We start from the raw sequence: 60,948 nt of genomic DNA, 5'->3' as shown, positions 1-60,948 counted from the left end.
ACTAGGAACCATCCATATTGATCCACTAACATAAGCCACTAACTCCTTGAAAAACCTACTAAACATAAGCACCTCTAACAAACAACTTCTTCTACCCTAAAAATAGCACAAATTTCTCCCTATAAAATCCTCTCCACCACCTTCATTTTTCTTCAGACCTGCTCCAAAAATTTATTAGTCACCGAGGCGGGTCTCTGCAAATTCTCTCAAATCCTTTTGTTTTCCAAACTCTAAATTAACAACAAATTCAGAATTCAATATCATCATGGACATGAAGAAGATCTCATGCGCTGTTCTCATCGCTGCCGCCTCCATGAGCGCCGCCATGGCTTCAGATGAGGTCATGTCTCCCGCACCAGGACCATCCAATGCTGCCCAAGCAACTTTGCCTGTTCTGGGGTCGTTGGTCGGAGCCTCCGTCCTCTCATTCTTCGCCTTCTACTTGCACTGAACTCTCAGCTCAGAAGAGAAGACATGGAAAGGAGAGAGAGGAATGATTAGAGAAGAGAATGGTGGTTGAATTTTTTTATCACTATGTTTCTTGAATTCTGTTTGTATCATGTGTTTGTTAGTCTGGATACTTTTCTATGATACATTGAAATAAAACAAGGATTTTGCTATATGGGTTTCTCAGGATTCCCATTTTTCTCATCACCTAGACTGATCCCAGACAAGATTATATATAACTAATTTCAGAAAGCTTTAATCCATGCTGCAAACGATTACACAACAGACAGAAATGGAGAATACACAAACAAATTTTAGGGACATAGTCAGGTGGGGTGAGCTCATGTGGAGGACAGGACAGGATAATATGTGAGAATCAAGCAAACATTTTGGAAGAAACATAGTTAACAGAAGGCCATTTTCCTTTACAATAATTTATTGAAAAAATACAAACCATCTCAGTCGTTGATAAATTAGGCTCCTCCAAGAAATTTTTGTGCAGTCATGAGGCTCTTTGTCAACCAAATTGCAGTTTCTCTGGACGAGACAGCTTCTTCTCCGAAAGGTTTCAGCACACCAGCAAGCTCTTCCAGTTTGTCCTGTTGAAGCAGCCGTGCACATAGCTCAAGCAGGGACTCTAGCGCGTCCGCCCTCTGCTGGCTCGGGTTATCCCATTCGCCTTTAGTTTCATCTCCACCAACTGCAGTCAGTGTGCTCAGCAATGAAACTTCGCTTGGAGCTTTATTCATCATATTCATATCGTCTTTCGCCATTACCATGGAGCAACTAGTATTGTCTGTTTTTGCTCCTGCTTCATCCTTACATGGGAGTATGTCGTTGCTTTCTGATGAGATGTAGTCAATTTGAGCCCCGCCTTCTGCCTGGGAATCGGGGCTTTCCATTTTCTGTAGACGGCAACTGGGTTCTGCATTAGGTTCATATTCAATACCTTGAGTGGCTGATGATGAATTTGATGATTCATCATCAAGAGAGCCACCTTTATCTGTAGAGTTGGCACTGGATGTTGCCATTGCCCCATGATTTCCAGGCTGAAGACTCTTGCTCTCTGTTTCAGCCCCTGCAGGAACTTGTGTGTTGGATTCCACTGCATCATCCTCTGAGGTTACATTCTTGATATCACCATCTTGAATTTGCGCAAAATGTTTGGGAGCGGATTCTGATTCGTCTTGTTCTTTTTCATCTCCAGGCTGAGAATTTGGTGTACTCCCTGTAGAAGTTTCGGTGTCAAGGCTTTCCTTCTGTACTAAAAGGATACCGTTCACCTGCTCATCCTCATTGGTAATGGTTGTGGCACAGCTTGTAGACCCACCTTTTGAACTCTCAACAGCATTGGATACTTCCTCAGGATAGCTTGTAGGATCCACCCTCTTGGTCTCTAGGTTTTCTTCAGTTTGAGCTATGGGTGTTGGATTTGCTTTGTTCTGTAGATTCCTTGGCTGAACATTTGCATTTTCCTCCAATGGCTCAACACTACCCGCCATTTTGAGTACTCTTCCCTCTTTGTCTCTATTGTCCTTTCCAGCACTATGTTTGATAGGTGATGGTTTTCTCGGTGTTTTATCCTTTGAAATGTGCTCAGACTTTACAGGAAGAAAGACGGATGATGTGTTGCGGCAGCGGACCAGGTATGGTTGTAAATGAGGATGCCTTAACAATTCTGCAGCCTGAAATTTAAAATGCGCCAGTAAGAGAATGGATGGTGTTAAAATTGATTATATGCAAAGGTGGGGCTAGGGCTACAGGCTACTTGAACTCACAGTTGGCCTGTGTTCTGGATTCTTCCGCAGCATACTCTTGATAATCTGTTTCCTGTAAACTCAGTTGCAGGATTGACAAGAAAGGCACATCATACATGATTGCTATAAACATTTTCAGTATTTACTAAGAAACTTATTTGATTGATCTTTTTCAGAGAAGAAAATACTTACAATGTGGAGGAATATACAATTGGGAGAGGAGAAATGGAGGATCTGTTTATCTTGTTGATTAGTCCAGCCATATCCTGATTGATAGAAAGAGTTATGAATAGATTTTATGTTACCATGAAGTTCATGCTGTAAGTAAATTTCATATGCTCCAACTGTGGCCAAGTGATTTGATGCCATAAAATATGGCTCATGCTTAAACTTACGGGGGCTCTGAATGCTGGTTGATGTGCAGCAATTTCAAACATGCAGCAACCTGAAGTAGTGGAAGCATGTTATTCATAACAGAATCATGAACGGAACAGCATAAAAATGAGAACTATGTTTTTGGGTTTCTTACCTAGTGACCATATATCAGATTTGTATCCATAAGGTATATCTGCTAGAAGCTCAGGACACATGTAGTTGGGAGTACCCACAACCTATATAAATTACAGATGATGTTGAAAATAGGTTAAAGTGAACAACTAGATTTAGCAAAATACCATGTTTGGGTGCAGTGATGGATCCATATGGAGTTTGGAACAGTTCCAAGTTGGTAGAGTTTGCATGTCAAGACATTGACATGAAGCATAAGAACAACATTTTAGGTGGATAAACAGGTACCTACCGAGGAAGCAAGGTCTTCTGTGCTGAGCAATTTTGCGAGTCCAAAATCACCTGTATATTCCATTAAAGATAAATATTTCTCATAAGACGTCAAGACAAGGGAACCCAAACTTGATGCAGAAAAAATTCCCTCTCTTTCAGCGATACTTTTGTCTTCTTACCAAGCCGGATGTCGCTCTCCTTTGTGAGGAATATGTTGGAACACTGAAATTAAGCAACATTATTGTTACTCTGTCACTGACAGTGCTGTTTTACTCAATTTTATTCAGGAATTAGTGTATATTTGTACCTTAAGATCTCTATGAAGGACACGGTTTGAATGCAGATAGTCCACTGCTAGCAACAACTGAGTCAGCCACTTGCAGAGCTTCTAAGGAGCCAAAAAAAAGAGCCATGTAGAATATGAGCATCATGTAGGTACATATATAGGACTTCGATTTCAGAAAGGAGCTTTCTGTTTACCTCCTCTGGAAACAATGCTCCTCTGGCCTTCTTTATGGCCCCAGCCCTAATCATCCAAAAACATTAGTTTTTCATTCTAACAGACTATTTAAGGCATATTTTAGTTGTCAGACATGTTTATCCTGATATATTGAGTTGAAGGTGGGAAGAATTGAAGTAGGCTGGGTGGTTTGGCTTAGTCAATCATTTGAAAGTGCTGCTTTATCTCAGAGAAGTGGGTCCATTATATCCCATTTGTGCCATTGACAGCTCAAAGAGATGGTGATTACTTACATGTCGCCTCCTTCACAGTAGCCAGTCACAATGCATACAGAGCATCCCTGCCAAATATAAAGCAAAACACCCATTTGTATCGGACTAAAAATAGCTGAAATAGCAACAATTTTCCATGCTACAAAATGCTTTATGTTGTTTAAATTCCAAAAGCAACTAAACACAAAGACATCATGCACTTACCTTGTCCACCCAAGCATCCTTGTATTCCACTATATATGGGTTATCTAGTCTGGCAATCAGCTCCATCTACAATTATTGTAAATGAGAATATCTAATATCAATCAATTATGAACATATTCAAGTAGCAAGTGATAAGAAGTTTGTTTGCTGCGAAAAGGGCACCATCAAGGATTAGTTACATGCTTGGGTCCTTTTTCATAGTTTGTGATGATTTCCTACGTATTGCATTCTTATATTTGCAGCTGTTTCCTATTAATGCACTGGGGATGATTCAATCGAGACTAAGATTGAGTTAGGTAAGCAGAAAACAAGCATTGAATTCATGTATAATGCCTAAAGCAGTACAGATAGACGGTATGAAAAGATGCTGAATCCAATGCTCAAAAGGAAGATATAGAAAACATATTAACAGGGTTTAGTCGAGGTGACCTCTTGGTGTGCTGTACGCTTGAACTTCTCTGTTTGCTTAGCCACACGAATCTTCTTTAGAACATATCTATTAAACAGAAAAACACACAATCAAACAAAGTGGAATCTGAATTTACAGCTTTGAGAAAACAATTGTGTTTTTATTGAAGATAATTTCTGTGATTGAACACAGAATTTTGATTTTCCTCCATTTTTCCTTGAAAAATCATCATCTAAGGAATGGACTGTACAGGAAAGGATAGAAAAAGAAGATGGGTAGTCAAATCTCATTAAAAATTCACATAATTCTGAGATCCACCGAGGTAGAGAAAAGAACAAAACCGAGACAAACATGGTAGGGTATTAATCATCTTACTTCTTTTTCTCAGTCTTGTTGAGAACAAGAAAGGCAGAACCGAATGCTCCTCTTCCAATTTGCTCTATAACTTCATAATCTTCCATTTTCAGCCTCGTATCACTTTCCTCCGTCTCCATGAAGACCTTCAAGAAAAGCAAAAGAATCACAGAGAGGTAAAGTCCAGCTCGAGCAGTAAACCTAAGTGTCTGCAATTTGGATCTACTTCAGAAACCTCACAATTGGATGACAATTCTGTAGCAAAAATAAACAGAAAAGGGAAATTTGAGTGTATGGAGCAACAATTACGGGAGTAAAAGGTTCCAAGGGATGACTCTTGAGACTAATGAAGTTCCAGAAACTTTGAGGGGTCTTATAGGTAGGAAGAGATGAACTTGAGTAAAGCTTAATTCCACAGTAAATGATATAAATACAACATAAATGAGAAAAAGGTGGGAAGACAAACTCAAGTAAAAGCGACATAGCACTAATATAATAATTGAAAAGGCGATTACTGGCCAACAAAAATAGAGATAGATAGAGAGAGAGACAGAGACGGATGGAAGGGAAAACCCAAGAAAAGCAACAAAGCTCAAATGCAATACTTAATTCAAAAGGTGATTATTTACCAAGTATGATACTTAATTGAAAAGTTGATTATCTACCCCAGAGAGGGAGAGGGGGAGAGAGAGTAAAGGCAAAAAAGTTATTTCAGTGACAGGCATGGAAGACTAGAGAAGAGGCAAAGCTTTGCTTGCATTTGCAGATTCATGGAGGATCATGAAGACCAGGGGAATTCTTTCACAGCATGCAGTTGTGATGTCACCATCCTCCAACTGAAGCTCTCATCCAATTTCAGACTTACCCCAATTGCTAGGATCTGCCCACAAAGTCATTTGGTTTGCGCTGTGATGTGCTGGCCAGCCACACCCATTATGGAATCATGGGTACCTTAAACCTTTTTCACACACCGAAACACTTCATGATTTCCCATCTTTGGGTGTAATCATGCTTCTGAATATGCAAATTGTGGGCAATTTTATTTACTTTTTGCCACAAATTCTATTGAGTTGACTCAAATTTTCCCACCATCAACTGTCAAAACCTTGACTAAATGAGCATATAAACCTAATGCATTGGAAAAAAGGGAACTGAAGAGAAAGGTGAAAAGCATACGTGACCCTCATCAGCTCATCCAAATGGTGGGCAATAGCTGAAATTATGCTGTGGTTGAACTGCCTGATGGTTTAAGCTAGACCACCAACTCCTTGTCATCATCCACCTCCCTTCGTCAATGAGACTTTTGGTGTATGTGCTATCCATTTTCAATTGTAAAGGAATCTTTTTGAGGTACATAGGGCCCCAATATGGAAACTGCCAGTTGAGCATCCAAACTTGCTGTACAACAGTCATTTTATTAAGGAAATAGATACCCAATTCATGAGAACTCCTAACCTTTACTTCTGCTCTAAGTAATAATAAGGTAAGAGGTAACTATTGTAAGTAGTGGTCATGTTTTAGTTGTGAAAGATGGGTCTGATGCAAATCTTTCTGTATTAAAAGAACTAGCCTTGATTTGGCAAGCTGTGAAAGATTATATACTTTCCCCAAATTATCAGAATGTGACATACTTATTGTAAACATGTTTGGTAGGAAATAGAAAATAAATTAAAGCAGAGGGCATGGATGTTGGAACACATGCAGCAAGCAGAGCCTAAGGAAGATGATATAAGTTTTGGATCCTAATGCTTTTCTTGGTGATTTGACCCAGATACATCAAAAAGTGCAAACAAACAGGGAGGGAAACCAAATGGTCCATCCACCTACACTTTACATAACATTCATCTAAGCATGCCATAGGTGAAGTTGTTTTCATCATGTCCTAAGCGGGTAGAGGACAGAATTGTAACACTGCTGAAGACCCAATGGATCAATTTGAGAATTTCTTCCTTGTTTGGCATGAGTTTTGGGTAAAGCATTTTGTTCACTTTTCGGCCTTTCTTTCTAGCTTCATTTTGGGTTAGAGGGCAAAGAATGCAAACAAATCTGCGAAAAAAATGGTCATTAGTCATTACTTCTTCTCTGCCCAAGCTCATAGCTCATTCCAATGGATAAGTTTTATTTGATGCCACCTGATTTTGGTTGCAAGAGGGCCATCTATAGAGGTTGTACATAATCATATGACAGCCGCCCAAATTACAGCTCCGTTTCATCAATCTCCGGTCCAAAAAGCAGATCACCATGGACCACACCTCAATTGGTGCAATAATTGGTTCTTAATGCGTATCATTAAACCAGCTCAATCAACTTTCCCCTGTCCAATATTAGTGCTACTTCAAACTTCCACAAACGCAGGCCATTTCTAAATCTATATTTCCCTGTCTCACCATAATATATCATTTTAACATTATCATATGGCCTACACTCCTTTTAATGCCACGGTTCTTCAATGCAATGCAATTCTACTTCACTTTTTGTTGGTTTTGTCTTGTTATTCAATCTATTTCCATGTAACCTGACATACAGACCATCTAATCAAAGGAGAAATCATCCAGAATCCTTAAGAAAAGACAGTTTACAATCATACAATCCGAACGCTATAAGTACCAAGAATAAGGAAACCACAAAACGCTCACAGGCAAACAAAATTTGTACACAGAAATTCTATTGAGTTGTTAAGTTACTTCCGCTTGGACTTTTTGGATGCCTTGAGGCTCTCTAATTTTCTTTGTGTGGCCTCAAATTCTTCTTCAGTGGGTTCTGAAACTTGTCCACTTCCACCATATTTAGACACCAGAGATGAGAACATTGAATCAAAACGGTCTTTCCTTTCACTTCTGCGCTGAGATATAATTGCTAATAGATCTGATTCTGACTCTTTATTTGATCTGTCAAAGGCATATTATTCATCCAGGGGTCATAAAAGTTAAAACTACTGTAAGCATGAAAACACAACTCTGAAGTTGAGATGACTCACTTTCCTCTCTTCCTTAAAGGACTAGTAGGTGGTTTTGCTTCAGACACTTGTTTTGCCCATTTCTGGTAGACTTTGGTTGCCTTCAGCTCTCCTATGTGAAAAAGAGAATGATTAAGTGTAATTGTGGCAGAATATGCTGTACATGGTCAGCAATGTACATGTGAAGCATGGCTATAAATATGGTTTCTTAAATGGGTCCCCAACAAAGAAGATAATAACAATGATTTCACCATGTTATTTTTCTATGTGGACCTATAGGGTGGGGCCAATGGGTCTTCAGATCTTTATTTTCTGATTTTTATCATATGCTTATTTTCTACTTATTAGTTTATAGCTAGTTCTGAGGCCTCACATTAGGGGTTTTCACTAATTCCAAGAAAATAGAATGGCTAAATATCAGACAACTTATCTCAGGAAGGGAAAAAAACAAAAAGAAAGCTAGTAGAACCCTTACCTGCTGCTATTGCCTCATCAAGAATATCCTTGAATCGGTGTGAATCCAGCTTAGGGTCAGAACAAAGCATTGAACAGAAAAGCCTGTGAAGGAAAGCAGATTAGAGGCTGATCTGGCAAGCCTAAAAAAAAAAAAAGAAGGGAAACACATTTGCTATTGTACCTGTTCATATTACCCTTGCACTTTTTGTACAGGTCAATCAAATCATTCTTCTCTGAATCAGATCCTCTGTAGTTTGCTTCAAACTCTTCAATATCTGCCTCAGTAACCTGCTACCAATGCAAGTGTTCACATGTCATCTTTCCAGTCTGAAAATAAATAGGAGGATTACGTGAAATCAGAAATTTTCCATAATAAGGCAAAATGATATGACCTTTTTGTACATGGTTCTGAAAAACTCGTGCAAATTCTGAACAACTTCACCAGCAAGGTCCTGATCATAAAAAAATTGAGAAATGAGATGCACACTTCCTGATCAATAGATATCATCAATTCTTATGGACACATTTGTGCCCTCAAATGCCATTAAAAAAGAACATACAAAACAAAAGGTTTTCATATTCACTTACAGCATCATCAACACAACCAGTCTGATCATAGAGTGCCCTTTTCTCTTCATCACCAAGAATTGATATCACCTTTTGTAGTTGCTGAAATTTTTCCTTGGCTTCCTACATGAGGGAAAAAAACAAAGGGTAACAACCAGAAAACCACCCTTGCAACGGATGATATATGGAGAATAGGATTTTGGCATCATTAGAAATCAAATGCACCTCATCACCAGGATTTTTATCAGGATGGAGCCGCAATGCCAACTTATAGTAAGCTTTCTTAATTTCCTGCTGAGATGCCGTCTTTTCCACACCAAGAACCTGTTAGACACAAGGTTATTATTCAGCATCTCTTGCTCCACTTGAAATTTTATTGTAATAAAAAAAAAGTACATCAGTAAACCAAGAAGAGGGAGAATGGGAGAACAGGGAGATCTTTTACAAAATATGAAATGAAATTTGAACATGCAACTCATTGCAATCAAGTCTATTAAGGTAAACAGGGGGGCATCGAATAAAGGAAGACAAATAAATGAGGACCAAGCACCAAACAACCATTATCATGTTAATTAGAAGTCAAAGACAGCTTTATTCTGATAATTCATAGCAAGAAAATCCCTTTAATTATGTTTTTAATGTAGTGTAGTTAACTTTCATGCATCAACATCATCTTCCCAAGGATTCTTGATAGTAGAACCAAACAAAGAATAGCAGCTATTAGAAAAGACAAACATGAAAACTAAACCAAGCCAAAACAATCTTCTAAAGACCCAGTAAAATCAAGAACACTAACTTACTGATTCCACATTAAAAAAGGGAGTAACATGGAGCTTGGATATGAAACTTGAGACAAGGAATCGCAGATGAGAAATTAAAATCAGCAATTTAGCCTCAAACCACAATAGATTTACAACAGTCATAAGATTATTACTATGTGCTAAGACAGGGTCCTTTGGCAGGTGCTGTTTGCTCTTTTCAGAATCCAATGGGTGGAAGTTGCTATCGTTAAGGAGGCTCTCCTGGGATGGCATAGTTCCTTTGCAGGTAAAAGGCATAATAAGGTTTGGAGAGCAGCTCCTTTGTCTATTTTTTGAACTGTTTGGAAGGAAAGGAGCCTTTGGATCAATATTTAGTAATTTGTTTAATTGGGTAAAGATATACATAGACATAGATTTTGTAGAACGGTTGGTTTCTTGTTAAGAGAGGGTATTGTTTTTTGTGTTCTCTCTTGTCTGTTGTGCTTTTAGGCAATATTTGTATACATCCTGTGTACTGTGGTGCATCCTTTTGGCATGTTTTAATTCATATGCATTTTTGCTTATAAAAAAAATAATCATCATTTGCTAGAGTGAGATTAAACATGTTAAACCATATATGAAATTGATCTAAACAAGGGTAGACATGCAGGAACTACTCTGCTGATCATAATTTGGCATTTGATACAAGGGATTTAAACTAGAATTATCAAAATACCAATCAAAGGCTAATTATACCAATTTAACTTCAAAATATAGAACTAGAGAGCTTGAAATGAAGCAGGATTTAAGCTTAAAAAATTTCAAGAGTTGAAACTGGATTTACCTTCTAGAAGCTCTTGTTTTCTCATCATACATCATAACACCCACACATCCCCACCCCTTCCAAAAAATAAAAATCCTTTCTAAACAGGGCCAAAGCAACCCTTTTGAAGCTTGTACCCTTTATCATTTAAGAATGGAAAGGTATAGACAAACAGGCAATGCAAGAAGAAATATCCTCTGCAAGAGAACACATTCAAGTGCTCTGTCCAAGTACCATGTGAGAAGATTTTCTGTAAAATGCCCTCCACTTGGATCAACAGCATGAGATATTTTATTGCTCTCAGTCCAGGGTAAATCAGTGTCACCAGATAAATGTCTGGAACCATGCAAAACAACGACACCATTGAATCTAATCAGCAACCACAATAAATGGCATGTTTCACAGCAGGCATTTCCACCCCCCCCCCCCCCCCCCCCCCCCCCCCCCCCCTTGCAGGGAACGGAGACATGATTCCAACGAGAATAATTTGCATCAGAAGATAGGAACAAATATGCATATCCATGCAAAGGTCAAATGAAAGCAACACCAAAACTGGAAGGCAGCATCTAACCACCTATGGCAACCTACAAGCAAGATCAGCCCACATTGGGAGAGATTCTGTCCCAGGAATCCAGAAAAGGAGTCCAACCAAGGTATTGGAAAGACCAGCTGTCCACTTTGCTAAAATTCTTAATCCATAATCAAAGCACTGCGATTGCCTTCCACAGAATAACAGTTACCACAAGACATCAACTTCTTGTGGCTTAGTTAATCCCACTCTGAGTGGCCTTCAATTATTGAATAATTGAAGGGTAAGCAGCTCCTATAATCCTTTAGATGGAAAATGACTAATTCCCCAAAATATTCATCCAAAAACAAATTCTGTAGTGTGCCATTTACTATTTTGCAAAAAAAGCAGGCATTATTTATGCTTTGTGTTTGCTTGATGAATGAACCACTCCACTATTTCAAAACCCTAACTCCAAACCGGCCAGGATTTTCTACAAATCGATAGCCTTGCTGGAGATGGATTTGATTAAGGGTTAAAAAGCATACAAAATGAAGGGATCGCATGCAACACAAAAAATAAAATAAAAAATAAAAACCCCTTTCCAGTCACAAAGAATTGGCGAAATAGGAATACCTTCAAAAACAGGCTCCCAAGAGTTGGTAATGAAACCCCCTTAAATAAGTTCCACAACTTCCTGCCAAAACGGCACTAAACCCTAAGAAACTTCATTCTGAAACCCTTGTTTCTTTTGGTCATTAGGATCCCGTGATTTTATTTAATGAATTTATGATTGTGGATTTTCCGAATTAAATTTGCCCTCACTAAAATGTTTTCTCTTTCTTTTATGAGCTGTGTACGCTACTCATACTCACTTGGATCGACCCCTTTTGCAATCAAACCACTAACTGTCGCACCTAACCCAGGAAAGTTGTCTTATGCATCTGTTCATTCATTAACAAATTTCAACCATACATTTTGATATTACCAGTTACAAAAAATAAAATAATCTTTAAAAAAAAAAGTCCAGATCAAGAAAGACGATCATCCAAAACCCTAAAAAAATTTTTAAAAAAAATCCCAAACACCAGTCAACAAGTAATGAAATCTCCTACCATGAAAATGGGGATCGGAAACATTTGCACATACCTCGTACAGGCTCTTCTCGTTTGTGGAAGACTGACTAACATACTCTTCTTCTTTGGAAGACTGACCAACATACTCTTTTTCTTCGGCGATGTTATCAGAAACTCTAGTTTTCTTTTTCTTCCCCATTTTGGTTTTCCTCTCTTTTCTAAGGAAAGACCGAAGGTTCGAAGATGGAATGAACCTGGGTTCAATTTATAGGGTTTTGTTGAGTTCCCGCCATTTCTACCTTCACTTTCCCTTTTCCCGCCGACTAGTTGATCTTGATCCATCTGGCCCGTCCATGTAGGTGGGCCCTAAGTGTTAAGATGAGCGGCCCTGATCTTGCCATTGTTCATATTTTGAAAAAAATTATCACCTTACGAAGAAAAATAATCAAATATCTCATCCATTTAGATATTGCCATTTATAGATATTTCGATTGGAAATGTCGCTTCTGTTATACACACACCAAAAAAAAAAAAATTATGAAAACTATTTAAAATTTTTGAAAATTTATGAAATATATTTAATTTAAAAATAATTATTTTGATAAATAATTTTCATTTATTTATAAAACTATGAAAAATAATTTGTTTCCATAAATAATTTATTTATAAAAATAATTAGTTAAATGATTTTATTTTTAAAAAAGTGAAATCATTACTCCTTCTCCCTCAATAATAATGCCACGGACATTATACCCAATTTTGTCCTTTTCAGGAGAAAACTGCTTATTTTATATGGGCATTCCCGATTTGCCCTTTTCCTAAATAATCACTATAAATAAATATTTTATATTCACATAAAATTGTATTATTTTTTATTATGAATTATATTAAGATATTATTTTGCCTAATAAAATGCAGGTTTCAAAATTAGCTATATTTGATTTTAAAATAATAATAATAAAAAAATATTAAACTCATTTTTATATTGTGAAAAAAATTAAATATAATTGAAAATAAATTTTAATTCTTTATATAAAAAATAATAGAAAAAGTATAACAAAAGTGAGTTTTAACTCACTATTTTTAAAAAATATAAAAAAAATCTTCATCTATTTAAAAATATTTTAAAATATATGTATTTTTTATAAGTTAAATAATTATTTTCTTAAATACCATTTAATAATATTAAATAAAATTATTCAAATTTAATTTATCAAAATTTTTTTAAGACCTCATGTAATAAATACGATATTTCTTATCCCCTAATTAATAGTGATTTTATATATTGTATTATATAAATCCCTTCATTTTCTCATATTTTTTGTAATAAAATTGAATAAAAATTTTGTTAATTGATATCAATAATAAAATAAGAAATGTTAAAAATAAAAAATTCAATTAAAACTAAAATACATATATATATATAATTAAAATTTTAAAAATAAAATACTTACTCCCATATATATTTTTAATTAAATGAAAGTTAATATATATATATATATATATTTTAATTTTAATTATATTTTTAAATGTTTAAATTTTTTTATTTTATTAAATCTATTTTCAGTTTTTTTGTTTATCGATGTTATTAACATTATAAAGGAAAATTATAATTTTTGGAAAATAATTATTCGGTTATAAAAAAGAGTAAATATTTTAAAATATTTTTAAATGAGTGAAGAAGTCGAAGTTGTTTTTTTATATTTGTTAAAATTAATGATTTGAAACTCATTTTTCCCTAACTCTATTTTTATTTTTTTTTATAACATTTTCCCTCCAAATTTTCAAAAAGTTTTATTATATATTTATTAATATTTTTCTACAATATTTAAAAAATACAAGGGAAGGGCAATAGAGTAAATAAAGGGAGAATGAAGGTTAGGAAATGAGAAAGCACCGACTCAGTTCAAAGGGATCGTTGGCAGAAAGAAAAGGTAAAGTCTTAAATAGAACCAGGGACACATTTTCCGAACCCAACCCAACCCCTCTCTCTCTCTCCCCCTTCCTCCTCTCTCCTGCTGGTCTCTATTTCTCCGATTTATATACGATTATCTCCTCAATTAGGTTAAGCTTTTGCTATCTCATCATATCAGTTTCAAATTTCTTCATGTCGATTTGACTTTGATTCCGGTTTTTTTTGTCCTTTTAAATTTAAATAATTGAATTAGGGTTTTAAAATTGAGCCAGGAATCATCTTCTGGTTCGATTTTGTGAGTCGAGATCGGCCAAACCTAACCAATCAGGTGAGGGTTTCTCTATGTCTCTCTCATAGGGTTTTTACTCCTGCCTCTTTTCTATCTTCTGCGAATTTTAAATATATCAGTATGAAATATATTTAAAATTCGATTTATATACGTTTGGGAAGATGTATTTAGCTATACATGTTTTGAATGTTATTAGAAGATGTGTGTTCAATATATTAGATATGCATGTTTTGAATTTAATACGATATGACTTGTACAGCTTGGGCCAAATTCATCGCTGAGTTGGGGAATTTAGGGTTTTTAATCAACCCATCTGGAATATCCGCTGTACTGGTTAATATTGTGATGATTTCCTTGTTATATATATGTGCTTTTGCTTGTTATTTTAGAAGCTGAATTTTTTATCATGTCAATGGGCTTTGTTAATTTTCGATGATATGGCTTGTAATATTGTGGCCAAATATTTTATCAACACATTCGGAATATTACCCATTTTGATTAAGATTGTTGCTTAAAGGGGATTCTTTACGTTTTATGTGTTGATTTGTTGTTTTCTATTTGAGATGACGAGCTTCTTGTTCATGTTTGGTTCTTATTGGATGTGACCGAGGCCATGGACCCTTTTCTTCTTGTTATAGATCAGGATTACTAACCTGCTTTTTTATTTTTATATACATTAAATGAAAGGTTTGGATTTATTTTTTTGTTGGCAGACTAGAGTTGAGGGTCTGGACTATAAACAATATGTTCCATGTGTTATTGCTGTTATTATTATTATTTTTTAGCATAGTATTGAAACTAGCATGAAATGGTCTCATTTTGCTTGAATTGAAAGGAGAAATGATGAACATATAATTACCACTCAGAGTTGTGAACATTACTTATTTGGGAATGATTATAAAATTATATCACTTTATCCATGTTTTGTCTGCTTTTATACTCAAGTGCTCATTCTTGACAGCTTCATGTCTTCTTGTCTTAGTTTTAACATCTGGTGTGAGTTGTAATATGTATGCTCTTATGCATGAAATGCATGCATGTTTGTTCATACATAGTTGTATTTGGGTTTGGCTCACATTTTATATCTGGATATGTTGGGATCATGATGTGCAGGAGGGTTAAAAGATGGAGTCTCATGATGAGACAGGATGCCAAGCTCCAGAAGGCCCAATTCTTTGCATTAATAACTGTGGCTTCTTTGGGAGTGCTGCCACCATGAATATGTGTTCCAAGTGCCACAAGGACTTGGCCCTGAAGCAAGAACAAGCCAAACTTGCAGCATCATCCATTGGAAGCATTGTGAATGGAAGCTCTAGTGGCAATGGAAAGGAGCCCATTGTTGCTGGTACCGTGGATGTGCAAGCTGGACCAGTGGAGGTGAAGGCCATTTCTACTGAAGCTTCCAATGACTCATCCTCAAACCAGATCATTGAGTCCAAGGTCAAGGAGGGACCAAATCGGTGCACCGCATGTCGAAAGCGTGTAGGTTTAACGGGTTTCAATTGCAAATGTGGTAACCTCTTTTGTGCAGTTCATCGCTACTCTGACAAACATGACTGCCCCTTTGATTACCGGACTGCTGCACGGGATGCTATTGCTAAAGCCAACCCTGTTGTCAAAGCTGAAAAGCTCGATAAAATCTAAGTACCATGGTTTATGTCTGAAGTAAAATGCTTCTCTTGTCATCCATGTGTCTTTGTCTAAGTTGGCTGCTTGTCTTGTTAGGTGTCCTTTATTGATACAAATGGTTCAGGTTGTGAGAGTGAGGGCATCTTTGCAGTCTAAAGAACTCTATATTCCTTGTTGATTGGCGAGGATTGGTATGTTGGCTCCTGTGTGTAAGTCTTTATTTGTGCTGGTTTGATGAACATCTTTGTGGTTACATTGTATTTTGCTCAACTGATTGTTACGCATTCTCTCTGGTAGTACATGCTAAATGGTATTTGCCCCATTTATTAGTATGAAATACATATATGTGTGTGTTAATATTTTTTCTTTATTTTTTTCTCTTGGTGGTGGTCCATTTTTAACTTCATACTTCACTGATGTGTTCAACATAGATTTGGAACCATGTCATCAAGATACGAATGGTGAATCTTTCTTTTTCCTGGTTATAAATCGACATGTTTTTACTTCAATCTTGTGTTCCTGTTATTGTATTCATCTGGAGGATTACCGGATTTTGGACGTCTTTATCACAATTCAGACTAGTACTGTAGATTTGGTATATGCTTCTATTGGCTCTATTACACTTTTATGTTTCCTTTTTAGGCTTTATTTATGAATATTTATTCATCTTTTACTAGTATAGATGCATCTTGTTATCTTTGCCCACTAATACTTCTAATAGACTTATTGGAGGTACTCCACTGATGCAATTCTAAGAAGGTTTTTCTGTTATGGATAGGCACTATACTAATCAGACGGTAATCAAAGCGTGACTGGGCAATCCATAGGAACCATGGGGGGAGAGACCTGAATTTAAGATTGTAACGATCCGCACCCAACCATGTAGATATTGTCCGTTTTGGGCCCAAGAGGGCCCTCACGGCTTTAAAACACGTCTACTTGGTTAAGAGGAGTCTCTACATATATAGCGCCAGGAACATTCTCCCCTATCCGATGTGGGACATCACAAACACCCCCCCATGCAGACACAACGTCCTCGTTGTGTCCCATGGGATTACAGGGCCAAACAGACAAACACCTCTTACGGGGCCAAACAAACCCCCACATCGGGGTCGAGGATCGACTCTGATACCATTTGTAACGACCCACTCCCAACCGTGTAGATATTGTCCGCTTTGGGCCCAAAGGGGCCCTCACGGCTTTAAAACGCGTTTACTTTGTCAAGATGAGCCTCTACATATATAGCGTCAGGAACATTCTCCCCTATCCGATGTGGGACATCACAAAGATGATGTGATGTGTCAGTTATTTGTTCCCTTTTAGCAAGTATTTTTAATGTTATGTTTGTTCCATATAATAATTCTGGTCCAAAGTTAATTTTTTTTTTTTTTTTTATCCACTGTGCAGTCAAAGTGTCATCCACCACTGGGCTTTTCTAGTTTTATTCTAGGTTTCTGTTATCTGGTCTATGCAAATAAGATGGTTGGTTGAGGTTTCTTCAAGGAGTGGTGGGTTATTTCAGCAGATGCTCAGAAATTATAGCAGGTTGGTTGATGTTGTATAAGCATTGGATATTTTAGGATCTGCAGATGTTCCAAGTTTTTAGTATTCAAGAAGTATATTTATAAAATTTTTGTTTTCAACTGTTTAGGTCATTCAAAAGTTCTTTCTGTATTTTGGTTTTGGGAGTATTGGGTGGATCAGGACCTCCTTAGGTGCATGTGGGAAAATGTGCACTCTTACTATTAATTGGGCTTTGGGTGATACAAAATTATTTTTAGAAGGCTCTCTTCAGGGTGAAGAACTTTTATAAAGCTACAAGTTCCTATGACTGTTGTAGCATCTTCCCTTGTCCACTGTCTCCACCTGCTAGGGCTCTATTATTTGGAGTAAGGGACTTTGGTTTTTGGTAGAGAATGTGCATTTTAGCTTTATTTTGGTCATTTGTAAAGTATAGTTGGAAATTTTTAATAGATAAAATTAAGGACTATATTGGTAGATTCTGGTTTTATCATTCATGTGGGTTCTCTGATCCTAGGTTTCACACACTTCTCTTTTTTAGGGTGATTGAATGTCACTTACTTGATGCTTTGTTATCATATCAAATGCACTAGTTTAGTAGTCTTGTAAGCTCTTTTGTATCGAGATTCTCTATTTTAATCTTGTGTAGAAAAATGGTGATTAATTAGTTTGTTAAAATTTTCAGATACAAGAGCCCTTCAGGCTTGGCTCAAGTGGTAAAGGGTTGGGGAAGTTTTATGGGAGGTTCCAAGTTGAAGTCCCAATGGGGACAAGAAAAATGGAAAAAGGAAAAAAATTACCTAAAAAAGAATATATCAGATACAAGAGCCAAGTTCTTTGTGCTGTGTTTAAATTGCTATGAAATTGTCTCTTTTGGCTTGGAGTCCTCGCCCATGATGAAGGTTGAGATTGAGGAGGACACTGATTAAATGAGTAGGGAACAAAGAAGTGGAGTATCATGGAAGCCTTTCACGTCAATTAAATGGGTGATGATGCTATGAAATGTATCACATTTTCTAACACACTGCTGCTTGATGATGCTATGAAATGTATCACATTTTCCAACACACTACTGCTTGAGGATGAAGAAGAGGAAAATTCATTAAATCCCTCTTCTCAGTCTATTAGGTTTGTTTATTTCTCAGAAAGAATGAAAATGAGAGAATGTTTTAAGATTTAAATCAATTTTTAAGCGCTACCCCCTCCTTTCCAAGAACCAAATGAACCCTTAGCAAGGAAAGAGAATTATAGAAATAGGGTGGTAAGTGGCAAAATGCACTTATGGTCTAACAAAATTGTCTTCTTTCAATTAGGCCTGTTTAAGTTTGAAGGTGCACAAGAGATATTATTTGATTTATAGAAACATGGGGAAATAACTGCTTGTTTCTGCCTGTTTTAAGTGTAACTTTGTGGATATCAATTTGTGTTCTCAGTTTGTGTTTTATTTGTCTCAAATATTAATCATACTTTGAAGGGTGACATGTTAATAGGTGGCTGATGCAAACATTTGGGTCAAGAGGTTTGCCAAGTGTCTTAATGATTTAAGAATCAAAAAATTATGTAATGGACTCAAGAGGGAGGTTTGAAATGCTTTCAAATAAATCTGTTAATTAGCCAATTAGGTAAATTGTTGCAGCTTCTCTTTGATGATGATGCATTCGTATATAATTGCTGTTAATACTGATCCAAAGTTCCAACTGTTTTTTTTTCCCTCTGATGTAAAGCTGTGTGATTCCTCCCATGGCATCGCCCCCACTGAATATGGTGTGGTTTTAATTGTTGGTGAATGAAAGCTTTTGTGAGGTTGTGTGAGTGATACATATTGTTGCTTTATGGTTATTGGTTTATTTGTATGGTGATGGTGGTGGCACAACATCTTTCATTGTTACCTGCGTTTGAAATATGGATCCAGAGCCATGTACTTGTGGCCCACACTGATTACTCGAAAATATTCCTTGAACAGCAAATGTGATTTCTCAACTTCCTCTCTTATGTAGTAAAATATACTCTGAGCAGGCATTTTATTTGCTTGTGACTTGTGTTATGAAATATGTGCTTGACTGACTGGTTTTCCATAAGATCTCTCTGCCTGTGGTTAAAATATATATTCCTGAAGCAGTTTGGAATGTTCCTCGAGTACCTTTGTATATTTGTTAGCAGGGTTCCGGTACGGTGAATACTGAATCATTTCTTTCCTAAGATAAAGAAATGCCCCTTCTTAATGTGCTCAAGGGCCTGATCAATGTTGCCATGGATTGACTGGATTTCACAGACGAGGGATAATAAATGTATTTTTTTTTAAAAAAAGTATCAAAATCAAAATTCATACTGAAATTTTTTATTGTGAAAATGTTTGATTCCTAGTTGAACCATTCAAATTGTAAGCCGCTTCTCTCTCTCTCTCTCTCTCACTAAATGATTATTGCAATGATGTTTAGATTGGAAGCCAAAATATGACTTTTCTTCCTGATTGTTTGAATCTATTGATTCTGTTCAAAACAAAAGTTTGGACTTCTGGAAGCGGTTCTAGATAGGAAGGGATGGCTGTTGATGAACAACCTCCCCCTGCAGTTTTAATTTCAGTGAGAAATGCAGGAGGGTGTATATATATTAATAGCTTATTGAAATGTTCTCATAGTCATAGTGATTTCAATATATTTTTAGTTTGTGAGTTTAAAAATTTTGTTTTTGGCTTTTCCTACAAGTTAGAGATGAAAGATGTTAAAAGCCGTGTTCTCAGCATTGAGCATTGAAGTGAAAGCCTGCCTCCTGTTTGGTCGCCGTGACAACTGAATGAAACCAAAGGAAACTGGAAAAGGTTGGAAGTAGTAATCTCAATCAGGCACAGTAAGACCAGAGATGATGATGATGAAGGGGGGGATTTTGGACACGTAACAGAGGTTTGGTGGTGGAAAATCTGTCTTTTCATTTTTATGGTACGTGGGCAACCATGCAAGTGCCACATAATACTGATGAGTCGGCGACGGATGAGTGTTATTGAGTGGGATGACAGCAGAGAAAAAGGGCATCCTCCTCGCGTTTAAAGAGGGACTTTTCGTTTCCAAATTCCACTCATGTCCATCTCACCGTCTGAAACTCCTCTACCACCTCGGCTGAGCAGCTTTCCAAAATTCCCATTTTCAATGTGGTATTTTCTTTTTAATTCTTTTATGGTCTCTCCCCTTTATTGTTGTTCTGGAATTTGTTAATTCACATATAGGAATGGTCATTCTTAACATTTTTCATGATTGGGCAACTTAGTATATAGTTGAGATAGGCTATGGGAATAGTCATTCATATTATTAGGTCATAATAACATAATTTGTTATAATATGGTCATAATAATGTAATTTGAAATGAGTTATAACAATGTGACATAAAAAAACAAATATTAAGGCAATTTCTTATAAAGTATTATTTAAACCTTTTGGATCTACTTTCAGAATAGAATAGAACTTAAAAATCTTTGCAAGTAAAAAATTTGCCTGTGAATTTTTAAATTAGAAAACTAGCTCATAGATCAATCATATTAGATTTTAGGGTCAAAAACAAGCCCAAGCTCCACCTTCCCTAACAATAAGCCAGTCCAGCATCAAGCCCATAGGTCAGTTTGCCTATCAAAGCCCACAGAGAATTTTGTTGAAATTGTTAGTAACTTGTTTGGAATGGTTAGTGGAAGATGAAGTCAAAATGATTATTTTCAAAGGACATAGGTTAAAAAAATAAACGGGCAGATATGTAGAAATTTATTTTTTTCTTATAAGAATACGAACAAATTTAAATAAATGAGATGGAGTGAGTTGTCCAAACCAAAACACAACTCGTTGTCCCTACCTCACATAGACTATGAATTGAAACCTCACTCTATACATCCTTTTCTTGTAAAGCCTAATTGGGAAAGGGCCAACCTCATGAAACCCAAAGAACCCTAGAAAAATGGTGGGCTATGGCGCCCCACCCCCAAAAAAATGAAAAGACCCTTAAAGGGATTATTGGGAACATGGATTGCAAAATTAAGAAAATAGAAACCGACCCCACTCTCTCTGAGAGTCAAGAGTCCCCTCTGAAAGGGGCATGGCCGCATGGGGTGGTGGTGACTGGTGTTGGTGGGTTTGATAGTGTTGTTGCGTATTATTGTTGTTATAGCTTTCCTCATTGCCATAAGTGAAATTTGATTACACCCACTTTCCATCCAGCCCCACCACTCTCATGTCTGGTTCGCTCTCCAAAGACAAAAAGCCCTCTCTTATAATCCCCATTGTTGGGACTTGTCATCTAGGGAATATATATATATATCTCACAAAACACACAATAGCACAAACACCCATGCCTCCTTTCTTTCTCTTCTTCTCTCAACTCTCAACACTCCCTCCTTGTATGTTTCCTTGGATGCTTTCATTATTTTAAAGTTTATTTATTTTTTTCTCTCTCAATACTTGATTTGGGGTGTTGACTCTTTTATAAAGTTTTAACCCCAAGAACATGCTTAGGAAACCTTCGGAAAGTAACAAAAATCAAATGAGCCAAATTTCAACCAACTCAAATACCCATACTCCCATTACACACCAAAGTTTTAGACAATTTTTAAGGGTTGAACACATCTTCCAATTAGGTAGCATTCTCAAAAAAAAAAAAAAAAAAAAAACCCACATTATAAAACGGTTTTTGCATATGGGTTTGATCATTCCAAGGCATACAACACAGCTCGATGTGTTCAAACTGCAAGATCAATCCGTGAAAAGGGTTGACTCTTCTTGAGTGACCATCCAAACAAACTCCCATCATATAAAATTCCACTTCTTGGGACTATTGGATTCTCAACAAGTGACCACTAACAGTTACATTTGATCATTATTTGATGGGTAAATGACATGTTGACCATTTCAGTGGAGAATAATGGGATAACATGGCATGCAGGCAGCACAACAAACAAAGTTTTTTCATTTTTTTTCTTTTTGAAAAAAGCACAAGCTAGATGTGCTTTTGGGCCATGTGGGTGTGGGATGGAATTTTGTTTAATTATTTGAGTTCTGAACAACATTTAAGAGCTGAAGTGACATAAAATTTTCTTTATTTTTCTTTGGCCGAAGGCTGCAATAATAGCTGTCCTGGACTCTTAATATTTCTACGGTTAAAAGTCAAAACAGGGGTGAAAAAAAAAAAAGTCAGCATATGGAGAAAGCTTCAGGCTTCAGCTTGACATTTTCACCTACACTTTTTCACTGTTGTACGAATAATGTACTCACTACTCATCCCATTTTGTCTCAGTGGACGACAGCCTATTTCACAATCACTTTTGCTTCCTAAATTTTCAAGTATTTAATGATTAATTTTTTATTACCTTTTTCTCTGTTCACTTTTTTTTTTTGTTTGATTTTCTTGTTCAGTTTTGATTCCCATTTCGACCGAAAAGAAGAAAATTTGTAATTTAGAGAGAAAAAAATGAATTTCTTTTTGTTGTAATTTTTTTAAAATATTAATAATTTTTTTAGTATTTTTAATAATATATCAATTAACAAAAAATTATTTTAAGAGCAACATTCATCAAGTATTACTTTAATAATCATTTAAATAGTATTTTATATCTTTAAAATTTTATTAGATTTTGACAAGAAAAATATTTTAAGTTTGAAGAAATGTTTCTAATCTTCCTAAAAAGTCTCTTTTAAATGGGTTTTAATATTAATTATTCATTTTTTTTATAGAGATTTATTAAAATCCTTCATCCAAACTTTCCTTATTTTTTCGACCTTACTAATTCAAACCCTAAACGCATTCTTCAATTCTATTTTTATTTTCTTTTTTTATTACTTTTTCTTCATATTCATCTTTTTTTTTTCAAAAAGAAAAATATATATGTACAAAGAGCTCAAATGAATATATTTAATAATGAGTTATATAATTAAAAACTTAGTTAAAGGCCCAAATTTTGAAATTTAACTTTTTATCATTTTTTGATTTTATTTTGATAAAAATATCATTTTTTTTTAAAAAACTTACATATAAATATTTAAAATAATAAAAATATTAATATCTAAAATAAATTATTTTTTAAATAAAAATATGAAAAATGTTAAGATTCATAAATTTGAGTGTTATTTCATTCATTTAATTAATTAATTTATAATAATTCTCATAAATCCAATAAATTTTTATACCCTTTATATTTTAAAAAAATTAATTTCAAATTTTACATTCTGGCAGTAACAAAAGAAAAAAGAAAAATGAAAAAGACGAGAATAAAACAAAAAATGAAAAACAAGTATAGAAGAATAAGATTAAAAGTAGGGGGGGCCACTATAATTACAGCATTGGATTCATTGAATAAACATAGCAGGCACTGATGAGAGATGAGAGAAGGGGGGAGAGAGGACCCCTTTGGGCTTTGATTTACGTGGTTGGTAGGGGCGTCTCAGCGTTGAAAGCGGGTTATCTTTCTAGGATTTTGGGAGTAGAAAACAACTCTATTCAACTTTGAAAGTGACCACTCACCCCATCCTTCATTTCTTCTGCGTTTTCAGGCAGCCATATTTTACACTACATCCAACACTAACAACAGTATCCTCCCCACACACCCAGCTTCTGTACAAGTTAGAGAAGAAGGGGCGTTGAAAACAGATCCCACGTTGCCACATGAGGAGTAGACTTCAATCCACTTTTGTCTTCATTCTCCTCTTTCTCTCTCTCCCCCCTTTTCTGTCTCTACATATGCTCACGGAGTCACGGGTTGTGCATGACTTCCCTGTTTTCTTTCTCTTTTTTTTTTTGGCTTAATTGCTTTAGGTAAAAGTTATGGCCTTGACCCAATACCATAATTCTTCAACTCCACCATGAATCATGATGACATCAAATATGAGGGTATAGAGAAATTGGGTTAGTCCATTTTGATTTATATAACATTTCAAATCAGTTGTTGATTGTGTTTTGTTTGTTTGTTTGTGGGGATATCAACAAATGTGTATGTCACAAGTAATTATTTCCCATACCCTGGATGATATTTGATTAGAATGCAAGTCTAAATTATGGGTTAGGGATTTCCAAAGTTACTGTTATGGAGTTTTTGGGAATTCCCACTATTTTCTCATCATGGAATTTAGGAAATTTTCTTTGCCTATAAGACAATCCATCTTAAATTCTATCTTTTATTAAAAAAGATCTCCTAATTATGATGTTGATGACTCTGCATCAATTTTGTATAGATGCCCTAGAACCAATCAACATCTCCTCTTCTTTCTGAGCGAGTCACAGTCTCCCACTTCACTAATATATACAAAAGACTGAGGCAACATAACCAGCCAGCTCCCCTCTCTCTCTCTCTCTCAGTGACTCAGTCTCTTCCAAATCCAATGGCTAGCTTCTGCACATATCCTCTGTTCTTCTCTTTGACCTTCGCATTCTTCATCGTGGCCTCTGCTTCATCTGAAGCAGAGATCCTTCTCACATTTAAGGCCTCCATTGAAGACCCCATGAAGTATCTCTCCACATGGTCCAACACTTCTGAGACTCACTACTGTAACTGGACTGGAGTCACCTGCACCACCACACCACCTCTCTCTGTCACCTCTCTCAACCTTCAGAGCCTGAACCTCTCTGGGGAAATCTCTGCTTCTCTGTGTGGACTCCACAATCTCTCTTACCTTAACCTTGCTGACAATCTCTTCAACCAACCCATTCCTCTCCATCTCTCCCAGTGCAGTTCATTGGAGACTTTGAATCTCAGTAACAATCTCATTTGGGGTACAGTCCCAGAGCAGATTTCTCAGTTTGGTTCATTGAGAACGCTTGATTTCAGCAGAAACCACGTTGAAGGGAAGATCCCAGAAACCATAGGGTCACTGAAGAATCTGCAAGTTCTCAACTTGGGAAGCAACTTGCTTTCAGGTAGTGTTCCTTCTGTTTTTGGGAATTTCACTGAGCTTCTTGTTCTTGATTTGTCTCAAAATCGATTTTTGGTGAGTGAGATTCCTGGTGGCATTGGCAAGCTTGAGAAGCTTAAGCAGCTTCTACTCCAAAGCTCTGGTTTTTATGGTGAGATTCCTCAATCCTTTGCTGGCTTGCAGGGGTTAACCATTTTGGACCTCTCTCAGAACAATCTGACTGGTGGGGTACCTCAGACACTAGGGGCTTCTCTTAAGAACTTGGTATCTTTTGATGTTTCACAAAACAACCTTCTGGGTTCATTTCCCACTGGTATATGCCGAGGAAAAGGCCTCATAAACCTCAGCCTCCATACAAATTCCTTCAGTGGTTCAATACCCAACTCCATTAGTGAGTGCTTGAATCTTGAGAGGTTTCAAGTTCAGAACAATGGGTTTTCTGGTGATTTCCCAAATGGGTTATGGTCATTGCCCAAAATCAAGCTCATTAGAGCTGAAAACAACAGATTTTCTGGGGAAATACCGGATTCCATATCAGTGGCTGCTCAGTTGGAGCAAGTTCAGATTGATAACAACAGCTTCACTAGTAAAATTCCTCAGGGCCTTGGGTCAGTCCGGAGCTTATATAGATTTTCTGCATCTCTTAATGGCTTCTATGGTGAACTTCCTCCAAATTTCTGTGACTCACCAGTTATGAGTATAATAAATCTCTCCCACAATTCGCTCTCTGGTCTAATTCCAGAGTTGAAGAAATGCCGGAAATTAGTCTCATTGTCTCTGGCGGACAACAGTCTTGTTGGACAAATCCCTGCATCCCTCGCTGAATTACCTGTGCTCACTTACCTTGACCTTTCGGATAATAATCTCACTGGTTCAATTCCACAGGAGCTTCAAAACTTGAAACTTGCTCTCTTTAATGTATCCTTCAACCACCTCTCCGGAAAGGTTCCATTCCCTTTGATCTCTGGCCTTCCGGCTTCATTTCTGCAAGGAAATCCGGAACTTTGTGGCCCAGGATTACCCAATTCTTGTTATGATGATGAGCCCATACATAAGGCTGGTGGTCTTACAAAATTAGCATGTGCCCTCATCTCTCTGGCTCTTGGTGCTGGAATTTTGATCATTGCAGCTGGGTTCTTTGTGATTTATCGGACTTCCCAGCGGAAATCTCAAATGGGTGTCTGGAGATCAGTTTTCTTCTACCCCCTTAGAGTCACAGAGCATGACTTGATCATGGGAATGGATGAGAAAAGCGCGGTAGGAAGTGGTGGAGCTTTTGGTAGAGTTTACATCATAAGCTTACCAAGTGGTGAGCTTGTGGCTGTCAAGAAGCTTCTCAATCCTGGGAGCCAGTCTTCAAAATCACTGAAGAATGAAGTAAAGACATTGGCCAAGATCAGGCATAAGAACATAGTCAAACTTCTGGGGTTCTGCCACTCCAGTGACTCTATCTTTCTGATATATGAGTTTCTGCAGAAGGGGAGCTTGGGGGATTTGATATGCAGACCAGATTTTCAGTTGCAATGGAGTACTAGATTGAGGATTGCCATTGGGGTTGCTCAAGGATTAGCATATCTTCACAAGGACTATGTTCCACATATACTTCACAGAAACCTCAAGTCCAAAAACATCCTTCTGGATGCAGATTTGGAACCAAAGCTCACAGATTTCGCTCTGGATCGGATTGTGGGAGAAACTGCATTTCAATCTACCATGGCTTCAGAATCTGCTTTCTCATGTTACATTGCACCAGGTACAAATCTTCTGGGCGTCTATAAATTTCTTGCTATATGTACATATATCTCTGTATCTCAATTTTCTTATCCACCCTCATTGTTCAAATGCAGAAAATGGATACAGCAAGAGAGCCACAGAACAAATGGATGTGTACAGCTTTGGTGTTGTGCTGCTAGAGCTCGTGACAGGCCGGCAAGCTGAGCAAGCAGAATCAGCAGAGTCTATTGATATTGTGAAGTGGGTTAGACGGAAAATCAACATTACTGATGGAGCTCTCCAAGTTCTTGACCCCAGGATTTCAAACTCTTCACAGCAAGAGATGCTGGGTGCTCTGGAAATGGCCCTGAGATGCACCTCTGTAATGCCTGAGAAAAGGCCGACTATGTTTGAAGTTGTGAGAGCACTTCAATCCCTCAGCTCAAAGACCCCCCACATCCCAGATTTGGAGTTGTCCATTGGAACTTCAGATGAGCATTCATCAGCTCCAATCTGATGAACACTAAACCACACTTCAACCAGTTCAGTTTAATGTCTTGTCTTATATGTAAAAATCCAACTTGATTTCACTAATTTTGGAGTAATTTTCCTGTTTGGAAATGGTGGTTTGAATCCCCAGGGCCCTTTTTGTTGGAGTGGGGTGGTCAGGGAAAGCCTGTTTGGAAATGGTTTTCTGTGTTCTGCAGCAGAATTTGATTTTGGGATTCTCATTGATAGTAATACAACATATTTTTCCTTGTCAATACTACTCTTGGTTGCCACCCTAGAAACATTGCTTTCTTGTAGACGGATTTTTTGTTTTTTAGTCAGAACAGAATTGGGAAACTACATTCCAATATGTCCTGGAATCGGAATTCCCATTTTAGGGTTTTTCCTTTCCCAGTGAAAGAAACTCCTGGTACCTCATGGGTTTTTTCTGGGAATTTTGGTATGGAGAGTTGAGAAAAAAAATAATAAATTGAAAACATGATGTGAGATTTGCCGGATTAATCTTTGATGTCACAAAAGTCCAAATCTGTTGGTCAATTTCATTTGGAGGCCTGTAAAAACATTAGGAAAAAAAAAAAGGTTCATCATGAGTAAAAGAAATATGTGATTACAGTACAAAAAAAAAAATGATTGAGGGTCCAACGAATATGACTAGAAATGAAGAATGTCATCATAGTAAGAAAGAATGATAAAGACCAGGATATCATGAAAGTGATCATAGTATAAAATTTTTTTATTAAAGAACATGATCAATGCAGTAGGTCTTGATCATCTACAATTTTCCTGAATTTGATTGAAAGTGAGTTTTGTTGGATTGGACAGGCCCAATTCAATGTTAAGGTTGAATGGGTATTGAGTTTGGGCCCTTGCGTTGCTCAACCCAAGAAATGTTGGTTGGCTGGAGCTATATCTAAGACTTGGGCTCCAACTTTACAAGGGCCCAATCTATTTATTTTGGGTCGGTTGACATCACAAATGAAAATGGTTTTTAAAAATATTTTCTGTCCTGAAAATGTCAGTTGTATATAATAAGTTTTATATTTTAATTTATAATAAATTTTATTTTATATATTGTTTAGATTAAAAAAAAAAAATCAATTGTAATCATAACTATATACTATATAAAAAAAAATTTTAAAAATTATTTTTATTTTTTAAGATTATCTTGAAATGATGTTTTATTTATTGCTTGGACTTTGTTAGGAATGTACATATACAATAACCAAATGATATTCATATAGAATAGAATGGGCAGACTTTGAAGTCTTCAACTCATTGCTCATTGTCTAGTAAAAATGTAAAGCTACAATAACCAAATGAAACAACTAGGGTTTGTGAAGAATCCATTTCTAAACACCCCACTTAAGAAGAAGGTTGCATGCATCGATACAAACAAGAAACACCCATAGGCGTTGACCATTGACTTTTACACAAAGTTGGTGGTTGAGTGGACCCCATTTTGATGACGTGGCAAGCTGAGGTCCGTTTGGAAATGAGTTGATTGATTTGTGAAATCTAGAGTTATTAACCACTGCATCCATGGAAGAGACTGCACCAAGTCACGGAAAAATCAGTGTAGAAGCTGTGATATGTTGTGACAAAAAATGAATGAAGAGATAAACAAGAGATTAATGAGTCGTATCCACTGAGATAGATTGTGACAAAATGGGAGTAGTGGTGAGTGAGAAAAGGAGAGAAAAAGGAGGGGTTGACAAGCCTCTCAAGTGCCATGTGTTGATACTAATGGAGTGAAGATATCTTCTTTCCTGTATCCTCTTCTTCCTCATTTCATCACCATTTTTCTTGTTTTGCTTTTGGAATAGCCACCTAGAGACCTTGTTGAGGCTTTCCCCCTTTCTTTCTTGGTTTTTTTGTTGGGTTTTAATTTCCTTTTTTTTAGGTTTTCAATTAGAGAAGAAAGAGAGGAAAGATAGGGACTCCCTCCAAGTAACAACAAGGTATCATGCACATATGTATATATATATCTTGCCCTTAGTTTTTTATTTGAGTTAGATCTTCTGCAACATATGAGCTTCTTTCATTTGATTAGAAAACCTAACTAGTCAAGTCACGATATTCTAATATAACTTTTTTACCAAATATTGCTTCATGGATTTATATAAATATATGGAAGAAAAATATCAGATCTCTACTGGTTCTGATCTTGAGCATATAATAACTCTCTCTTGCTTTAAAATCTCTTGTCGGTATATTTGATTTTTCAGGTATCTGTTTGATGATCAAAGAGATCTATGCCCATGGCTGCAACTGTGAGCTAGGTTGCTTTAAGTGTAAGCAGTAATCCATGTATCTTTTAATTTTGCTTTTACAGCTGGCTTTTATGTGAGTTTAATTTGTAGTTCTCACGAGTTGTGAATGATATCTATGGTTATAAGACTTTGATATTAGCTTGTTTCATTGGTAGATATCCTTTGTAAATTAAGATGAAAGAAGCTTGATTATAACTGTGGTGCAACTGGATAATATTTTTAGGCCACCTTCTTCAGTACTATGTTTTGTGCCCTTATATATGGAAATTAATTTCAATGTAGTAGCTACAAACATTTTGTATCCCATTTCTGTAATTTAAGCTTCTATATATTTCCAACTTAAAGACAGTTTCATTAATTAATTTGGTTTAGTTAATGATTGATTTGATAGGGAAGGATCATATACTACTATAATACAAGTCACTCCATTGATTATGTTTGTCAAATTTTATTGTTTTGTACCTTTGATGATCAGTATGCTTCCATGTTTGGTATCTTCAGAGGATTTCCCACTGTTATGGCCTACTCTTTTATCATCTTCTTCTCATTATGTTGATTATCTAATCATACTTGCCATCACTATTTGTAAGATAGTACGTAGAAAATGGCGGCGGTCAAGAAATCGCAACATTTCAAATAGGAACTGGCTAATCCATGGTCATGCATGCTTGAACAAGTTCTAGCAATTGCAAGGTGCCACGTCTTGCTGCGTGGAACCGAAGTATATTCCCCCTAATATATGACATGCATGCCCCTTTATGTCGCGATGCGGGCCATTATCACTCCAACACAATTGTGAGAAGATGAACTGGAAAACCTTAATTGACCGCGTCATGACCGCTCCATGACGCGTGCATTATTATCATCTATGCCAAAATGAATTGATCCTTTTTTGTAAACTTGCTTTCTTATTGTTTGAACATTAATGTTCAATTCAGGATCCTCAAAATAAAAATGGTGCATGTTCTAATTATTTCTCCAATTAGCAGTAGTATATTAATACCATTTCCTCTGCAGAAGTCCCTAGATTCAAGTCATAATAATACCATGGGAAATGATCTAATCTATCCATGGAAAGTGATCACACAGATTTGAATGGCAAGAAGAGTACTGGGAGGGTTAATAATATAGGCATTGTTGAAGGAAGCCCAGAAAATCCAACTGAACCAGTAGTACTGATGCAATACATCCAGGACAAGCTAGGTTGTGGTCTATCTCATCTCTATTGTTTAACATAATAATTTTCAATGTTTTTATTTTTTAACAAATCTCCACAGGCAGCTGTAATAGTATAAGTGGTGAGAAGAAAAAGGGCATGAAGGACAAGTCTTCAGTTAAGGTGTCTCGACGTAGAGGCCGTTCTAGAGCTCCAGAGCGAGCTTTTGGAGAAAGAACCCCCCGCTATCGAGGAGTTAGTAGGTTTGTTTCTATGTCTATGGTGTTAGTCTATCTTTAATTGTTTTCGAAAAAACATATGCCGCTCTCTCACCTGCAGATGCTTCCTTTCCCTCCAAAATAGATATAAGCATACAGGACACTATGAGGCATTTCTGTGGGACAATGAAGGAAAAGGAAGAACAGGTAGCTGAGTTCATTTGATTTTATTCATTAATTAGTTATTTGCTGTTCTTTACTTTCCAAGTATTGTTCCTTCACCTTATAAGAATCCTCTCGTGAATATTACTAACTCCCTTTTCTTTCCTCATCTGGTTTCTGTTGCTTGCTTCACATCTGGAAGTTTATGTTGGTAGGTACAAGATTAATTTTCAGTTCATAATCTTCAACATAGTTCTCCCACTAAGACAGCACAACATAGTTTTTGGTCACCACCGGTACCTCATAATTTCTCATTCTGCAGGTGTATATCGACAAGAAGATGAGGCAGCTCGGGCTTATGATTTAGCTGCCATTAAGTTCTGGGGCAGATCAGTCCCCACAAATTTCCCGGTACGGTTCTCAACATTGATGGACCCAGACTGGATTTATGATTTGGATGCTTAAGTATGTTGGTATGTGAGTTCATTTATACTTAGCAAGGGTGACAAATTTTTTTGAATATGTGCTTGTATCATTGCAGCTAAGTAATTATCAGAAGGAAATGGAGGCGATGAAGGACATGTCGAAAAAAGATTATCTGGTAGCCCTTAGAAGGTAAGATTCTACTTAATTCATTCTTTCATAGACCATCAAAATTAAAAGAATAATTAATGGTGTGTGGTTTGATGACTGCATTTCACTTTTTTTACTTTATATTTTCTTGAAATGCAAAGAAATTATTTCTTTGGAGACCATATATATTAACTATAGTTTGAAACAAACGAATTTTAGGACAAGTATGGGCTTTGCTAAAGGCGCCTCTCAATACCGTGGAGTTTCCAAGTATCTGTCTTTTCCTCTCCTCTTTCCTATCACTCATGTTTTCTCCTTCTGTCTCTCATGGCCAAGCATTGGGACAGGAATGCTGACGGCGAGAAATGGCAAGCAAGGTTAGGTAGAGGCAAAGGATTGCGAGGCATTTACTTAGGGACATTCAGTAAGTCCTTCCCCTCTTGGATCACATATTTTGATTAGCTCTAGCTTCCTACCTTGGCGGGACTTAGACTCTAACTGTTAGCTCAAAACCCTCAAATGATCTCAACTGTTTGGTGGAGAGTGACCCTCTCCCACTTAAGTATGTTAGGGTGATTCCACTTTTGCCTTACTGATCTGAGTATTCAACCTTCAATTGTGCTGACAGAGACCGAAGATGAAGCAGCTAGGGCTTATGACATTGCTTCGATAAGGCTTAATGGCATGGAGGCAATTACCAATTTTGATCTTGGTCAGTACAATGTCATGAGCATACTGGAAAGTAATAAGCTCCCGATAGGTGAAGGTGCTTCAAAGTACGTAAAAAATACTTCAGTGGATGAGGTTGTTTCAAACAGAAAGGCAAAGAAGGTTCCGGAGTTGCCGGAAGATGGAAACTCGAGAAGGCCCCAGCCTGACCCTGAAGTTCAGCCATCTGACGAGCAGATTCAGAATCTAACAGCCCCGGGACAGCAAAATCTTCAATTTCATCGGAGTTACACTTCTGCCAACCATGGCCAACATCTAGACCATCAAAACCCTAGCTCCTCCCTTCTTCGTGCCCATGAAAACCCTAATTTTCAAACCAACCCCAATTCTGCCTATGGATTTGGTAGTGGGATTCAGCAACTAAACCCAGTTGAACAAACGCCGATTCAACCAGCCCCAGAGAACCAGTATCTTTGGTTCCGGCAAAATCACAGTCGTATCAATCAGGTCCAGGATCATAACCCTAGCTCCTTCCTTCTCGGTGGCTACCAAAACCCTAACTTTCAACCTATCCATAATTTTCTTGGGTTTACTAGCACTGGTAGTGGGATGACAACCAGTGGGAATTTGGGGCGATTTTCTACTATTCACGGAGCTGGTAAGACTTACAGCTTTGGACTTATGAGGGGGATTTCACCATTGCCACCATCTCAACAGTTTCAGACCCTACCAACCCCGCAGTACAAAAACTTTTTCCCCGACGCCCTGGAGCAAAACCCTAGCTTCTTCGGACTCCATGGTATCCAAAACCCTCCTCCTCAGCCCAGCCCTAGTTTCTTTGATGGATTGACTAGCCCTGCAAGGGGAACCAGAACCAACGCCGATTTCAACGGTCGGAGGAGCTGGATGTTGGAGGGGAATACAACAGTGACTGTAACTGGAAATAATTCTACTGATATGGCAGGTGGCGTGGTGCAAACAAATAGAACTACTGTTGGAGAAGACTTGGCCCCGGAAAACGCAGAAGATGGATGGTGGATTGAAGATTTTCCAGCAGACAAAATTGAGTTTGATGTCCCTTCCAGCTCAGTTAAGAGTTTCTCAGCAGACCCAAGTCGTCCTGGTCTCAATATATGAAGATTATGTGGCTAGACTTGAACACACTGGTGTAATTTCATGACATAGAGCTTGTTACATGGGTAGTGTTAAACTTGAACCTTTATATAATGATATGATGCTTACTTAAGCGATAGTATAATATATAAGGGATGCTTACTTAAGGGATAGTATAATATATAAGGGTCAGAGGGTGTTTGTTATTTTGGTTTTTTATTAAAAGTAATTTGTTTTCAGAATTTAGGTTGTTTGTTTTTTTACCTTTTCATAACTTATTATAAAATTTTTACTGAATAGAAAAAGTCAAAATATTTAACTTTTTCTATATAAAAAAAATAACATATTAGTTTTTCTTTACTTTTTAATACTTAATATAAATAAAATACTACAAAAACAAACAACTTAATATTTAACACTATTAAATATTAAATTTCTATTTAGAATTAAGTAAAAAAAACAAACACCACCTTAGTCTCCACAGAATATCGCTTTTTATTAATGGTGTATAACTTCAAGGTCACCAAAATATGTATTAAGAGATTCGGGATACGTAGAATGTGAAGGTTATGAAAAAATTGATCGAAAAGTACAGTAATGTGACTAGATATGAACCATCATTATAATACTTCTTTGAGAAGATAAAAATTTATCATATGATTAAAGATTTTAAGTTGAGTTCAATCGTTTTCCTATAAATATTAACTCCTCAAACTTGACCTATATATATATATCATATATATATAAATATTAAACTCCAAAATATCAGGCATTGCAGAAGCTTAGGCATGGGTATGAGCCTCTCCAGTTACTCCAACTTTAAACCAGAAGATGGAAGGTAGTAAAAAACTTCATCTTCAAGCTCTACCTCCCACTTTCCCTAATATCTGCAAACTCTCTGACAAACATGCAGATAACAGGCAAAGAGGGAAGCCTACGAACCAGATCATGTCTACAATGGACCTCCTGAAGTGGGCATATTCCATTTGTGAGGAGTCCTCCATGATGGAAAAAGCCCAGCTTGCAGCTCAGTTTGGGAGGTCTCTGGCCAATAGTGTGGAGGCGAGTAGCGGATTTAAGCCCTATGCCATAGGGTGGGGTTAATTAGGGCAAAGCCTCATTCTTGAATTTCTGTAAAAGAGTTTATAATTAGTTTTTTCCTTGTGCGCTGATGTTTGAGATAATATTCATTAACTTTCCTATGGTGAAGAATCACATGAAGAATGATTACAAATATGAAATAATAGTTTATTCTCGAATCAAGATGATTCATGCTCAACTGCCTGCAACATTCTTTGGGTGTGTTAATTCTCGCAATTTATCAGGGGTGGGTGAACCTCAAGAAAGGCAGAAGTTTTTCTAATACCAGTAGAGAGAGAGATTCTGGAGGCAGAAATTCGAAATATCGCAGTTAATTTTACTACTGGGAACAAACCCAACGGTTCAAACCAGAATCAGAGAAGTGGTAAATTATATGTCATTTTCAATACATTAATCAAAATGTTGGATTTTAGCTTCCCTAAAGCCAGAAGGCCAAAGGTACTAAAGAATTCCAGTGAGTCTTCACCTCTAATTAATTTTGAAGGGGCAACCGTGGGCCATCCTCATCCAGTGGTGCACGGCCCGGGCTGTCCACCAAATAACTATTTGACGGGCCAGCCCATTTCATCAGGCCCAAACCCCAATTTGGCCCATGTTCTGAGAAAGCCCCAGGGGCACCAGGATTTTGCAATTTGCAATTTGCAATTTTGCACTGAGCTACAAATGAAACAATTTACGACAAGGATTAAGGAATTTTTTTCCATGGAGAAGCAGTACAACGAGAATCTTTCTTAAGAATACAAGTATAACTTTCAAATAACTGAAAAATAATTTACTGAATGCAACAAAATCTCTCTAAATGTGTAACACTATAACATATACAACAGAGCATCTCCCCAGACGCATTAGAGAACATCTCTCATCTTTTGCTCATCTCCTCCTGCGATTCCCTTCATGATATTCTTTGATGCAAACAGCAGTAGCATAACTGATTAATGTATTAATGTAATCACAAGCACCATTCACGACGACCAAACCTCACGAAGGAGTTCATACCTTGCATTTAAGCCATTATGGCCTGTTTCCTCACTGTGTTTTCCATTTCCGTTTCTTACAACAGATGGAGATGGTGGCATTTTCTCAATGATGGACGTGAGGGGAGAATCCAGTTCCTCCAGTTCTTCATCACTGGTATACCCCTTTTTCTGTACCATAGACGCATTCCTCGCCAATTGTGATTTCCCACCTGCCTCTGCAACTTTCTCTGCCACGTCAGCAGAGGAAGGGGGAGCATACAGAACAGGGGTAGCCGGATATGGAAAGCTGCTGGCAGAGTCTGCTGATAATCTCCGCTCTACAATACTCTGGAAAAATGAAATAGCGATGGATCAGTCATCTATTAGAGCATCTTTGTCCTTCAATCGGCCATAGCAAGATCCTGAAATTTTTTATGTTTAGAAACAGAAGCAGAAGATGATAGGCCTAGGTGGCATTTCCATCAGTAAAGGTGTGGATAGCATATTATTGAGACAAGAAAGTTTCATGGGGAATCATCAGTGACCTATCATAGAAAATCTCCAATTTAAATGTTCAGTCCTCCATTAGAACATCATTTATTCTCCAAATGGAATCTGAAAAGCTGGAACAGAACAATAAATGGCCACCCTTAATAGAGCTGGAACCGTGATTAAGTAATTGTTGATGCTTCTGGTTTTTAATTGCCACTTGGAAATATTTTTCTCCCCACAATAAGTTCAGAAAAAGGGTAAAAAATCATTGAAACTCCAAACCATTTTTTTTCCCTTGACATTTTCTTTCATATCTGTTGGAACTCAAACCTAGACCAAAAAATCCAACCCCCACCTAAGTTTTTGAACTCCACTTGTTTTGTCTTCTGGTGTTTATGAAGAGCCATTACAAAATAATAGCATCCACAAATAATGAATATTGAATAATTGCCCAATGTACTATTTTAGTGTACCTACTCAACTCCTAAAAAACTTCTGGAAGAGATTTCAAAGGTAAGCAAAATCTACCTCAGCATTCACTGCCTCTAACACAGCTCCTGGGACAGGATCAGGGCAGAACTCATCTGGTGTAAAGTTGCAAAGTATTCTTTTAAGCAATGGAAGGCTGATTGATGGGCACACCTTTCATGTTAAAAACATGACAACCAAAAAAATGCATCAAGTTAGAGGAGCAGCAAGGAAATATTACATGTCTTGAATGAAAGTATATTATTATAAGGCTAACCTCCTTTCTAATGGATCGGTCCATTAGCATGTCTTTTGGAAGCATCAGAAGATCACTTAAGGCATTAAGAAGATGGAACGATTTGGGTTCATCATGTCCACCCTGGCTTTCACCATCCTCACCATTGATCTGAACTTCTCCCAGGGAATCATCAACATCCATACCAAACAAATCAGTAAGCCATCTGGACCAAGTTCCGACCTGCATGGGAAGCAAACTCCATGTGGTTTTAAAACTTGTAAACATGATCATTCCATAGAAAACAAGGGTCTTCCCATAGATGATATAAACCTAGAAATGCTTTGAATGCCTAACTCCTTGTACCTGTTGCTGACATGTGTATGATTATTCTTACAATCAGAGGGCATTTTGGATGTCCTCACAAAAATGAGATAAATTCACTGTTTTGAGGATTTAAAGAGACCATTCTGTTTCTATAGCATTTTAAATGAGTGTACATAATCTCTGAATGTGGAAGTTCAGAATTTTCATTAAAGAGGGAATCCAAGATACATTTTTTCCATTGCCATTAGGGATATGATTCCTTTTTTCAACAGCTCCCCTTTTCTAGTAACAATTACATGACAGAGGATAAATCTGTACCCTGAAATGCCCATCAATTCTAAATAGTGGAACAATGAGATGTTTGAAGCTTTCAATTGCCTATAAAAAAAGCTGAAAAGGTTCTAAATTGCCAACTTAACCACAAATTATCTGCCAAGAAGGCTTCATTGTCACAATGGAACTCATTCCTGGAGAAAATTTGTTTTCCAGTTGTTTGTGATGGAGCTAAGGTGTCTTTGACTAAAAGCATTTTTCCCCTAATTAAATCTTCTTTTCCCTTATTATGGCAGGCATATGTTCTTAAAGAAATCAGGAGTTGTTTCCACTATTTTTGTCCAGAAAGAAGCAAAGTAAATGAATTACAATAGCGGTTGCTAACTGTAACTGATCTGCCTTCATGTATTCACCATGATAATGGTTTGTCAATTACCCTAGAAGTTAATCAAGGTTGGATTCTTCTATACTGGCTGACAAATCAGAGGACTAGCTACCCCTTGGATGAAGATAAGGCAACTATCACACAAAATATGCAAGCCACACATATGTAAAGTAAGTCAATACATACAGAATTTTTAAGTTGAGCACCAGATCCAAAACTCAAGTCTCCAGCTGGAATAGGCAGAACCTTGGAATCAACAATTGGATCTGATATAGGATCAGTTGGGATCTCATGGGCAGACTCACGTAGAATAGCATTGAACATTGCCACATCTAATCTGGAAACACACTGTTCCATTACCTGCAGACAGAAACATCTAGTTAACCCTCCAGAGAAAATAAAAGTTTAAACAGGTCAGCCCTGCTAAAAAGTTGAAACATGAAAAGTTTTGGTCTTCGGTTTATTCTCCATTGCTTTTGCAAATGAAAATAAAAATGAAAAAGGCAAATTTTTATTTTAAAGCACTTACCATTCTTGCTATTACAGGCAAGCAACCACACTCATGCCCTCCTGCTCGAACAGGACAAAGTCTTTGAAAGGCATCTTGAAAAGCATTTTTCCAAAGGTTAATGGAAAAGCTCCCTTGCTGCTGATCACCTAAGGCAGGTCCTAATAGACGTTCAATGGTTTTCTTGGTATAGGAACCCTTAACTGGAGGTTGCATATGCGGAGTTAAAGTCTGAAACCATAAGATAGTGAGAGAATTAAGGAACATAGCATATTAAAAACCACTTATAATTATAAATTAGACATAATAGTAACTTACACATAGACTTTACTAGCAAAATAAAAATAAAATGCTTATTTTCATATTTGGAGATATATATTAATAATTGTGCATGTCACTTAATAGGTTGATTTTTTTGCATATCGTGCATGACTTACGGGTTTGCGATCTTTAGTTAGATTACATTACTTTCAACAGTTTGGATCAAATTTAATTCATTAATCATACAGTAACTTGTGTATTTTTTACCTGCCACCATACTGACTCAACAATCCGAGAGAAAATCCAGGATTCGACTTTTTCTAATGCAGAAGTGAAGGTTCTTGTCTCCTGCCAATCATCAACAAATTGCACAAAACCAAGTTTGTTTACTTGTTTACCACCAGAACTACCCTTCCACTTCAGTGTCAAAGATGTTCCGTCACTTTTCTTCCCACTTCCATTTGACTCAGAAAACCTTACAACTGGGCTAGAGTGACATGAATTGCCAAATGCTTGAGATATTATCTCCCTCAGCACAATGGTGTTCGACATCCAGAAGGTTAGCCTTAATTTTGAAAGAGAAAAAGAAAAAGAAAAAGAAAGGAAGAAAACAAACAAGGAAGAAGAACATTATTAGATCAGTATACAATAATTGAGCATATCCCAAAGCATTGACTTAAAAACATGATAATTGGCGTACCTCGGAACATCATTACCACAGGACTTGGCAATCAACACAAGCCCAGACACAGTGTTTTTAGCAATTGTGGCTCGCTTATGTTGGGCCCAATGTTTTGAAGCATGAATGTAGAGTCTAGAAAGCCGCCGTGCAGGTGTGTGCACCTTATGTGCTGAGCTCCCATGCTCTGGTACCACAGAATAGAGTGAAATTTCAAGAGCAGCAACTTCTCTCAGCTCCTCTTCAAGTTTCTCAATTCTCATTTCCATTTCTTCTATCCTTTGATCCAAAGCAGCCTTGTCTTCATGCTCACCATTTTCCTCAGTATCAACTGTCTCATCATCACTTCCAACACTCTGAACACCATTTGAGGCTCCATCCAAGAGATCTACTTCCTTTACGTCCTCAATAGGTTTATCATCAATTCCTTCAGATGATTCTGATGAGGGTTTTGGAGGAACTTTCATATTTTTAGAATTAGCATTGGGGGAATTTTTTGTAGTCACTTTAGAAGGCCCTTTGTTGGATTTTGGAGTTTTCTTAGGAGTATTGTGTAATGGCTTGGATTGTGATTTATGTGTTTCACGATCAGATCTCACTCTTGATGCATGAGAATGGTTGTCAGAGGAATCCTTTTTGGCAATCCTTTTGGGAACTCTTGAAGCTCTCTCTACTTTCTCATCATCAGCTGTCTGTGAATCCCCTTGAGATGATACCGAATCTCTTCTTGTTTCAGAATCAGACTCTTCCTCCTTTCCTGGCTTAGGCTCTTTCTCCAAATCACTAGAATGGTTATCTATAATTTCATCCTTGTTCTCTTTGGCAACCATTTCACAGGACTTTATATCTCAAGGCACCTCCTTAAACCTGTTGGCATAGACCGCATAATATACAAGGTTAAAAACATGTCTATGTAAACTAAAGAGTGTTCTGAGCCCATGTCCAAATAACTGATCAAGTTACTGGATTCTGGTTCAGCATATTAAGCTTTATATTCAGTTTTTTTTGCAGGTATTTTTCTTGATGCAGTTCAAGGTCTCTTTTTCAGCTCTTGTAGAGCACTTTATTTGAAGGAGCTCAGTTAGAATTCAAAGAAACAACTAGCATAAGATACTAACAAGTCAAAGTTTTAATCCTAAAAATGATGTTTACAACCAGACATGTTGGACTTGACTTGAGTTTGCAAAATATCATGTTGGCACGGTAAAGAGTTTCACGGGGAGAACATTCATAGCCTACTGCAGAGGAACCACAAAAATATAGTAGTATAAGAACAATCGTCAGCACAGATAGATCCAAAGAAAATGATGCACAACCAACTCATTATTCCTTTCTCCCCTTTCACTGAAAATGGTGAGGGAAGTTCATGCTTACAAAATAAGGGCCGATGTTTTTCATACCCTGTGCATGATCTTGCCACTTCAAATCTAATGGAAAGGACCTCAAGCTTATGCAATGCATTGGAACTCTTTCTTTTTGTGTTCCATTCTTTGGATGCAATGAACAGACATAAATTTTGCTTGACACCATATATAAGAGCCAGAGTCGAACAGAGAAAAAAAAAATTTGGAACTATGCAATTCTTATGCAATCAGATCTCAAACATGGATAACAGGAAACCACCAATTGTTCACCACTCAGAAGCATGGAAACATCGAATTCCTAAATTCTCCTCTCCAGCAACTCACCGGCATTTTACCATTCAGATGTTGTCATCTCAGATGAACTGCAGGGCCCATGGCAAGACCAAGACTGGACTAAACCATCCATTCACCAGAGCAAAACTGAACTCACATAGGCATGAGTAATCTCTAACCCACACCTCCAACTCATCCAAAGGACACTTCACACCACTATATGCTCCAAGGAGGGAGATAAAGAAAAGAACAGACTAGTCCAACTAAAACCATATAATTCGATTCAAAAACCATTGGAATTGAATCCTCGTACAAAAATTTTAATAGCCATACACTAAACTAAAAGCACTCGTCCCTCGTTCTAACGATCAGACTCCGCTAGATTCCCGGTAAAGTATAGAAAGAGAGATGAAAGTGGCTCTTGTAAGATTTCAAGTTTCCTCTTATTTTCTTACGATTTCTCGCAACCAAACACAACATTAGTGACCGAAACTCGACCAGAACTCTTTAACAATATGTAGAAGCAAGATTAGTCAACAAACCTTAAAAATCATTCGAAACAGAGCAACAGCAAATAAATCGCCAAAATTCAAGGAATCAAAATGCAGAGAACGACAAGATCTGAATGCAGAAACGTTCAGATCAGAAGACTTCGAAGCGTAAAACAATGCATCATCTACTGTGTAGTCCATTCTTGAAGTGAAAAGACGAAGGACACCGACAAAAAGAAACAGGGAAAGAAAACAGTGAAAAGGCCGTAATCTGTCAAAAAAGAAAAAGCAAATGATCTTACCAAGCGTTCTTTTGCTCCGAAGGTCGAAGAAGAAGCACAAGCACTAAAACACTATCCTCGATTTTCGTCACTTTCTCGGGAAAAAACTTCAAATAATCTTCGGGATTATAATCTCCCACACTCTCCTGAGAGCGATTGTATGATTTGGCAGTTTTCAGTGCGGGAACACCACATTTAAAAGGTTGCACTGTACGGAATAGCAGTTTCGGGTGACGGGGAAAGTCTGTCGGTGGACGAAAATGACCGGTAGTTCCCGGTCACGTTACGCTTACTCACTTTTACCCTTAAAAGAAAATAAAATAAAAATCTTTACCGATTTATAATTGCTCTCGAAGCCGAAATCACTAAGAGCCTTTGACCATGGTGACTTTGAAATACTTGATTTTGACCCCAGCTGGCTGATTTGATCGGCGCCCATCTTGTTGCTAGTGCGCTCCAAACACTTTTTTTTTTGGTTTTTAGCTATGATTTCCAATTATTTAAACGCGTTAAATTTCCTATTTAAAACAAATAAAATAAAATTTAATTATTATAATTTTTTAAATTAAAGAAATAATTAGTAAATTTGAAGAAACTTGGCTATAAAATATAACATTTCTAATTGGGCCACGTATTAAATGAAATGAATGGCAACAAAATTATTAATTATTAAATGTTTCCGAAATTTGGACTGAATTAGAAATGGACCCCACGAACAGAGGGGACAAGAGAACGCTTTGTTTTTTCTAGTAATGGGACAATGTCACTAGTGATGGGGTAACGAGGAGTTATTATATTCTATTTGAATTTTTAATTATACTTGTGAAATATTTTAAAATAAAAAGTTATTTGGTTTTATTAAATAATTTTTGTGATTAGTTTCCAAAAATAATTTTTTGATAATATTTAGAATATATTTTTTTTTAAAAAAAGAAGGTAAAAATAAACATCATATTTTTAAAACAAATACTCTAAAAACTATTTTCTTTCAAAAAAGAATATCCAAAATGTTTCTATTTGGTAAAAAAACAAAGACCAACGTACTAAAAACTTTTCTACTACTCCAATTGCCTCAAAAGAACAACAAATCTGCCTTTGCCTTGACCTTTACACAGTAGTGACACATTTGCATGGGCTCACCACCCCCACTTTAAAAAAAATCATTTTTTTCTTATCCAAACACAATTTTATTTTTTCGAATTTATTTTTGGGAGATTCATTGGATGGGCCTAGATATTCCAATTCTATTAAATTTTGTGAATGATCGAGAAAACGACACACCATACACAATTTATTATGACGAGATTACCCTTACTTGATGTGACAGAAGCTTCAGATGTGAGAGGTCAATTTTGTCCATAAATCCACCACCCTAGTCAAAAGCTGACAAGTGGATCCCAATGCAACGGCATCTAGTCAATTTAAGTAATGAATAGCGGTGTCCACCTGGAGATTTAAATGCAAACTGATTGGTAATGCACTTGCCACGTCAGCATCCAACTACTCCTTTAGCTTTATTTTTTGTGGGGGATTTGATCTAATAGGGTGGAAAGCATAGTTTAAGAATGACTTCGCACTAGACAAAGTGGTCGTGTGGAGAAAAAGGAAGTTTAAATTTAAGGTCTAGGATATAAATTTTTATATAATTTACACCAACTCCAACATGAATAAAAATAAGATGATATTAAAATTGAGCATATCAAACACTGAACCAAAAGCACTAAGCAAGCCCAACAGTAAAAGTGAAAAAGCCACGTGGCTAAAAGTAGTACGAGAATTATTATCATAGGATTTCACCACAACTGGGGCTTTCGCGTGATTATAAATGTTAGCGAAAGCTGCGAGATAATTATTTGTACTCAAAAGCATTCGAGCCTAATGAGAATATTTTCAAAACATAATTTTTTACTATCAGAAACAAATTCTATGGAAGCTCACTTGCATGGCTATCAAGTGAAGTTAAGAAACTTCATATTTAGAAGCCCCAAATTAAGGCTATCTTTGTAACCCAATCCAAACAGGGTCTAAATATTTTTGGGGTCATCTGTGGTTCAGAAAAAGAAAAGCATCTCAGACAAAACATCACGAGAAGCCGGTTGGGCTCACGTGATTGGGCATGCCAAATCATAATATTAGTAAACAGAACTATGATGAATGGTGAAGCAATGGCTGGCATAAAGATGTGTTTTGTCCACTAATCCATATTTTATAGACTAGAGATTGTGGGGAGAATGGTGTTTGGAGTAGAAGCAACGTCCACATGATTCCGAGATTAGGAGACGGTCAAAAATCACAAGTTGGCCAACATGGTAGCAGGTAACAAACTCAAAAGATTAGCGTGGGGAAGAGGGAAAAGACAAGAAAGCTTGGGACAAAGAGGGACTCGTGACATTAGAAGCAACTATATCCATATATGACTTTGATGATGTTGATATGACATCTACCTGAGAGGTCGGAAACTAATGACAGCTGCTAAGCCTATGGGTTTGTTGATGAGGTCTGAGGAGGTAATGAAATAGCATGGTAGGACACGCCCCACCCTCCAATCCTATGAATCATGACTCCTTGCCTATTTGAAAGAAAACAATGATACTCGTTTCAAAAGTTTTTTTAATCCTAAGAAGCATTTTTAATATTTTTATTACTTGAAAATAAGTGTTTTGATAAAAAAGTTAAAAATGTTTTCTAAAATTATTGTCAAATGAATTTTAAGACTAAATCCAACTTCTTTAGATATAGATAAACCCTTATTTAACCTCTGAAGTCTGGGATTGATAGATGAAAGCTCCAAAAGAAAAAACATCTAATCACAAGAATTGGCCTATTTGAGAAACACGTGACAATATGTTGAGTGCAATAAAGACTTCATCAAGGACGGGGAGCTCATTAAAAGACCAAGTTCAATTAAATACCAACTAATCTCTGGAACGATCTAAAGTCTGACTAAAGGGGTATTGAGGCTTGTTAATCAATGTGTGTATTTTTTGGGCACCCGTCAAATGCAAAACATTTGGGAAGGAATTTACTAGAAAATCTCAACATCAAAATATCAAGATAAATTAAAATTGTTTTAATATTTGTTATAATATTTAAGGAAAGAAATGACAACTAGCGCCAGGAAATTCAAGGTATCATCAATGACAGGATTCAAATCCAAGACCATGTACTACTTATTGAGACCACCCTTCTCAACCTTGACCAATTGGACTACTCTAGCGAATGGTGTAACGTAAACTATTTTCATCCACAAAAGAAATAAGAGGTAACATATAAACCTAGTAGTCTGTTTAGAAGCAAACTTTTCTACCATCTCATATGCACCATTTTAGGCCAGCTCTAAATATATTTTTTATGATTAACAACTCCACATTAAATCTCATAATAAGTTTGCAGTCTATGCATATGCATTCCTCAGCACATTTAAATAGCAAACAAGGATACAAGGGTAAACATAATAATTAGCCATAATGGTATCCTAAACATGTGGAGAAAAAGTAGCTTCATTCACAAGGGTCCTGCCTTGTGAGTAAGAATCATGCCTTAATTGATATTGGATAGAAGTTTATAGGTTTTAGGCTGTCGATCCATAAATGTGAGGTTTGCTACAGGTTCATTTACATGATTCTGACTTTCAACACATGGTAACCTTCAAGATATGATCTATAAATCACCCTGGTTATTAACTGAATTTCTTGATGTGATTAACCATACAAGCAATACAAAATCTAGGAAGTATGACAATTCTTCAAGCCTGTTAGAGCAGTACATAAGGAACTTTCTAGGTGCATAATGGAAAATAAATAAATAAGCAGAGGGTCATAGAAGGGCAAACGAGCTTTAGCAACTGCAATTGTTATTTTTACAAAATCCATAGCAGCAGTAAGAAATTAAGCATTTTTATCATAATTTATTCTGCAGTTTGTGCTTACCGTCTGGCACAAACCAATAGTTTGGGACCTGGGACCTTTGCTTCTGACCAGGGTCATTTAATCAGTGCTGAATCCTAGTTCATCTTTGTTCCTTTGATTTCCAATGGTTTAATCCTTAAAAGTGAGATGCCCTTTTCCAACACTAGTTTTCTTTTAAATATTTTAATTCTTATTTTCTGGTAATAGCGTCCATTGCATTCTGGTTCCAGCTCAAATACAGGCTGGGACTGATACTATGGGTGCATTTGTTATATTGTTATAGCATACAAACTATTCAAAACGTTCCAGCATTATTTCTCTTCTCAAACAAAAGGAATGAATGGCAAAGGATTGTTGAATCTTCTTCAGACCGAAAGGTATCCAAACAAGACTGAAGGAAAAGCCATTCATTGCACTGTAAATGTTTAAAAATCATCTAATTTCTGTTGATCACTAATGATCAGACCTCCAAAGCCATAGTTCACCAGACCACGAATTTGGGATTTCCAGATCTCTGCAGGTACAAAGACCCTGCTGGGCATAATAGTCCCATTCCTAGTTACCTTACCAGCATCCAACCCCAATACAGTAGCCTCTTAATTTAGATCACATCTAATTCAAAAGGCTACCTTGAAAGTAAAAGGACAAGCTTATGACCACCCCCCAAAAAGCCACAAAGCATAAACAAAAAAACAAGAAACATACTAAACTACTCAATCAAATCCACAAAGTGTCATACATCTATCCATCCCAAAATTCATTTATGGCCACAGTCCAGTCAACAATGCTAATCTCAGCACTGACAGCAGTTTGCACATCAAGTTTTTACCAAACAAGAGAACAAATTCAGAACACCAGGTAGCTCATACAAATTCATCATTTTAGTCTATCACATGGTAATCCAACAATTTGATATACTCTCCTTTCTTTCCCTCCTAAAATCCAATCAGTTTGACATACGCTAAGGTTTAATCTATGAAGACCAACTGCATTGTGACAGCAGCATGACATTACATACAACAGGATATTTCAACCATAAAATGCACCCTAAATACCATCATCCAAATCAAGCTATCCTTAGAAATGAGCTCGTCCGTCTTGTCGTTGGAAACAAGACATGAAAAAATGAAAGACAAAATACAATACTTTGACAATGGTAATTGATGCAGGATGCGACACCTTTCTGAAATTTAGACACAAACAACTGCAAGTGTCATTCAGAGTGGAAAAATTGAACTTGATAGCCAAGTTGAGAAATACTAGCCATAATACAAGCAACATAAAACATCCTTATGTGTCAATCCATTTAGAATAAACAGTAAAAGAGGGATACTATAAGTAACAACTCCACATTGAAATGCACAATAAGCTTGCAGCCTATGCATGCATTCCTAAAAGGCAAACAAGGATACAAGGGTAAACAAAATAATGAGTAGCAAACCGGTTGTCTGGAATATGTGAGGAATAAGTTGCTTGATTCACAAAGTCCTGCCTCATTTACAAGAATCATGCATTGATCATATAAGATAGAAGTCCACGGTGCTCTATTATATGTATTAGGATGTCTATACATCAATGTCAGGTTCACTACAGGCTCATTTGCATGATTGTCATTTTAACACATGGTAACATTTCCAAGATGACCTATAAATCACCCTGGTGATTAACTGAGTTTCTCACCATGATTTAACAGCCTACAAGCAATACAAATCTAGCAAGTGAGAAAATTTTTCAAGCCTGTTATAGTATGTAAGGAATCTTCTATGTGCATAGTGGCAGAAAATAAGTAAACAGAGGATCATAAAATGGTAAATGAGCTTCAGCAACTGCAATTGTTATTTTTACAAAATCCATAGCAGTGGGTAAAAAATATTTATGTGATACAACGCTAATACATGGACAACTATAATATGTATAACACACTTTCACACAGCGGTGCATGCTTCTTTGCCCTTGCATCACCATTGCCTTCTTTCCTAATTCATTTTTTTGATAGGTAAAACAAAGGGTACATATAAAAAGGAAAGGAAACGCCAAAACAGCTTCCCAAAGTATAGAGGAAGCATACACTGGCTGCCAAAAGGCTCAACCAAGCGGGGGAGGGAGAGAACAAAAAACAACACCTGCCCTCACTTAGAACCTAGCCAATCAATAAAGCTTAAAAGAGACATAGGGCCCACATCTATAGACATCCTATACCAAGACCATAAATTACAAACAAAACAGTTTTTCATCTTTTGGACCAAAAGCTCTGCATTATCAAAAGCTAGCATGTTCCTTTCCTTCCAAACAGTCCAAAAGATATATAATGAGGCAACCTTCCAAGGCATTTTGGGAACATTACTCAAGAATGACCCATGCCACCAAGGGAGTGCATCTTTAACTGAAGATGAAAGAACCCATGACACTCCAAAGAGAGTAAAAAACAGCCGACACAGAATCCTTGTCTTTGCACAGTAGACCAAAATGTGATCAACGGTTTCTTTTTTAGAATGGCAAAGAAAACATCTATTGGTCAAAGAAAACCCCCTCATGTGGACTTGATCCAAAGTTAAGGCTTTCCCCCATGTCGCCTCCTAAGCGAAAAAACTACCTTAGGTGGCACACAAAAACTCCAGATGATGCTCTACGGGAACACTAAAGGGTCACCAGGCTCCAAAGTGAAATAGAGGGATTTGATTGAAAAACTTATTGCTCTTCAAATCCGTTCAAACCACCCTATCTTCCTTATCCCTTTTTTTTTATAGGTAAAAGTAATTGTATTAAAAAAGTATACACGATGTATACAAAGAAACAAAAAAAAAAGGCGCAGACACACAAAAACAACCGCACCTTATGGAGCTCCTAACCAATCTACAAAATCAAGCATCAACAAGGAGCTCTCCCCAATATACAATCTTACCCAATCCCAAAATAGATACAAAAAAAGAACTTTTTAAAGAATGATCTGAACATTCACAATTCTCAAAGGCTCTCATATTTCTTTCCCTCCAAATAGACCAAAAAAGGCATAACGGAGCAACCTTCCAAGCCCTTTCCCTTTTTCTACCAACACGAAAGCCTCCCCAACTCAAGAGTAAACCTCTCATCAAAGAGTGCATCACCCAATGAACACCGAACAAGCAAAAATGAGCTGCCACAGTATACAAGATTTCAGGCAATGAAGAAGAATATGAACACTTGTTTCTTCTTCCTCTTTGCACATGTAGCATCTATTAGGCATCTTCCACCCCCTCTTTTTGAGCTGATCTAGAGTCAATATCTTAGCCCAAGTTGCCTCCCAAGCAAAGAAGTTGACTCTAACAGGGACCCAGGAGTTCCAGACTCTACTGTGAGGGAAATGATCCACTCCCCTACTAGCCAAGGAGGAGTAGAAGGACCTAACAGAAAAAATACCACTCTGTGTCAACCCACTTCACCGAATCCTCAGTATCCATAGAAATAGCATGATCATACAGCCTCTCAAAGAAGATGCCTACCTCCTCTAACTCTCAATTATTCAGTTGTCTAATAAACCAAGGATTCCAACTCCCAATCATTCAATTGTCTATACATCCTTTTGTCTTGAAGTTTCAGGAAAAAACGCTCTGCACTTTCCACCTCCCAATCATTAAATGGTGCACCTCCCAATCATTAAATGGCCTAGAGAAGTGAGGAGCTTATCCAACCCCCTTCAACTGTTGAGTTCCAAGCGTCTGTTACCCACGCTTCTTTAGAAGCAACTAGGGCAAATAAGGAGAGGATGGACATACATAGCAATTTGTCTCCACAACACTTGTCCTTTCAAAATCTTACTATTTGACCATTATCCACTAAGAAAAATATTCTACTATTCAAAAGACCATAATCCTTTCTTATGGTTTCCCAAAGGCCAACACCATGCCTATCCCTCATGAGAACGCCACCTCTTTCATATTCACCATACTTCTGGCTAATAACTTGCTTCCAAAACGCCACTCTTTCATTGGCAAAGTGCCAACTTTACTTACAAAGGATAACTTTGTTCATCACTAAAATACACTTTACGCCCAAACCAACCAACCCCCCCTCCCTCCTCTTTCCTTTTTTACCTGAATAGACTGTCATCCACCTTACTAAGCGTGGTTTTTGCACAAGTGCCCCATCACCCCACAAAAAAAAATCCTTCTAAACTGGAAAGAGTGTTACGAATCAAAGTAAGTCTCCCTCCTTTTGAGATATACTGTCTTTCCCACATGGTTAGCCTTTTGCGAAACCTTTCCTCCACCCTATCCCAAGCTGTCATAGATTTAAAAAGGACCTCCAAAGGAAGACTGAAGTAAGGGGAAGGAAGAACACCCACCTTACAACTCAATTCAAGGCCAAGTCATCTAAATTATCCACACTCCCCACAAGAATTAACTCACTTTTGTCCAAATTGATTCTAAAACTTTAAATCGCCTTGAACCACATAAGCAACCAACTCAAATAAGTCATCTAAACCCTCATTCCTAATTTAACATACCGCCTACAATCATGTAGAAAACCTCATCTCTCACAAAGTCCAAAACAGTGGAAGAAATGAAGTTCTTGCGACATAAAGTTCCTTGCTATGTGATACAACTCTAATACATGGTGTCATGGACAACTACAATACATAGAAAACACTATCACACAAGGGCACATCATTCTTTGTCCTTACATCTACACTGCCTTTGTTACTAGTTCAGAATACAAGTGTCACAAACTTGCTCCTACTTCTTGCAATCATGTAGGATATAATCCCGTTTGCAAGAGTGCTACCTTAATCACAAGTCCACAGACTCCACACCTTCATTGTTATTAGGTGGAAGTGTACAATACATCATTATAGGTTTTCCAACTTCTATTCATAAATGCAAGCTTATCTGCATGATTGTGGTTTTGACAATAGGTAACCTTCATGATGTAACCTAGAGATCACCCAGGTGATAAACTGAGTTTCTTGATGTCATTTAACAGCCTACTAGCAACACAAAATTTAGGAAGACATTTCTGTCAAGCCTGTTATAAACTATATAAGAAATCCTCAATGGGAAAAATATCAAAGTTTGAAACACTAAAGATCATTAATGGGTGAATGAGCTTCAGCAACCCCATTTTTTATTTTTATGAAATCAAAAACAAATATAAAACAATTGTCATAAACTTGCTAGTACTACCCACAACCCAGTAGAAAATGGCCATAAGTTGAGATAATATGGCTGTAAATCTCTCAAGGAGTTATCATGCCCAATGTCCATTTAAATAAAATAACTAATGCCTAAAGAAATTGATTTTGATGTCTAATTTTCAATTTTTCAACCAATCCAACATTCTATTGTCATCCAAACATAAAATTGAGCCAGGAGCACAACAAAATTCTCCATGTATTATCATGTCAAACATCCAAGTTGAAAGAGAAGATTGCAGTAACAGTTAGGACCTCATTGAATTAGTTTAACAAGTAACTGAAAACCCAAAAGGGCAGGTCAGTAAGCCCTTCCTAGATCACAAATCACTGCAACATTTGAACACAGAAAACTAACTAGACCTGGTATGCAGTACATCTCAGTGGAGGTTTCCTGTCTTTCATTCCCAATTTTTCCGTAACTTTTTCTCGGCAACAAAAAAAAGGCCCACCAAAACCCCAATCAATCAAGGTCAAGAGGTATTTATATTTCTCATTTCAAGCACCCAAATTAACACTAAAAATGCAGCAATTGAGCTTTAACACGGTTAATTCAAGAGTGAGGATTTTCCCGAACCACACCATATCAACCCAGCTAAGCTAAATGATCGAATCAGCGCATTAGGCAGAGTTGGATTAGGATTCAAATTTCTTCCCTTGTAATTTTCCTAGCTTTTCCCAAAACCAAACAAAGATAACAAACCCGTAAATTCAATCAAGAAAATCTTAAACCTCTTGAAACAGGATTCTTGAAAGAATCCAAAAGTTAACAGTAAAAATACAGAAACAAAGCTCTAAAAGGTACCAAATTTTCAAGAGTTGAAACCCTTATTGAACCACATCATATCAACATAATCACCATAACCAGCCCATCGATGGAGTGGGGAAAGCCCAATTATCCGAGCCCCGATTTGAAATCACTCGGATCCAGATGACTCGGAAGCGAGGCGTTCAAGGGCTTTCTGGTGAGCCCAAGTTTCGATGGTGAGATCGGGCTTGGCACTGAGGCCAACGCCAAGGATGATGACAGTGAGGAATGAGGTGACGTAGCAAGGAAGTTCCCAATCTTCCCATTGTCGCGTCTGTCCGGGTGGTAGCGGAGTCCGGTTGAATAGGTAGCCATTCGGGCGATCCTGATGGCCGGGGCTTGTCCACCGACTTGGGCCTGATTCGCCACCGCCTCTTGTGCGGAGGCTGGGGAGAAGGCGGTTTCGGAGGGCGCCCGCGGCTGAGGTGAAGGGTTTAGCAGAAGGCATTTCGATGTTTGGTCGATGCGAAAGTAGACACAGAGCGAGGGCAAATGTCTGGAGTTGCAGTCAGATCAAGACGGCGTCGTTTCTGAGGAGCAGCTAGTTAAGATCTATTTAATTATCCTCCTTCATTTAAATTTCTGAAACGACGTCGTTTCAGATAAGAAAAATATTTGTAAAAATGAACTTTTTAATAATTTCTGTTTTGAGTTTTTAAAAATAAAAAAATAGCAATTTTTATACAAAAGATAAAAACTGTTAAAAACTTATGTTAAAAGTATAATGATTTTTTAAAAATTAATTAAAAAACTAAGATATTAAAAATAATAATAATTTTTAAATCATTTGGCCCCCTTCTTCTAATAATAAATATCATTTAAGTTTATCAAATTCTAAAAATTGCATCATGCATTTTTTTAAAGTTGTGTTTGACGAGGATGAGAATTCAATATTCTTAAGTTAATTTAATGGAAAATATAAAACCATTTTAAGTCTAATAGCGCTTAAAAGGGTTATATTCATCAGAGAATTGGAGTTCCTATCATAATACATAAGTACTTAACACAGGAATTCACTACAAATACTAGTTTGACTCATTATTGTCAAGATAATTGTCTACTTCTTACATTTGCAATGCTTGCCAATATTGATAGATAGAAGAATCATGATATGCATTTTCGTGTGCTAAATAAAACCTTATATCTATTTGAATGTACTTATTTCAACTATATTTAGTATCATACATGTAATTATCATAGTGGGGATGATTACTCTTAAATACATTATTCAGATAACTATAATTTCGATAACTATAAAAATAAAAAAACATTCTAATTCACTCTGAAAAGATTGATTGTTATCAATCTCAAACATCGAATTTTCAATATCAAAATATATGAAATAATTTTCCACATTCTTATCCCTAACTCAAAAAGTGTCATTAGAAATAAAATTCCAAATGTCTTTGATGCCGAATAAATGATCAATATTACTATAAATAGAACCCCTTCTCCATAGAAAGAAATGAGATTATAGTAAATACAACACATTAAAAAATAATAATAATTAACCAAATTTGCGTGATTTGGAGGCAATCAAGAAAGCTACATAGGTGAATATATAATATACAAAAAAATGGGTTAATACTTAATCCAACCAACCTTGTCTACACAATGGAAAGAGCCACTAGTTTATGCCTCCATCAAATCAAATTGGCTAAAGTTGTGTGACAATATTTACTTCCATAATATCATTGTTTCATTTTTTTTTATTTTTTTTTTTTGCAATAACTCGAGATTTAAACTCATGGAGATGATAAATTTTTTGCCTATAATGTAAATTCAATGTAATGAATTACATTGGCCCTTAAAGGTTGTAAACAGGACGCATGCAAATCACAAAAACTCATAGTCTCTTATCAAAAAATGATTTCTTCAGTCTAAAAATGTATTAGATATTTACCTAAATTAGTAGTTCCTCGAGCAAATCCAACGTTAGCCCCAATACACTAATCTCTAACTAGAAAAATAAATACTTGACCTTGTTAGTTTTTATTTATTAAAAGTTTTTTTAAAACTATTAAATTTATATATTTATGTTTAATTGATTGATATTAAATAGAGATTTTAGAGAGAAGCAAGAAAAAAGAAAAGATATTTGGAATTTAGAAAAGATGATTTATTATGTGAGTTATAATATTAAATTATTTTATTAAATATATTTAATTCTTTAAATTAAATTAATTCATCATATTAAATTATTAAATTAATTACATCCCCAATAGTATCAAGGAAAAACCAATAGAAAACTCCTAGGTTACGTTTGGCTTCAAAAAAAAAATATTAAGATAAATGATTTTCTCATTATTATACTAACAAAAATATTTAAAAATAAAATAAAATTTATTTAAAATTAATTAAAACTTATATATTTTTAAATTATAAATAAATAAAAAGTTATAATAACATATAAAAAAAACTATGTTTTATTTTTGAAAAAAATTGAGGGAAAAGATAAGGAGAAAAATAGAGAGGAAAAATAAAAATAAAGAAAAATAGAAGGAAAGGAAAAAAATATATTTAAAATTAACAAATTATTTGTATATAATACTTTAAACTCATTTCTTTTTTAACTCTTCTATATAAAAATTAAATAATTTAAAATATATAAATTTTTACAAAAACCAAATATAGTTTAAATCAATTTTTATTTTTCTCTATTTGTTCTTTTCTTCTAATTTTCTCTTTCTTTTTTTTCCATCGACTCAAATTTTCTTGAACCAAATACACTCTTAATGTTTTATAATTGTTATAGAGCAATTTTATTTGAAATTTCAAATTTTGACAGAATTCACTGCCTACAAGATCATATCATACTGATTTCATTCTACTTCTCCTCTAACCGCTAACATTCCCAACCATTTCCACTGGGATCCTACACAAAAGCTCAGTATTTTAAAAATGCTTGGATGCTGGGAAATGTAGAGAAAACAAAAAATCTAGCCTGCATCAACATAATTATGCTGCTCTTCTTATCTTTATCTGCAAAACTAATGTCTGGGCTTTCAAGTTGCTGCAATGATCAAGCAAAGCTCATGGAGTTTTCTCAGAAAACCTTGCATTAGAAACAAGAAAAATCATCTGCGGCAGGATGATCTTAATCACCCTTTACTGCCTCAAGGTCCAGTTTAGAATCTTCTCACCAGGAAACTGCAGTTTGTCTTGTGTGTCTTATATTCATCAAAACCAAATTTCTCCAATCAGAAAGAATCGGAAAGCTTCTCCACTTGGAAACTCTTTGTTATTGAAGACAAGTCATTTCTCATGGCATATGTCAGTATATTGAGTTCCATCTTGCTGTTTCAGAGATATGGTTTGTCTGCTCATCTCATAATCTATAGGAAACAATAATGTGATATGCTGAAACCAGAAACTAATGTACAAACAGAGAAGATTCACCTGTCAAAGAATCGTCAAAGCTCACCAGTAATCTCCACAAGAACAGGTTCCTCCAACGATATGATGGAAGCGGTTCTTATCCCTCAAAGACACTTCTCTACAATAAACCCTTGACAAAAACTTGGCAAAATTGTGGCAATCAACACAAATCCGAAGGTTTTTTATGATCCGGACTGATGTTCCTCCAGGTGTACAAATCAGCCCAAAAGCTAATGCCAGTTTTTCACTGTGACCTTGGAGTATTTTTTCCTTCTGTTCATCATCCACATCATACAAAACACAACTCAATTCAGGAATATAACCAGCTTCCTTGATCTTGATTGATAACTCCCTCACCTTGGCAAATACCTCTTCCTTTCTTGGATGGGATCGATCACTTGCATGAAAAGTATGAAGAGTTTGATCAAGCTCAATCCAACTTCTCCCAGGCTCCTTTATCACAGCCTTCTCCTTCATCAACTCCCTGACCGTTCTTACAGCGTCCCATCTCCCTGCAGAAGCATACAAATTGGAAAGAATAACATAATTCCCAGCATTTTCAGGCTCAATTTCTAAGAGTCGACGAGCCACAAATTCCCCAATGTGAACATTCTGGTGAACCCTACAAGCACCTAAAAGTGAACCCCAAATAGCAGCAGTTGGCTCAAAAGGCATCTTTTTGATAAATTCGAAAGCCTCTTCCACGCGGCCTGCACGCCCAAACAAATCAACAACACACCCATAATGCTCAATCTCTGGCTCAAATCCATCTTTCTGGTTCACCATCTCATAAAAAATTTCAAGCCCTCTATCTTCCATCCCTCCATGGCTGCAACCAGATAGAACAGCCAAAAAAGTGACGCTATCAGGTTTGACTTTATTTTCTTCCTTCATCAATTTGAAAAGCTCAACAGCCTCTCTTCCCAGACCATGTTTGCTATATCCCACAAGCATGGCATTCCATGAGATGACAGTTCTCTCAGGCATGCTATCAAAGATCCTTCTTGAGTATGTGAGGCTTCCACATTTTGAGTACATATCGATCAGAGAATTCTGAAGAACCACATAGAAGGGCAGTTTGGCCCGAAGAACATGACTGTGAACTTGTCTGCCGTGATCCAATGCAGCAAGCCCAGATAATGCAGTTAAAACACTAGCATAAGTAACATAATTTGACCTCATTCCCTCCCTCTGCAATCTACGGAATAAATCTAATGCCTCTTCATCAAGACCCAGCTGTGCATAGCCTGAGATTATAGCAGTACAAGAAACAACATCCCTTTCTGGCAAACCATCAAAAACTCCACGAGCTTCACAAATCTTACCAGCTTTCGCATACATGTCCAGAAGCGAGCTCCCAACAAATATATGTGATTGAAAACTGGTCTTGATAACGAGAGAGTGGATTTGCCTTCCTAGCTGAAACCCGGAACTGCTTGTACAAGAAGTAAGCACCGTTGCAAAAGTGAACTCATTAGGGGCTGTACCTGCAATCATTCCATGTTACAATCTGGACTTAGAAACCATAATAGCAATGACAAACAAGTTTTGATGTATATATAGCAGGAACCAAAAAAAAAATCAACCTTGCCCATCTAAGATTACCTCATGGACTTTTAGTTATACTCAAAGAGGGATTCTGAAAATCCATGGAAATAGAATCATTCCATTTCTCTTGCCATAGCAGACACAACTATCTAATAGCAGTTGTAAAATGTCTCCTTCACTTGCACTTAATACAAACAATAATAACCACTTCTAGATTGCAGAAGTGTTCTTATTGTAGGTCTAACACCACTTTATATAGAATTTTATGATATGCAGAAAAAAAAAATGGAACCATTCCCTGTGGTTGACAAATACCCCACATATTTTTATAATATGTCCAGCTACTAAATATAATGATTCAATTAATCTCCACTTGGGACTGGTTTATGAATCCAGTTACAATTATTTTGCTAAGAAAAATGCTCATCCAATTGATGGACTATTAATATCAGGCCCTCGTAGAGAAAGAAAAAAAGTCATTATTTTGACAAGTTCTTATCATTTTTCCAATGGAAAGAAGAAATCATGTTATTCTTCTTCCACACTTGCACTGATATTTCCTCCAACATATCGCGCATCATAAATGGAACATAAAATAAAAAAATTAAAAAAGAAAAAAAAAAAAAAAAAAAGAAAGGGAAAAAGTACCTGACATTAGCATCTCTACAAAAAGATGCAAGGCTTCTGAGGCATAACCCCTCTGAGAATAACCTGAGATCATCGCAGTCCAAGAGACTACATTCCTTTCCGGCATTTCATCGAGCACCCGCCTTGCATCACCTAAACACTGACACTTATTATACAAAACAATCAACCTAGTCCTAAGGTACACAGGCGGTTCATAACAGGTTTTGATCATATGGGCATGGACCCTTTGGCCTTCTCTAATGGCTGTTTGGCTTATACACTCAGTTAAGACTGAATCGTAGCCTTGAAACTCCACTTCAAGGCCTTGAATGCCCATTTCCAACAGGGCCTCTTTTAGTTGACCGTTGGAGCATAAGGTTTTCAAATCTGGTGAATTTGCCGGGAATGTGGAGAGGAGGATTCGTTGGCGGCTGAATGGGTTGGAGATGGAAGAAAGCACTTGTTTGGGACGATGGAAAATCAAGCTGGTGATTTTCCAGATCATTTTCTCTTCCACCGAGAGTTGTTTAACTTGCTCGGGGCACTATGCCTAGCACTTGTCTGGGCACACCTCAACAGTCAAATGAAAGGTTTTTTAGCTTGGAGCAATAAGAGCAATAAGAGGCTTGCCTGTCATAAATGTTTTTAAATTTAGTAAAGACATTATATTCTAAAATCATCTCACCAAATAATTTTGAAAAACAAAATCATTTATTTATACAACACAAAATGTTTTCAACTTGGATCAGTACACAAGCAGAATCTGCCCTGTACAGTGAAATGAAAGCACCACTGACTATACTTCACAAAAAATTGAAGCTGAGAATAGCTTTAAACTATAGATCCTTCCCTCGGGGCTCTGATCTCCCTCACTGAATCGGAACCAGATTGGAAATTAAGGAAAGAAATGTTATTCACAGTTGAAGGCAGGAAGTCTAGAGGGTTGTTCCACCTCTTGTTTTGGATAACACCAGACCATCTCATATTAACGTTTTCCAGCTCCAAACCATCAATGTGTTCCATGATCATACCGGCTGGGCTGTGTTTGACAAGCCCCCGGCATCCTGGTCTGTAGTCTACTAAATCATCTGGAAAATTGGTCCATCTTCTGTAAGTAAAATTCACATTCTGGAATCTCAAGTTGCTGAGGAGTCCAGCTTTGGAACCCGACAAGAAGACGCCATTTTCAGAAGTTGCAGAGATGTTGATAAAGCGTATGTTTGAGATGGAACCTTCTTTTGAGTTGGAGTCTCGTGGGCAGGTTGTGATGTAGATTGGCTCTGCTCTTCCCCACCATAATGCTGGCTCGTAGTATCTAGTTTTGATGTTCATGTTGGAGAAGGTAACATCACTAACATCTCCTACACCAAGGTTAATAATTAGCTGAAAACAGATCATAGAGATTTCAATTGATCGCCTCTCTAAAGATGCTTCTGCCTGTTAATCTACATTGAAAGATATTGACAATAGGTGTGTACAACAGGTCTATTTTTCAGGAAATGTTGGATTAGGAGGAAATAAAAAACATAAATATTGAGGGAATTTCAAGTACAATTTCTGTTTTAACATAGCGTGAATGGAGAATTCAACACAGAAAAACTAATCATCTGAGGGAAAAGGGAACCAAAATGCTGTTACCTCCATCACGTATCTGCATTCCGAGTCCTCTATGGGAATCATCAATGGTGATATTGTCAAACACCAGACCCTTGAAATCATAAAAACTACCACTGCCAAGTTTGATTGCTGAGGATCTACTTTGAAGCCAACAGTTTGTGACCGTTAAGTTATAGAGTGGGCCATTGGATGTCTTTGGACAGATAGAGTCATCTCCTGTGCTAATGCTGCATCTAGTGATGACTGTGTTATTTGAATCCTCTATATCTATCCCATCATTGTTTGGGGTATTGAAGTCTCCATAAATGGAAACATCATGAATTGATGTGTTATCACACCCTACCAAGTGCAGGCTGCAATTAGAAAATCGATTATTTATCAGATACATGGATAGAAGGAAAAAAACATGGACAAACAACTAAAAATAGATCATGGGCAATAAATCTAATTCAATTGTACCATTTTTCTATGAAAACAATTTGCTTGCGATATATACATGGGTTGTCAGAAACATCTAGAAACCATAGTTAAAAAATCCAATTTGAGTTGTCAGCAGATGATCCGGTTCAACTCTACCTGGTAAGGAAAACTAAATTCTGTTTCATTAATCACCTTAACATCTATGGCTTTGGGTAATGCAATAGGTATGGCTACATTCTCCGCAAAACCGTGTTGCTCTGAGGAAAAAAAAAATGCTCTTTTCGAGCAGTTATATCAATGTCTTGAGCCCCATACATTAAAAGGAAGCAAACCTAGAATTAATGCAAACTACTTTGGGGAGATATGATCTGGATTCCTACTGATATGGTTACTCACTATATGACTGCCATACAGCAGCAATGTTTTGGCCATGGTCAAGCATGTCTGACTTGAGCTCCTGTAAAAATCAGAGGATTTCTTAGCTTAATGAAACTGTGAACTCTGAACTACTCCCATGGCTCTACCTGTGATGACTTTTATCAAATGGGATTGGTTGTGGGAAACATGTCTGGCATTTATCGAGTCCCTCCTTTGGGTCCAGGCCTGGGCTTGGATCTCTACTAACTACCAAGCAAAGAGAAACATGGAACACGTAAACCGGTAACTCCTACAGTTCCATGGATCCACAAGGGAAAAGTAGGCCCAAAAGAGTAGTGTTAAAGATTGCAGTTGAAACCTGGATGATTGGACCAGATATTTTTCAAGAAGACAATTGTTGCATACACTGATACAAGTCCCTATGCAAAGAAGAAGCTGCAATGGATCCAATAGTTTTCACCATTTGAATTGGATGCTAATGCGGTTACCATCACTAACAGGATACCCATGTTCAGGAATGTAATAATGAGTGCAGGTGGTTGCCGTGGGTAGATTCCAAGATTTAGAGATCAAGCACACATTCCCAAACTAAGCAGTGCGCTCACGAATAGCTAGGAAGGGATGCAAATAATGCTCCTCTTCTTTATTGTGGCTTCCCTTAGTCACAACAGTTTAATGATGACACACTCTTATGGCTTTCAATTGAGGTACTGAGGCGTTCCCTTTTTTTGGTAAGGATGGAAAAATTACATGTATTGTCACCTCTACGTGTTTATATCATGTTATTTATACTTAATTTTATTTATTTATACCTTTATATCTTGATTTTATTTATTTTGTATCATGGTCTAAATTTAAAAATAAAAAAAATAATAAATGTAAAAGTTGAATATTATCTAATTTTTAAAATAAATGTTAGAATAAAAAATATTAACAACAGGGCGTTGATTCTTTGTTTGAAATTATTTCTGAACGTGAAAAATAAAAAATAAATTGCAGATTTCTTATTCTAAAAGGTATGTGGAGCACTGAATCAAGATGGTGCTCGCCATCAGCAAAATGACAGTTGCCTCCTTCCAAAAACCAACTGTCAGGCACGCCACGTGTCACTCACTTTCGGCGATTTTCCTAATCTGAGTGGATCCAACTTCGAGTCACAAGCTGTTATGTCAGAAGTGACTAGTAACCCATACTCATCCACCACACTCTCTGAAACGATGCCCTCGATAATTGGAATCCTAATCCTCACGTTTCCATTATTGTGTCCACTGTCCTACTTTCAGTGCATCGCATATAAACCTATGTTTTTCCATTAGCGCCCCCATAATTTTTCACAATTCAATTTTGAACTGCACCCGAAAGGGGATAAAACCCTGTGCAAAAGATTCTGAACCTAAAATTATTTTTTTATACATTTATATATAATTTAGATCTATTCATTTCTATATAAATTTTAAAATTTTAAAATTGATTTTGATAATATATTTTAATTTTAAAATTTAATTGTTAGTCATTTGGTATAAAATAAATTTAGCTTTTTTTAATGTGTTATCGAAGGGATAAAATAATAAAGAGGATG

General features: G+C 36.6%; 8 protein-coding genes and 1 long non-coding RNA gene across 16 annotated transcripts in view; 3 read left to right on the top strand and 6 right to left on the bottom strand.

The window, feature by feature from the left end:
• Positions 1 to 679: 679 nt before the first annotated feature.
• On the bottom strand, positions 680 to 5,948 carry LOC117920768 (serine/threonine-protein kinase Nek6-like). Of its 5 annotated transcripts, none has more exons than XM_034838384.1 (14): positions 5,860 to 5,948; positions 4,705 to 4,829; positions 4,350 to 4,416; positions 3,921 to 3,986; positions 3,738 to 3,784; positions 3,465 to 3,510; positions 3,292 to 3,372; positions 3,164 to 3,206; positions 3,004 to 3,053; positions 2,734 to 2,815; positions 2,600 to 2,649; positions 2,397 to 2,470; positions 2,226 to 2,277; positions 680 to 2,132 (listed from the first exon to the last, which is right to left on the bottom strand). In XM_034838384.1, the coding sequence occupies exons 2-14, from the start codon at positions 4,821 to 4,823 to the stop codon at positions 921 to 923; spliced, it is 1,989 nt and encodes a 662-aa protein (XP_034694275.1). In that variant the 5' UTR covers positions 4,824 to 4,829; positions 5,860 to 5,948; the 3' UTR covers positions 680 to 920. The 5 variants fall into 5 exon arrangements, with proteins under 5 accessions (XP_034694275.1, XP_034694272.1, XP_034694273.1 ...); XM_034838381.1 differs by lacking the exon at positions 5,860 to 5,948 and adding an exon at positions 5,549 to 5,843; XM_034838382.1 differs by lacking the exon at positions 5,860 to 5,948 and adding an exon at positions 5,313 to 5,481.
• Positions 5,949 to 7,190: 1,242 nt separating this feature from the next.
• On the bottom strand, positions 7,191 to 12,079 carry LOC117919841 (chaperone protein dnaJ 6). Its single transcript, XM_034837111.1, has 8 exons — positions 11,883 to 12,079; positions 8,888 to 8,986; positions 8,684 to 8,785; positions 8,488 to 8,547; positions 8,277 to 8,383; positions 8,115 to 8,197; positions 7,661 to 7,751; positions 7,191 to 7,571 (listed from the first exon to the last, which is right to left on the bottom strand). Exons 1-8 carry the CDS (start codon positions 12,006 to 12,008, stop codon positions 7,364 to 7,366), a joined length of 876 nt encoding a protein of 291 aa, XP_034693002.1. The 5' UTR covers positions 12,009 to 12,079; the 3' UTR covers positions 7,191 to 7,363.
• Positions 12,080 to 13,771: 1,692 nt separating this feature from the next.
• On the top strand, positions 13,772 to 15,999 carry LOC117921161 (zinc finger A20 and AN1 domain-containing stress-associated protein 8-like). The gene is made up of 3 exons (XM_034838969.1): positions 13,772 to 13,873; positions 13,978 to 14,052; positions 15,127 to 15,999. The coding sequence occupies exon 3, from the start codon at positions 15,139 to 15,141 to the stop codon at positions 15,655 to 15,657; it is 519 nt and encodes a 172-aa protein (XP_034694860.1). The 5' UTR covers positions 13,772 to 13,873; positions 13,978 to 14,052; positions 15,127 to 15,138; the 3' UTR covers positions 15,658 to 15,999.
• An 864-nt stretch (positions 16,000 to 16,863) lies between these two features.
• On the top strand, positions 16,864 to 20,408 carry LOC117919870. Of its 2 annotated transcripts, none has more exons than XR_004652147.1 (2): positions 16,864 to 17,187; positions 17,849 to 20,408. It is a non-coding gene; the product is annotated as an uncharacterized LOC117919870 (long non-coding RNA). The 2 variants fall into 2 exon arrangements; XR_004652148.1 differs by having other exon boundaries at positions 17,294 to 20,408.
• A 3,975-nt stretch (positions 20,409 to 24,383) lies between these two features.
• On the top strand, positions 24,384 to 27,517 carry LOC117921295 (probably inactive leucine-rich repeat receptor-like protein kinase At5g06940). The gene is made up of 2 exons (XM_034839152.1): positions 24,384 to 26,793; positions 26,888 to 27,517. Exons 1-2 carry the CDS (start codon positions 24,510 to 24,512, stop codon positions 27,268 to 27,270), a joined length of 2,667 nt encoding a protein of 888 aa, XP_034695043.1. The 5' UTR covers positions 24,384 to 24,509; the 3' UTR covers positions 27,271 to 27,517.
• Positions 27,518 to 35,197: 7,680 nt separating this feature from the next.
• On the bottom strand, positions 35,198 to 41,688 carry LOC117920400. 3 transcript variants are annotated; one of them, XM_034837893.1, is made up of 8 exons: positions 41,540 to 41,688; positions 39,131 to 39,976; positions 38,698 to 38,995; positions 38,191 to 38,400; positions 37,848 to 38,021; positions 36,719 to 36,919; positions 36,502 to 36,615; positions 35,198 to 35,829 (listed from the first exon to the last, which is right to left on the bottom strand). In XM_034837893.1, the coding sequence occupies exons 2-8, from the start codon at positions 39,937 to 39,939 to the stop codon at positions 35,488 to 35,490; spliced, it is 2,148 nt and encodes a 715-aa protein (XP_034693784.1). In that variant the 5' UTR covers positions 39,940 to 39,976; positions 41,540 to 41,688; the 3' UTR covers positions 35,198 to 35,487. The 3 variants fall into 3 exon arrangements, with proteins under 3 accessions (XP_034693784.1, XP_034693786.1, XP_034693785.1); XM_034837895.1 differs by lacking the exon at positions 41,540 to 41,688 and adding an exon at positions 41,289 to 41,373; XM_034837894.1 differs by lacking the exon at positions 41,540 to 41,688 and adding an exon at positions 40,798 to 41,255.
• A 9,557-nt stretch (positions 41,689 to 51,245) lies between these two features.
• On the bottom strand, positions 51,246 to 51,928 carry LOC117919830. Its single transcript, XM_034837092.1, has one exon. The coding sequence runs from the start codon at positions 51,847 to 51,849 to the stop codon at positions 51,511 to 51,513; it is 339 nt and encodes a 112-aa protein (XP_034692983.1). The 5' UTR covers positions 51,850 to 51,928; the 3' UTR covers positions 51,246 to 51,510.
• A 2,211-nt stretch (positions 51,929 to 54,139) lies between these two features.
• On the bottom strand, positions 54,140 to 57,522 carry LOC117920543 (putative pentatricopeptide repeat-containing protein At3g13770, mitochondrial). Its single transcript, XM_034838143.1, has 2 exons — positions 56,976 to 57,522; positions 54,140 to 56,266 (listed from the first exon to the last, which is right to left on the bottom strand). The coding sequence occupies exons 1-2, from the start codon at positions 57,457 to 57,459 to the stop codon at positions 54,822 to 54,824; spliced, it is 1,929 nt and encodes a 642-aa protein (XP_034694034.1). The 5' UTR covers positions 57,460 to 57,522; the 3' UTR covers positions 54,140 to 54,821.
• A 124-nt stretch (positions 57,523 to 57,646) lies between these two features.
• LOC117920544 (exo-poly-alpha-D-galacturonosidase) overlaps positions 57,647 to 60,948 on the bottom strand; it is a 3,998-nt gene continuing 696 nt past the window's right edge. Inside the window, exons 2-3 of the mRNA XM_034838144.1 lie at positions 58,593 to 58,924; positions 57,647 to 58,315 (exon numbers count right to left, since the gene is read on the bottom strand). Coding sequence (XP_034694035.1) covers positions 57,786 to 58,315; positions 58,593 to 58,924 — 862 coding nt within the window. The 3' untranslated portion in view covers positions 57,647 to 57,785. The remainder of the gene's footprint in view (positions 58,316 to 58,592; positions 58,925 to 60,948) is intronic.

This window comes from Vitis riparia, chromosome 8 (genome assembly GCF_004353265.1).
Source record: "Vitis riparia cultivar Riparia Gloire de Montpellier isolate 1030 chromosome 8, EGFV_Vit.rip_1.0, whole genome shotgun sequence".
Lineage (NCBI taxonomy): Eukaryota > Viridiplantae > Streptophyta > Magnoliopsida > Vitales > Vitaceae > Vitis > Vitis riparia.
The sequence above is the reverse complement of the archived record's forward strand: the minus strand, read 5'-3'. Positions and strand labels throughout refer to the sequence as shown.

What these genes read in the sequence shown, in the direction of transcription:
- LOC117920768 (XM_034838380.1), bottom strand. Translation starts at nt 5,166, where the DNA reads ATGTCGCTTTTACTTGAGTTTGTCTTCCCACCTTTTTCTCATTTATGT. An exon ending in TACTGTGAAGGAGGCGACAT is followed by an intron (nt 3,511 to 3,737) that starts GTAAGTAATCAC and finishes TTGGATGATTAG; the next exon opens with GGCTGGGGCCATAAAGAAGG. An exon ending in GGAGAGCGACATCCGGCTTG is followed by an intron (nt 3,054 to 3,163) that starts GTAAGAAGACAA and finishes TGGAATATACAG; the next exon opens with GTGATTTTGGACTCGCAAAA.
- LOC117919841 (XM_034837111.1), bottom strand. Translation starts at nt 12,008, where the DNA reads ATGGGGAAGAAAAAGAAAACTAGAGTTTCTGATAACATCGCCGAAGAA. An exon ending in CTGGTTGTGTTGATGATGCT is followed by an intron (nt 8,548 to 8,683) that starts GTAAGTGAATAT and finishes TTTTATGATCAG; the next exon opens with GACCTTGCTGGTGAAGTTGT. An exon ending in TGATGAGGCAATAGCAGCAG is followed by an intron (nt 7,752 to 8,114) that starts GTAAGGGTTCTA and finishes TTTTTCACATAG; the next exon opens with GAGAGCTGAAGGCAACCAAA.
- LOC117921161 (XM_034838969.1), top strand. Translation starts at nt 15,139, where the DNA reads ATGGAGTCTCATGATGAGACAGGATGCCAAGCTCCAGAAGGCCCAATT.
- LOC117920400 (XM_034837893.1), bottom strand. Translation starts at nt 39,939, where the DNA reads ATGGTTGCCAAAGAGAACAAGGATGAAATTATAGATAACCATTCTAGT. An exon ending in TGCCTGTAATAGCAAGAATG is followed by an intron (nt 38,022 to 38,190) that starts GTAAGTGCTTTA and finishes TTCTGTCTGCAG; the next exon opens with GTAATGGAACAGTGTGTTTC. An exon ending in TAGAGGCAGTGAATGCTGAG is followed by an intron (nt 35,830 to 36,501) that starts GTAGATTTTGCT and finishes TCATTTTTCCAG; the next exon opens with AGTATTGTAGAGCGGAGATT.
- LOC117921295 (XM_034839152.1), top strand. Translation starts at nt 24,510, where the DNA reads ATGGCTAGCTTCTGCACATATCCTCTGTTCTTCTCTTTGACCTTCGCA. An exon ending in CTCATGTTACATTGCACCAG is followed by an intron (nt 26,794 to 26,887) that starts GTACAAATCTTC and finishes GTTCAAATGCAG; the next exon opens with AAAATGGATACAGCAAGAGA.
- LOC117919830 (XM_034837092.1), bottom strand. Translation starts at nt 51,849, where the DNA reads ATGCCTTCTGCTAAACCCTTCACCTCAGCCGCGGGCGCCCTCCGAAAC.
- LOC117920543 (XM_034838143.1), bottom strand. Translation starts at nt 57,459, where the DNA reads ATGATCTGGAAAATCACCAGCTTGATTTTCCATCGTCCCAAACAAGTG. An exon ending in TGTAGAGATGCTAATGTCAG is followed by an intron (nt 56,267 to 56,975) that starts GTACTTTTTCCC and finishes GAATGATTGCAG; the next exon opens with GTACAGCCCCTAATGAGTTC.